The sequence below is a fragment of the Homalodisca vitripennis genome, chromosome 3 (assembly GCF_021130785.1).
Source record: "Homalodisca vitripennis isolate AUS2020 chromosome 3, UT_GWSS_2.1, whole genome shotgun sequence".
In the NCBI taxonomy this organism is placed as follows: Eukaryota; Metazoa; Arthropoda; class Insecta; order Hemiptera; family Cicadellidae; genus Homalodisca; species Homalodisca vitripennis.
Window position 1 is genome coordinate 183,218,783 of NC_060209.1, and position 60,534 is coordinate 183,279,316.

Consider the following 60,534-nt stretch of genomic DNA (forward strand, 5'->3'; position numbering starts at 1 on the left):
AAAGTGGGGGAAATGGTTAGTTTGTACATTTTAAACGGTGAGTATTTTTCACCATTGGGATTAAAAGGTTTTTTGAAAAAAAACCCTTTTTTTTTTTAAAATTTTTGGGGAAATCCTTTTTTTGTTTATTATCCACCCCAAAAGGGAATTAAAATAAGTTTTGGGAATTATAAAAAACCCAAAAAAAGGGGGTTTATCATTCTCCCAAAAAAATTTAAAAGCAAAAAAAAACAAAAGATTAAAAAAAAATAGTGTTTTAAGTTAAAAATTTTTTTTTTTGGGGTTTTTTTTGTAATTTTTTTTACTTTTAAATTATACCCCTTTTCAATCGGGTGCCAGAAAAATTCAAAAATTTTAAAAAGGGGAAAAGGTTAACATTTTGTCGAAAATTTAATGTTTAAAATTTTAAAGAAAGGGGAAATTAAAATTTGTATAATTTTTTAAAAAATTTTTTTTAAAAGGGGGTTTTTAAAACCAAAAAATTTTAAAAATCACTTATTTTTTTTAAATAAAATTAATTTGGTTATTAAAAAAAACACAATTAATGTTTTTTGGAAATGTAAATTTTTTAAATTTTTTTTTTTTTTTTATTTTTAATTTGTTTTTTAATTTTTTATAAAATTTTTATTTTTTAAATTTTTTTTAGAAAAAAATTTTTTATGATTTCATCTTAAAAAACCCAAAAACCCAAAAAATTTTTAAAATTTTAACAAAATTAAAAGGGGGGCAAAAGAATTAAATTTTTTAAAAAAAAGTAAAAATTTCAAAAAAATTTTTTTTAAAAAAAATTTTTTTGAAAAAAAAAGCTGTAAAAAATTTTTTTAATAAAAAAAAATTTTTTTAACTTTTTTTAAAAAAAAATAAACCCCTTTTTTTAAAAACTTTACACGGGGTTTAAATTTTTTCGGTTTAAATTTTTTTCCCCCGGGCCCCTTTTTTAAAAAAAATTAAAAAATTCCCCCTCCCAAAATTTTAAATAAAAATATTGAAATTTAGGTTTTAAAAATTGTTTTTTATTTTTTTGCTTAAAAAAAAAAACCTTTTTAAAAAATAAAAAGTTTTAAAATTTTTAAAATTTTCCCTTTTTAAAAAATAAATGTTGGGGGGTTGGGGTTTTATTGATTTTTAAATTTTTTAATTTTATTTATTTTTTCTTTTAAGTTTCCTTAAAAAAAAAAACAATTTTTTTTCCCCAAAAAAAAATTTTAAAAAAAAACCGTAAAAAATTTTTTCCCGGGCTTTGCCCAAAAAAAATTTGCATTTTTTTAATTGAATAAAAAAACCCAATATTTATTTTTCTTTATTTAACCCATTTTAATTTAAAAATTTTTATTCATCTCCCCAAATTTTAAAAATTTTAAAATTTTCCATATTTTAAAAGGGCCCAACCCCGGGGGGGGAAACCAAAATTCCAAATTTTTTTAAAATTCTTTTACTTTTTTTTTTTTTAAAAAAAATAAAATTTAAAAAAATTTACGATTAACAAAATTAATTAATATTAAAAAAACTTTTTTTTTTTAAAAACCCTATTCAAAAAACTTTGGAGGACAACGGCGCATTTAAGCCAAAACCAATTTTACCTCTTTTTTTAAAAAAATTTAAGGGGCAAAAAAAAAATTTTTAAAAAAGGGGGGCAAAAAAATTTTTAAATATGTTTTTTTTTTTTTGTTTAAATGTTTTTTTGGGGGAAAAAAAAAAGTTAAAAAATTTATTTTTGTTTTTAAATATTTCCCCTTTTTAAAAATTTCCTTTCCCCCCCCCCAAAAAATAAATCACCCTCTTGTTTTCCCTTTTAAAAAAAAACCCAAGACTTTTTTTTAAAGCCCCTTTTTTTAATTTTGTTTCAATAAAATTAAATTTTTTTTTTTGGAAAAAAAAATTTTAAAATTCACCCCCTATAAAACCCAAAAAATGATAATAAAATTATTGTTTTTCCCAAGAACATTTTTTTTTAAATTTAAAAATTAAAAATGAATTTTTTTAAAAGTAAAATTTTTTTTTTTGTTTGAAATAAAACCTTTTTTCTTTTTAAATTTTGGGTTTTTCCAAACAACGATTCTTTGGGCATCTGCTTTTTGTATTTTCATCTCCAGATCTGTTATGTAACCTTTCTCCATTTTCAATTGGTATTCCAGTCTCTCCTGCAGGCAGGGAAAACGTGGTTACTTACTTTTTATAACCAATATATATTGGTGCAGTGTATATATATACACTGCATCCTTTTTGTGTTTACTGGTATTGCCCATTGGATATCTCCACAACTGAAATTCTACTGATAGTCTAGTTAAGGATTTTCACTGATCAAACACTTACATGACCTACATGTGTTGAAGACCACTATTTTTAGAGCATTATAATTTATTTAATCATAAAATCACAATGGATTGTTTCTCCAGGTAAAATAAACGCTATTGGTATATAAAAACATAATTAAATTCATTATTGAGTTGTAACAGCTTAAAAAGTTGAGTGTTTTTTCAATGTTTAATTATATTCAAATTTAAAAACAATATGAGTTTTGTTGTACTTCCAGACGGTTCTTGACAAAAATTTTAGGCTTGTATTTTAGAAAAACAGAGTCTAAATTTTTATTGTATAATTTTTTATTGCGGTTTTTGCAGATGGCCTACCACGTGGACTATAAAAGCATTATCTCTACATAAAACATTAATCTGATTGGCACAAAATATTTTTGTACTCAGCATATATTTGATTTACAACTAAATCTATTTTCTTCTTTTACTTAATTGACAACTAAATATGTAGTAAAAAATAATAAATTTCAGTGTTTGATTTTTAATTTCATAATTTTTTAATCTGTGTTAATGTTATCAAACAGATCAAGGATGGAAATTGCAGTTGTTGTTTTTTTTTTGTGTGTGATGAATGGTTTTTGGCATGTCAAGCTAAAAAAGTATAACATGTGAAAACAATTTATCATTTGGTATTTATAATCGTTTCCTGCCCCCTAACTTTACCTCTTACTACCTATGTTTTAAATTGCCATTAATTAGAAACAAGGACAATTTTTAGCACAGCTTCCCTCAATAAATTACTCATAACAATTTGCAGTAAATAACTATATTTTCATAACTAAATTAAACAAACTCATCCATTATTACACGTACTATGGATTATCTGCACTATGGAATATGGCACAACACAAAAATACCTTGAAATCATATGGGCACCAAAAACATCTTAAGGACACCACGCCCATAATTGTTGCTATTGCTTACATGTAAACTTCCCTCTTTATAGTTATGCTTAACTATCCTTCAGATAGAGAGGAAGATACAGAAATATCGAAGCAAGATCTGAGTCTCTACCATAATAAAAGCATATGTATTATGCAATTTTATTATGCCACTGTATATGCCAAGATATTTTATGTTAATATGGTCATATATACATATAATAGATTCATAACATTATTGATTTTATTTGTGTTTAAGACATTTTTAAAGATCTCATCAGTTCTTCGGTAAAAAGCGTAGCGTCATAACTTAAAAATTCGGGTTGTGATTTTTTATTAAAAAATATTTTATCTACAACACAAGACGTCTTTCTATTTATTATTAACAATTCATTTATATGTTATCATCAAATTGTTTTAAATACATTGCATTGTGATTCAACATGGATTATTAGGTGTCTTTTATTAGACATAAAAACAACATTAACGTTTCAAATCTAATATAGATATAATGTGTGTAATTTTTTATAGTACAGAAGCTTTCAAACAAAAATTTCAAATTTCCTTAGAAAAGTTTTAAACAAAACCTTATTTTTCTAACAGTACTGATGAAAAATAGTGTAATATTACTATATAATGTGATAACTAGTGTTATATTATGTTGTTATACAGAATAATAATACAGAATACAGAAAGCTTTATTCATAAACGTCAAGTTTAGAACAGGTGTCTAATACAAAATAATATAAATAAAAATCAATACAATGTAATGGAAATCAATTGCCTTTAGTTCCTTGTAAGTTTTTAACAGTTGTTGCAACTATTTGCATGTTCAAGGAATTCACTGATTGTGTAAATTGATTTCTTCACAAGCCAGGAATACAGTCCTTTTTTAGATTTTTTTTTCAATTTTCTTGAGCTCGATAGGTAGAGCATTATATAGTCTAGCTCCAGCATATGAGGGTTTCTTTGCGAACAGAGCGGTCCTGTGAGCAGGTAAGTTGTAGTCAAGTCCATGTTTTGTGGTTCGACCATGACGATTGTTTTTTGGCAAGTTTAACTTAGCAGCAAACATGATGACTTCAAGTATGTAAAGAGATGTGATGGTCAGTAAATCTAGGTTTTTGTATGCATCTCTGCAGCTGTCCCGTGGTGCAATGTCAGCCATTATTCTTACTGCCCGTTTCTGAAGAACCATGACTCGTTGAAGGTTGTTGTTTGAGGATGCTCCCCATAGTACAATTCCATATCGGGCCCTGCTCTCAAATATTGCATGATAAGCTGTTCGGGTGGCTTCAGGGGTACTTACAGATTTTATTCTTCTTAGGGCAAACACTGCTGTGCTCAGCTGATGACACAAAGAATCAATATGAAAGCTCCAGGAGAGAGAGTTATCTAACGTCAGTCCAAGATGTTTTGTGTAGCAAGAAATTTCAAAGTCATGTGGGATTGTAATTTTGTCCTTGTTTTTTCCAAATATGATGTGTTTGAGTTTTTGATTAATTGAAAACTAGGTCGTTTTCTAAGCAATATTGATGGGCCATGCTAACGGAAATGAAGGTGTCAATTTCAAGAAGCTCTGTCGATTTGTGAGAGGTGGTCAGAACAGTGTCATCTGCATATATGACTGGGTAGTAGTATGTGTCAATATAATTTGGTAAGTCACTGGTAAACAAGATAAACAAAACAGGGCCCAGCACCGAACCTTGAGGAACACCCCGAGTCATGGTTAGTGGTGGGGACGTTGTTGTTTTGGTTATTCCATTAGTTGTGTGCTGTATTGTCACTATTTGTTTCCAGTCGCTTAAGTAGCTCTTAAACCATTGTAGTGCCGTCACCTTAATGCCAAAAGAACTTATTTTAGCCAAGACCAAATGATGATCCAAACAGTCAAACGCTTTACTTAAGTCAAGAAAAGTAGTGGTGACATTGTTTCCTTCTTCAATGTTATTGATTATGTGCTCTATTAAATCAATAAGGGCAGTTGTGGTGGATCTTCCAGCTAGAAAACCATGTTGTCTTTCTGTAAGAAGATTGTTGATTAGTAAATGGTTTAGGAGCCTTTTCAGTACAATTTTTTCTAATACTTTTGAAAATGTTGACACAAGGGATATAGGCCTGAAGTTCTGTAGCTCATGTTTGCTACCTTTTTTATGTAAAGGGTAGACTTTAGATAATTTCATTTTTGAAGGGAAGATTCCCTGAGTCAAAGACTTGTTTATTAAATTACTCAGCGGATGGCAAAGTTCGTAACTGCATGTTTTAACCATCCTTGATGAAACTTCATCTGCTCCTGCAGAAGAGGAAGATTTTAAAGACTGAATAATTTTTAGCACCTCATCCGGGTTTGTCAACTGAAAAGTAGTTAATAAACAGTCGGTTTTGTCAGATATGTTTAAATTAGTGGGTCTGTTTGGAGGGTTGTTATTTTTTAGTGTTTCTTCAGCAATCGATGTAAAGTATTCATTAAAAAGTCTTACTATTTGGTCAATATTGCTTATAGTGCCATCCCCCATGTTTAGCTCCCATGTACTGGTCTCTGACTGTTTTTTGGATGCCCGTTCACTGTTGATCACGTCCCAGATGGCTTTGGTTTTATTGCTATTTGTATTTATATGATCTTCATTCGCCATCCTCCTAAGGTCTCTTAGTTTTAAGTCATAGGCCTTTTTCTTTTGGATGAAATCTAGTTTATCTTCTGGCTTGTTACTTTTAACATATTTTTCTTGTGCCATCATAAATAGTTTTCTTACTTCTTCAGCTTCATGGTAAGATATATTTTTAAATTTCAGACATTTAGGCTTGCACCTTGATGTTTTTAAGGGACATGTTATATCAAGAGCTGACGTAAAGGTGCCAATCAATTCTGAATAACTTTCCTCAGCTTGAGGTTCCTGGTAAAGCCTTTCCCAGGTTTGTAGTGCAAGTAATTCTTTTAGACTTGAGAGGTTCTTTGCATTTAGATGTCTCCTTGTCAATGTTGTTAGTTTTTTGGGTAGAGTTAGAATATTTAATTTGGTGAGTTGTCCTGTGTGGTCAGAGAGGCCCGAGCAGAGTATGTCAACTTTAAGGCTGTTATGGTCAAGGTTGGTGCAGACCACGTCAATGGATGAACTAAAACTGCTGGAGATTCTCGTTGGTGGGAGTTTCAGTCTCGTTATCTCGTACGAAGCAAGGAAGTCATCAAGAGCCAACTTTTCTCTCCTTGAACTGTCTAACCTGTCTATGTTGAGATCACCGACTAGGCAAATACCACTATTATCATGAGGTATCCTGTTAAGAACGGTAGTCAGAGTGGCAAAGGTATGGTTTACAGATGCACTGGGTGGACGATATACCCCAAGAATGTAAATGTGCTTCTTGTTTGTTGTGCTTACTTTGATCCCTGACATTTCACAGATTAGCTCTTCACTAAGATTTTCTATGCCAAGACTCTTAACTTTGGTCTCAAAACTGTTGTGTTTATAAATAGCAACACCTCCTTTGAGGTGAGCTTCTCTGCTGAAAGCTGATACAAGAATGTAGTTAATTAGACAAGCCTCCTTAATGGTGTTATTATTTAAACCATGTTCTGTGAGTACTAATATGTCAGGGTTTGTAGTGGTGAGGAAATGGTTGAGTCTGTCCAGTTTGTTAGAAAGACGGTCAATGTTCTGATGCAGAATTTTAATATTTTTTGCTGTGACATTTTAGTGATTTAATTTTTGATTTTCATTTTGCATGGACTTTTGTGGCTTATCTCTAAAAAAGTTACACCAGTAGGATCTGAAAGCTTAGTTTTTTCCTCATGTCCTGCTTCCTGCAAAGTCAGGTCTTCCATGGACTTTATAGATCTTGGAAAGGTGTCTTCTATAGGTGTTTTATATTCTTCAATATGATTTGAGAAGAAGTCTTCTATGCTCTCATTTTTCTTCCTTATTTTGGCTGTTATGGGAGGGCCCGTTAGTGAGTTGAAGGGGAAATCTAGTGCCACATTCAACCATTTGCATATCACCTGCAGATATGTTTGTATGAATCATATCCTGAGTACTAGCTTTGTACTTTGCAGCTTTGAGAGACACACTAAACACGTTCTTTTTTTGCACAGGGTTACTTATCTGGTCATTATTTGTGGTTTCGGTCATGAGATCTCTACTAACTGAGGAATATGGATTTTTCTGTCTTTGCAATGTGGATTTGATTTTATTATTCACTGGAATATTTAAACAGTTATTAAAGTTAGAGTTCATAAAGTTGTCAAGAAAGGAGTTAGTGTAAAGTTTAAATTTGTTTATTTGCTCAGTAAACTTTAGCTGCTTTTTTTCCGCATCTTCCTCCAGCTTAGACAACATGACTTTGTTATCCCTTAACTCCTGGTCTCTTTCATTCTCTAGAGTAATTAAATGAGCAATTTTTGTTTTTAGAATAAGAATTTCATTGTCTGCTTGTTTTGTGGTGGTGATTAATTCTGCTTCTAAATATTTTATTTTACTCACTGACTTGGTTTGTAATTCCCGCAATTCTTTAAATCTAGCATCGCTGATTTTCTTTTCTTCCTCTGCCTGTGCCAATAACTCTTCTTTGATATTTTGTTCCTTGATGAGGTTTCTGCTAAGGTAGTCATTCTTTTCAGAAAGGTCCCGAGTGTAGTCCGTTAGTGCTGCTACTATATCTTCCAATTCTTCTAGTTGCTTTTCCATGTCTTGCTGTATTGAAGATTTACTATTTTTGGTTTCCCTGAGTAGGAATGTAAGTTTATCGTTTTGCAGTTTGAGGCTATTAATTTCATTCTTCAGGACATTGTTCTCACTAAGTAGTGCGTTGCCGGCTTCCTCTGCTAAAGTCAGAGAAGTTTCAAGGTCAAGATCATCAGATAGCTCATATTCTCTGATTTTATCTTGTACATTGTTTATGACTGAGGTGTCATCAGTTTCTTCAGGAGCAACTTCTTGAGAAAAATTATGGGGAGTAGTTAAATGAGCATCTGTGATTGAGCCTATGGCTGCCTCAGCTTCTTGTAGCGCCTTATTAAATATCTTGTTTTTAAAATTGTCTGTCTTGGGTAATCCATACACATATTTATGTGTAACATACAGGAATAGGTCATTAGATTTTGAATTGGCAGTTTTGTTATCACCAAAAAAAGAATGGTATATTTTAAAGATTTTTCTTTGTCTTGAGCAGACATGTCTATTATTTTACCAGGCCAATGTAGGTGATATTTAAGTTTGGCAAAAACAATATCTCCAATGGAGAAAGAGACGCTAGAGTTTGCCATTTTTAGAGTGCTCTTAGTGGTCAATATAGGGGTTTATCACTGTAATATACTGGTTTTTTTTATACTTAGTTTGCCAGTCTCTTAGTGGTCAATATAGGGATTTGTCACTGTAAAATACTGTTTTTTTATACTAAGTTTGCCAGTCTCTTAGTGGTCATATACGTGTTTGTTACTGTGATATACTGTTTTTTTATACTAAGTTTGGCAGTCTCTTAGTGGTCAATATAGGGCTAACTTCCCTTGTCAATGCAGTTGGTCAATATTATATAAGCTTGATTAGGTGACAATCAAGAGTCAGTCAGTCAGTTGCTACTGTCAGCTATTGTGACGGTAGGTCAGGTTGCTGTGACAGCAGGTGTCAGGTCGCTCACACTTGCACACTACAGCTGTCTGTCTGTAAGCCTGCCACCTCCACTGTTAATGAGTTGGAGGAAATGATGTGTTGGAGCTTATGTGGTGTGAGTTGGCTCTGACGTCACTTTTCTAAAGATATTTGTATAAAATGTTGAAGTTTGTTATGGCATGTTTTTTGCTTTAGATGCCTTAAACAGTTTTACTTACTATATTTTTAGCTTGAGATCTTTTAAAATTCTTGGATATATATATATTTAACTGAGCTTAATATTGAATGTGTAAGATTCTTGAGTGGTTGTGAATGTTATGAAAATGTTTATATATTGTCTTCTTTGGTGAGTAAATCTTGCTTAATTAGTTCATAATTAACTTACAGATTGATGTTGTTGGGAGGTTTTATAGGAATTTGTTGTTTTACCTTCTAAAACTTCAATTAAATGGGGAGCACTTTCACTAGAGAAGTTGTATGTCCGCCATCTTTGGTTCAAGTTATAATGTTGATATTGGGGTTTTCATGTTAAATATTATCAACAATTTTGTGTACAAAAGAGTTTCTTATAGGTGTTTACATTTTTATATAATCTATAACCCTCTTTTAAAGTCTGGAATATTATTCTTCAGTATCTTATTGGACTATAGGACTTGAAGAACCATGAATGTTATAAGAATGACTTCAATACAATTGTCACAACCATAAACTAGCATTCTGGGTCCTTGTGTACATTACAGGAGAATATAAAAAATGGCTTAAAACAAACCTTTATGACAAGGAACATAAAGAAAATGACACTAAAATTGTGTTCAGTCAAATTCCATGGTTGGGTATGCACCATCGTAGAACAGTTTTGTCTATAAAGAAATTAAGTTTCGTCTACAGATGAGATATTTCTCGAGATATCTTGACACATAATACATTCAAAATTTTCATAGCCATTTTAAAATAATAAAAGTTCTAGTGAGCTAGAGTGGGCTGGTCCTACATGCAAGAGAGGGTTGAAATCAAATCTTGTTACCATCTTTTAACATTGACTTGTCACATTAATATTTTTTTGTTTTATTCTATAAATGTTTCTTATACAAGAAAGCCAAAACACCACTTAAAGAAAACAAGGAAAAAACCTATCACCATCTTTCATCAGAACATTCAAGGACTATCAAAAAAGGTGGAAAGAGTAAACCATCTATTGAGTGACCTACATCCAACCATATTAATACTTACTGAACATGGATTAAACTCAGATAAACTATTACTCACTAAGATTAGTGGTTACAATTTAATTACACACTACAGTAGAAAAGACCATAGATTGGGAGGAGTTGCAATCTACATTAAGGAAACAGAAACCGCAAAAACAGAAGCAATCAACATAGCAAACAGTTGTCAAGAACTGGTATGCGAAGCTGCATTAACAAAGATAAAAATCAAGAAAAAAAAACTCTCTACATTCTAGGGGTTTATCGGACACCAGGAGGACAAGCTAATGTAGCTATCAACATTATATCAGATATACTTACCTCATTTACAGCTGAGGCAAAACTACTTATCTTAATGGGCGACATCAATATAGACAGGCTAACTGTTAACACGAATAATACTATTTTCGAAGATGAACTGCTGGTTTTTGGAGTCAGGCGGCTTCCCCTTCCAGCGAAAAGAATTACTAATTATTCTACAACATCAATAGACTGCATCTGTACCAACATACCTGAAGATGCAGTCGACTTTTCAGTGATCCAAGGTGGAATGTCGGATCACACTGGCCAAATCTGTTCTATTGCAGTGGAAAGAGAAGTCTTCCCTAAAAAAGAAGCTACACAAAAAAGAATTTTCTCAATAAAAAACCTTAATAGCTTAAAACAGGAATTCGAAATGGAAAAGTGGGAACTGGTACACAATGCCCCTGATGTTGAAGAGGCATACAGAACATTTCAGACAACTGTCAGACAAATATTGGACCATATATGCCCTAGCAAAAAAGTAAGAGCAAAGCCGAGGGGCAGACTAAAAGTTCAGTATGACCAAGAGTCCAAAATACTAAAAGAAGATTTTCTAATTGCCTTACAAAGATATCAGCTCACCAGAAATGAACATGATAGAACATCCATGGCAGCAAAAAAGAAAGCCTACGATCTCAAGCTTAGGAGTCTCAAACAACATATGGCTGCTAACTACATCACTAACTCTGACAATAAGTCTAAAGCCGTTTAGCACATAATAAACTCAGAAAAGCAAAGTAAGCAACAGAAAGAAAATTCAACACTGAAGATGGAGATAGAAGGAAACATAATAGACAACCCTGCCGAAATAGCCGAACATTTCAACCAATACTTTTCCCAAATAGAAGATTCCACATTAGGCGAAACTAGAGAACATCTGAAATACACAGCCATAACTCATCCGATTTTGCTTCCACAAAGAAATTGTCAATCACTAATTTTAACACCAACAACTGTTAAAGAAGTCTTGGGAGTGATAGCTTCCCTGAAAACTAAATTATCATGTGGAATTGATGAAATTCCTTCAAAATTAGTAAAACACTGTGCCAAACAACTAGCACCACCACTGGTTACCATAATAAATCAATCGTTTTCCTCAGGCCAGCTTCCATCCCCCTTAAAAATATCAAAAATATACCCAAAGCACAAAAAAGGATCAATCACTAAACCCGAAAATTACCGTCCCATTTCACTAATAGCAACTTTCTCAAAAATAATAGAAAAGGTAGCACTCTCAAGAATGTTACAACATCTGGACAGATATAATCTAATAACAAAGAACCAACATGGCTATCTCAAAGGACAATCCACCACCACAGCTGTCACTAATCTAATTGAATACGTCATAGATAAATTAGAAGACCACAAACACGTATCAGCTGTCCTATTAGACTACAGTAAGGTTTTCGATTGTCTAGATCATGATCTTATCTTGAAAAAGACTTCAGCCCTAGGTTTTGAAGGCTTGGCGAAAGATTGGGTGACTAGCTACCTGAAAGGACACAAGCAAATAGTTGAGATTCAACAAAATGTAAATTGGAGTAAATGCGTGTATAGATCAAGACAACTCACAGTAAGTAGAGGAGTGCCTCAAGGCTCAGTTTTAGGCCCCTTTTTGTTCATACTTTTTACAAACGATTTTCCAAGTTTTATCAATGACAATTCTGTAGAAACCATTATGTACGCAGACGACACAACTCTTTTGTTTACAAATAACACAGCACAAAATCTAATTTTGGATATTTCATCAGCAACAGAAAAATCACTCCAATACTGCCTTCAAAACGATCTTGTCATAAATCAATCCAAAACCACCCAGATCAATTTTAGCAGAAGACAAGAGCAGATTCCAAAAATACCTAATATTTTAGTTGAAAAAAAAGCAAAACTGCTTGGCCTAACAATTAATGCTGACCTCTCCTGGACAGATCACATACGCGATCTGACCAAAAAACTTTCATCTGGCACTTATGTGGTAAAGCGAATGAAGTGGATAGGAGGTTTGGAGACGGAAAAGACAGCATACTATGCTGTAGTGGAGTCCCACCTCAGATATGGCTTAATTTCATGGCGAGGAACATCTGAAACCAATCTCAACAAAATCCTGATACTCCAGAAAAAAGCTGTAAGGGCACTCTATAGCCTCAGCCCTAGGGAAAGCTGCAGAGAAGCTTTCAAATCCCTGCAGCTTCTTACTGTCATAGCACTATACATCCATGCAGTCGTCATCTACACCAGCCAGATGGACCTTCCTAGAAATGAAAATGCTCACTCATATCACACCAGACGAGCAACGACTACATTCTCCCTGTGCACCACACATCGCAATTCAGCAAAAAACCTTCTTACATTGGACGCAAAATCATTAATGCACTACCACCAAATCTCAAGAACATGAAAGGGAACGAACTGAAAAGACATTTTCGAGACTGGCTGATGGAACGACCTGTATATTCATTGAAGGAGTTCTTCGATCTTCTATAAATACCACACCAATATTTGTAAAGCAAGAAATATTAATCTAAGTTTTTGTTATTATCTACTATTGACGCAATTGTATTTCTTAAAGAAACAACAAATAAAGAATATTGTCTATTGTCTAAATAAAAATGTCACATGCTCAAATCACATATGATTATACTCAGTTTGATTGCAGATTCATTTATTCTGCTTATTTTGTCTTTGCCCATAAGGCCAATGTAAAAATTATTTCCTAATGCTCATATCCATTGGAGTGAGTAATATGCACCCATAGACTACATAAGACCATGTATTCTATAAATGCACATCAAAGAACATAGTGTTTGATCACATGGAAATGAAGCTTTTAGCAAAATTTCAAGTCTGTAGGCCATTTAGTTTTCGAGGCATTGTGTAGACAGACACAAAAGACATTTTTACAGCCTCTTGAATGATAGGTTTTGGTGAAGCTTAGTCAGTAAGAATTAATTAATTATTAATAAGAATGATCCTAAGCCTTATTATATTTATTTTCTTTATTACTTCTTATCATACGGCAGATTATGAAAGGTACTTTAAGTTATTAAAATTGCTCAAACATTTAATTTAACAAAATACAATATGTTACTATTTGGAACTGTATTGTATTGAGGTATTGATGAACTAATAACAAAATTATCAGATGAACAATTTCACTATCATAAAAATGAATTGACATGTATCATGGAACTACTGTGATTTAAGTCTGAAATAATGTAACATGACTTACCATGTTTTCCACAAGGTTAATTATATTCTGAAGTTGATCTGTATCCTTCTTACAGTTGCTTGACGATTTCAGTAATTTCAGCTTTTGTAAAAAATCAACATTTGAATCATTCAATTTTTCAGTAATTTTTCTGGAAAATACGAGAAGAGAATCCATAATATAAATGAGTTCCTAAATGTCATACTGTAAACGTATTTGTAATTAGTAATGTCAATGACCGTACTAGCCAGCCTTGGGTTCTTGACGTGGGGTAGCATTGAAAGGTGGGAGATGCAAACCAATATTTGTAAATCAAAATTTGTGTGTGTGTGTGTGTGTGTGTGTGTGTGTGTGTGTGTGTGTGTGTGTGTGTGTGTGTGTATATTTGTTATTTCTGAATAAAGAATCCAAAATTCTGAGCTCACCCCTTCCCCTCCAATAAAAAATCCACACTACACCAATGGTACTTGGTTGACAAGCAATGAAGTGCTCAACCAATATTCACACTTCATTGTTTCTTATATTGGTGGAGGCAATGCAACATTTGTTAGTCCTTGTTGATCTATAGATTGATGTCAGATACCATTAAAATAGATGAATTAACAGGATTATGGTTTACGGACGGTTACACCAGTTCAGTGTGCAGGTTACTCCCATCTATGGTTACACCTCAAAACTACCCCCCTCCCTCTAAACTCTTACTTACCAGTCTCTTCACTGCCCCAAAATTAGTAAACTAAGTCATTAGCTCAAATACAAGCTTTTAAGTTCATTAGAGTATTCCAATTATTATAAATATTTAAAAAATATTTGAACTTCTAAATCTTTAACTAAATAATTAGATCCACCATAAAGAAATAGTAAAAACAAAGTGTACATATGTTTGTGAACATCACTGTTACCCATGGGGGTACATCTCTGAGTATTTTATACCTTTCAGTTGAACCCACACAGGGCACAGCAAAAACCGATGTGTCACTAATATCTGGGCAACGTTATGGATGTCCAGGAGCGGCACATCACTAACCACAAATTTCGAGATTTTGGGGCGCAAAGGTAGTTTAGTAGGTCTACTGTGGAAGATGACTGTTGGAGTTGGTGGGATTCATGAGTCAAAGGTTCTTGCTAGTCCGCCTTGACTGGAGAGGCTGGTTGAGAGCTGGCTTCCTCTTCTTCCGAGGGACATGACTGAGATAGATCTCTAAATTCTTCCTCGTGGATCTTGACAGGAGGTGGCCCCTACTTTTATTCTTATCCATTCAGAATATCCTGTCTCTCCAGAAGCAGCACAAAGGCCCTGTTAGGACTAAGTGCAATTTCTAAGCTTCTTGTCCTAGGCGAACAACAACATATTATTACAAATTTATGGAATTTAAAAAAGCTTTCCAACTCATACAGTGTTGTGTCCATCCTAACACAGTTTCATTTAGATTTTCATTTATTAGGCAACTTCTCTTCAGCTATTTCTGAAAAGTTTTGTACAAATTTAACACTTTAACATGTCTAGATAGTTAGAATTCTAATTTTAAGTGAACAAAGAAATGGTTTGAATTGAATTGTTAGTAAAATATTTTTTATTCTTTCATTACCACTTCTAGTAAGTCATGACGTACCACAAACAGTTTGACTACAATACTATGTTGATGTTTTGTAACTTCCATGTTGGATAGATGTGATTACTAACATATTATTTAAAATATTGGTGCAGGATCGATTCAAAAGGATGATTTGACTATCCAATATATATTTTTTATTCTTGGTGATGTAAGCAACCAGGAACATTCCGCAAGATAAGAAACAGGGGCACTCATTTTCCTCTCCCTCATTCTAGTGATGATGTTCTATGTTCTTCAAACCTTCATATCTATGCTTCTTATCAATGTACCATGTATGCAAATTGGCTACCTTATCCTCTTTGACAATCCGAGATCTTTCAGCAAACAACAAAGAGATGTCTTCTTTCCTGATTAAAATGTATTGAATTGTTAACAGTACAGTACCTACAGACAAGCGCAAATCCAGTACTAGTTTATGAGAGAGACAATCTCGGTTTTAGTTTACCTTTATATTTGCTGTAATAGGAGTATTTTTATTTCAATGCAATAAAAAATAAAATGTTTAGTAAGAAATTTATCCTCATATTCAGAATTTGGCTCGTTAAGTAAAGTTAGTTTTAATGGTAACAACACAAGAGAGATTAATTCATGTCATAAGTTTTTTTTTCAAAATCCTGACCCCCAAGTTCCATGACCCCCATGGTTTCTTCTCTGAAACCATCACTGTCTACAGATCGGTTTAATATTTAATTCAAGATAGTTTTCTTCTGTATTTTGTGTAGTACAGTTGTTCCTGGATCTAGATATAGTTAAAACAGTCTAATTACAACCAGATGTGACAATAAAAATTAATAAAATGAAAACTCTTTACTTTTGGATGCAAAGGTAGGATTGTTCATTGTCCTCTTTAAATGTAACATCTACCAGTAAAAGCGTTAAATAATATTACTTCCATGTTGGAATACTAATGTATGTAATAGTTGTTTTTAGCAATTAATTTCTTACATCTGGAACTTTAAAATATCTTACCTTTTCTCATCTTTCCTCTCCTTCAACGAAATAAACTGTTTTAAAACTACTGAAACCTTTTTTGAAATGAGTTTATCGTTTTTATCTTGATTATATAAGGTAGTTCCTGCTTTGCCTTTTTCTTCCATCTTCAAAGTCATGTAATAAAACCGAATAACCAAAAGTTATTTTGGAATTTTACTTGTTACTGGTTAATTAGAAATGTTATCAGATATCTAACGTCCCTAACAGCTATAAAGTTGATATTGGGACATTGAAATATCAGAAGAAATTTTGTTTTAACAAGTATCATTTAATTTTTAGATTACAGAAAATGGGAGGAAAGATTAGACCAATTCCAGTATTGACAAAAGTACAAAATAATTAAAATGTAAATAAACAATTGACATCACATGTTGCCACATATAAATACAAAAGTGTGGAACTCTGGGATTAAGTTGGATCTGCTATCTAGACAGTGTAGTCATATTTTCACTCCTACATTTTGAATATGTAAAAAGAGGTTTTTTGTTGACTATTCTTGAAACTGTAAAACACATTTACTAAGTTTAGCTTCTTTGTTTTTTGTTTAAAATGTATCACTGACAATATTGATACTTTGAAAGGATAACAGGTTTTCGGACATTTGCCATCATCATTATATGTTATAAAAATAGTGCTCTAAGTTCCAGTATTAGAATCTATCCTCTTCTCAAGGTAAATTTAAGCCACAAGGTTAAACATACATAAAAATTAGGTGTATATGCTTGAGGGTTTTTAGTATACAACTTGTTGATTTGTTGTTTTATTGTGTTGTTATATGAGTTGAAGCGTCATGCAACATTTCAAGTCTATGTGAGTTCATTTTCGAGATACCTTGTGGACAGATAGAAATGCAGACTTTCCAGCCTCACGAGTGGTAGGTTTAGCTAGTGCTCAGCCAACAATTACAATTGTTTTGGAATAGATAAAAGTAATATTGGAAAATGTGTAATTATTACTATTAACATTTAATTTAAAATGTTTCATTGAACTGTTTTTTGCAGACCATTGTGTAAAAAACACTTTAAATTCTAACTAAATAGAGGAAATGTTTCAGCAAGCAGTATTTTTTTTTTTAAATAACAATTATACTTTTTGTTATTTAAGAATAGAAAACACAAATTAACTGTTTTCCCCCCGGATAAGGTGTTTAAATTTTTTTAAATTAATTTTACTAATTTATCATGTGTTTATCAAATTTTGTATGGTTTCTTCCATTTTCATAAATAAATTTTTAATTTCTGTTCATTTTAATTAATTGAGGTAAGTGATTCTTACTGATTTGCATTGCTTGGATTAAAACTAAACAATTCGTGATTGTTAATTAAAATCTACAAAATGTAACAAAAACAAAATATACCAATACAATAGAATACGACAGGAACTGAATTTTGTAAAAAGTGGTGTGGAACTACTAAAATATAGATAAAATCTGTAATTTAATATTTTCTCCTATGCACAGTTGAAGGGCTGTAATAAGATGTGAATTTTATTTTGAACTAAAGTATTTAGTCTTTTGAACTATAGCTGAAGTGTCTTATTCAAAGCAGTCAAAATTAAAAGCTAATTATGATCACAAAGAATAAATAAGAAATTTTCAAAGATATGTATTTGTGTGCGTGTGCATGCCCACACACACAAATAGTCTAATATTGAAATAAAGTTATAAAAATAACCATCAGACCAGATAAATATATATGATATAGTGTAATTTTATTTACATTTAGTATTATAATTTTGTTTACAATTAGAATTAAATTTTTTTCATTAAAGAACCAACTTAAGATAGAAACCAAATTTCAATATTTTAATCAAGAAAGTTTTATTTCACTGTTATTAAATTATATTTAATCCCTGATAGCTAAATAGTTTTAATCTACACTTGAGTAATCTAGGTTAGATAATATTTAAAATTGAACCTGTTAATAGTGTTTAGTGTTAATTTCTTATTCATAAATGTTTAACTCAATACAGCTTTAGCTAATATTTTAAAACATTTAAACTAATTTTTATCTAACTTTGTGTGTTCAATCATACCACAACAACATTTATTTCATAATGTGTTCGGTTTTTCTACTTCTTCCTTTTCTGTATGGTCACCATAAGGTATAAACTGTGCGATATTTAACATTGCTCTTTAGGGGGAAACCTCAAGGTCATCTTACTACAGTCGGCTCTTATGATTAATCCCAGATTTACCATATTGACACCCTTATTCACCTCCAATTAACTACTTTAATTATATTCCTGGAAGAAATCTCTTAGTGGTCCATAGTTTTGTGAAATGAACAGACCACAACAAGATTATGTCATCATCACTATATTTTGATAACATTCATAATGATTTTTAGTATTAACATTCGTTTCCGTCTTTCATACAATATCAGTTTATTACTGTAGACAAACATGCTATTTACAATATTTATACTATTTTACAATGTTGACATGAACTTAACAAATTATTTTCAATTAAAAATTATTACTACCCTAAAATTACAACTTTAGCCTTTTATAAGGTGCCTATTAGGCAAGAAAAACATTAAATGCCAGTACAAAGACTGAACTGAAACACTGATGTCCAACAAAAAACCACAGGTTGCTTTACCAAATAATGTATGAAAAAATCGAAAGGGTCTACAAATTTTTGTAACAAATTATCAGGTAAAATTGTTTGTGGCCCATAAAATTTCACTGCACTACTTTTTTTATGTAAAATTGCTTTTATCAGTACCATTGATCTTGTACTGTACCAACTCTCCTCCTTGTTGATAACACTCTCACATAGGCCAAGGACCCATAAGGGAGGCTTAAATGGGGGATGGTCTCTTTTTTTAAATAATTTTTTATGGTTGCAGATCAAAGTGTCCTACATGAAAATTTGTTCCAGGACTGTTCTGTAAACAGTCCATGCATTCTACTTTCTGTAGAAAATTATTGATATAAGTCATATTTATTAGGTTTTGTCAACATTAACTAACATTTGACTAATATAATATTATCAAACCTATTGAATGAAGAATTCAACACAGTGAAGGGAATTACATTACATAGATATCAGTGATTAATCCAGAACATTAGAGAAGATCACTTTGTACGGAATAAGGGTCTCGCAAGGGACCGGAATTTTATGGTCCAAGTGCCACAATTAAAAGCACAACTACTATATAAAACATATTGTAATATTTTCTTTAAATAGCTATTTTACAAAATAATTGAGATTTTTTTAAATTGTCTTCCATATTTTGAAACGGTTGTCCTTGAAACTTCCTTAGTTTTGATGGACAAAATTACACAGTTTTTCTAAGAATACCTTAATAGCTATCAGTATCCTAATTAATAAAAGATTGTCAGTTCAACTAAACACAATATTAAAATGTTCCTGTAACATACACTTATATAAGTATAATTAATTTATATAAATATTAGTAATACTTTGAACACACAAACATACACTACCCATGCTTCTATTATCTTATAAAGAAGTTTCTTACTTTTTCTGTTTTGCATTCAAAATACATTTGCTACTTAGGCTACTATTTGACAAAACCTCAGTGGCAGTGGTTGCTGTCTTCTGTTCAAAGCATTTATAGGCACTGCAATATTACATCTTCATGAAGTCGTTATTGTATTATGTTCATTTTCACATAACATGGACTAGCAATGTACCATGTATGAGAGAATTATTGTATTGAGAGAACTAATTTTATTCATATATAATCACTATATATGCCTCACAGAACTATTATGTTAGTAAATTGACTTTTAACTGTGAGTTGCAAAGCACTAAATTACTGTATTTCACAAAGATAAACAAAATATTGTTCATATTTATCATAATATCGCTGTATTAGTGCGTGATTTTTTAGTCAATAAAATGAGAAAATTGTGGAAACTCCTTTTCCAAACAGAAATTTAATATTCAACTAATTTTAGGCTGTAAAACATAAATCGAAAGAAATTATAAATCGTACAACACAACATGAATTAATAATATAACCTATAAAGTCATCAAAACAAAACACAAAGACATTTATAAGTACAGAGATATGATGAAACCTTAAATAACATAACCATTCATAATACTTTTAATTCATTCTGAGCAGTACACTGTATATGTTTTAATTGTCATACTGTATAGGAACTAAACACAAGTCATAGTGTTTTCTCCAAAATTAACTGAGTATTCATTATACACAAAAAACTATTATATGTATATATTTCTTCTAAATATTAAGTTTGAAAATCAGTAATAGTGAGTTACATATATTAATTTGTCAAAATAAGTTGCGTTGAAAAATAAAGAATGAATTGGATATAATAAATAGGAGAATGTAAACAAATAACCAAAACTGTGGTATTTCATCAATCACCTTATCAGAAATTTAAATGCTAAATAACATAATTATGCTAGAAAATGTCATGTAAATTTAGTTTTCCTCGTATCTGAGGAGATGCTCACTATGCCTAGTGTATCAGAGTGTATAGCGTATAAAGTGCTGTGCTATGACGAGCTGTGTATTGGTTGCGGGGTATGAAGGCACTTTTGGTCCACAACCCCTTGAACAAAACCTGTAGTCTATTCTCACAGCAAAGAGGTAGATCTCTCAGTCCCATTTCTTGTCTGAAGTACTTGGTAAGGGTTCTGTGTGCCCGTTGCTCACCCCTCTGTACATCGCTTTCTTTCCCTGCAACATTTCATTTTTGCAAAATGAATGAACAGTCTTATAATTGGAGTATTTTTGAAAATAACAAATAAGTATAGTAAATTTGTATGATTTGGAAGCTAGCATTTAAATTAGTAATGGTGTAAAAAGAATCTCTGTCAACCCATTGGTCTTGATATACAGAATCAATGGTTCGGTTCATCTTGTCTGTTCCCAACTTACCATCTACTTACCATTTTGATTAAACTCCATAAATCACCTTTCTGGAGATTAGAGTCCAAGCTACTTTTAGTTAGCATTCTATTAATTCCAGCTGTGTATCACTTTGTAATTCATTCAATGGGCAAAAAGCTTTTGATAGCAGGTTTCAAAAAGAGCTCCATGAAGTAAGCCTCCTTTGGATGGATTGGATCAAACGGTCTTTAACTACCAGATTCCTTCTTGGTATTTGTTAATGCAATTATTTGATATTGACATAGAGACAAGTTATAGAGTGATATTGTGATTTTGACCACATTAGTCGCATTATGATTTACACTGAATGAATGTCATTTGTGCCCATTTTCCGGATGAACACCAAAACTAAATTTAGTTATGACATGAACATAAACATCTCAGGTAAACGGTTTTTGATTAAAAATAGCTCTCAACAACAAACCCAATAAAAGTTCAAGTTTTTAATTGAGTTACCATTATTTTGATACAGTGTGAACTGCACAACTTAGAAGATAGCCATGATAATAGGCCACAGTCTAACTACGGGAAATTTAGTTAGTCACAAAACTTTCATTGCGATGATGAACTTAGTTTTGTGAAGGGAGACTTATTTTTCATATTATTCTTAACACTGGTATATTGAAAATTAAATAGGGTTAATGGTATAAATAAATAATTATAAAATAAACCTGATAGCAGCTTTTTAAATCTACTAATATAAAATTTCAAATGCCTATAATCACAATGATTAAATCAGTGACAAGATCAGAAAATTTTCTCTTCATGTGTTTAAAAATCTCTTAAAACAGAGTCTTTGTCTAACGCAATGCTAGGAGAATTACACATTTTTTACAGATTGTTCAATATGAAGTGAAACAAAAATTGAAACACGATATTTTGAAAATTGAATCTGATCTCCTCTTCAGATGAAAATATCAACATGAGATAAGCCGTGTGATCTAATACACACTAAAAACATAAAGTAAAAACAATCTATACACCAGCAGTAAGAGATCAGTAGTTCACACATTGTTATTTGTTTGTGTTATTACAAATTGGTAGTGGTTATTGTGTGGTGCTTTGTTTGATCATACTTGATATCTTTGACTTACAACTTCTCAATTGTGTCATTTTATTTTGGCTTATCCGAAGTTAAGTTTTTTATTTGTAACAGTTTCTGCTTGTTCATTCAACCTTTGTTGAAAAATATGTTGTTTGCAGAAAAGATAAAATTACAGTTTTCAAATCATGTTTCATTTAACAACAGCAAATACCCTAACCGTTCCATTATCCTTTGTTAATTATGAAATTAAATTAAACAATGCCCAAAATCTTAAATTTTCTCAAATTGCCAAACCCTTGTAATTGTGTTTTGCACTATTTGCATTTTTACTAAATCTAATTTTGTCAATATGTCTGATTAAGGATCTAGGAATACATTCTATTGAATATTTTATATTGCAGTAATCCTCTATACCTTCTCAATGTAGGCTTTTGTGTAGAAGTTACCAAAGAGGATGATGAAGGAGAGCATATAGATCACAAGGGCGTACTGCATCCACAACGGAAAGTCACAGCCGGATCGAATCCCGTTGATCCCGAGGATTAACGCTGTTGTGAACTGAACCTGTAAATATTTCGAAAATAAAATAAAGATACTCATTACTTAAATAAAATAATATACCTAGGAGGGTTCACTTCTGGCTGATTTATACCTTCCAGTTGAACCCAGAATGTACACAGCAAAAACCAATGTGTCACTTAAATCTGGGCAACCTTGTGGATGTCCAGGAGCCGCACATCACTAACCGTAAATGTCAATATTCTAGGGTGCAATGGTTGTTTGATAGGTCTAGTCTACTGCGGGAGATGGTTGTTGGAGTTGGTGAGATTTTCTAACAGTCAAACATTCTTGCTAGCTTAGGCATAAGAGTGTGCTCCCCTCTGCCTGCTTTGACTGGATAGGCTGGTTCAGAGCTGGCTTCCCCTTCTTCCGAGGGACATGACTGAGATATTCTTCCTCATGGATCTTGACAGAAGGTGGCCCCTACTCTCAACCTTACCCTTCCAGAATATCCTGTCGCTTCAGAAGCAGCACAAATGGTGCAATTTATAAGGTTCTTGTACTAAGAGAGAAAAAAATTGTAGCTGATGAGATTAGACTTAAATGGTAATAACAAAACCACAATTAAGTAAGTTCTTCTATCTTGTATTTTTGGTATCAGGATTAAGATCCTGATCCTGATTTTGATTTACAAGATGTATTATTTCTAGTTTACACTGTATCAAAACATTGTTAACACAACAAAAATCTTGAAATATTTTGTTCTCACTATGTCTATCTTATATTCTTTCTTCAGTCAACTTACATTAAACTCACAATATAATGTATGCTGACGACACAGTACTCACTTTCGCTGACAGAACAACAGAAAGGCTAGAACAAACAACCAGCATGCACTTCCACAGAACGAAACTCTACTGCTCCTCCAATGACCTGGTCCTAAATGAGAACAAAACCGTACAAATGAAATTCACCACTAAGCGCAACAACACAAATGTATCACTACCCGGACTACAGACACAAACCTCTACAAAATACCTAGGCATCATAATTGACTCCAAACTATCCTGGAAACCCCACGTCGATCAGCTTAACAAGAAATTATCCACTAGCCTGTACACCATAAGAAGAATTAAGCAAGTATGCAGTCCAGACGTGGCCAGAGTTGCTTACTATGCCCTTTTTGAATCGCACCTCAGATATGGTATTGCAGCATGGGGAGGGGCGTCAAAGGGCAATTTAGATAAATTACTTGTAAAGCAAAAAAGAGCAATTAGATGCCTAGCCAACTTAAACTACAGGGACAGCTGCAGGGAGTCATTTAAGGACCTAAAAATACTCACAATAGTATCACTTTATATAAGGGAAGTCATCATTCACACAATTACAACAACACAGCCAAGACACCGAGACCTACATCAGCACAACACCAGACACGCAGCAAACTTCATCATCCCACAGCATCGCCTGAGCCTGTTCGAGCAAAAACCATCTTACAAAGGTGCCCTCTATTACAACAACCTTCCAGAGCACCTCAAGAGAGAACAGCCAAAAAACTTCAAGAGGCAACTCACAGCATGGCTTCTGGAAGGGCCGTTCTACTCAGAGGATGAGTTTATGGACTTGCTCCAGTGAATTGCTGAAATTTATTATAATTTTATTTATTGACCATTTGACGTGTAACTGTTCTCAAAGAATATGTTAATAAAGAAATTGTCTAATTGTCTAAACTAAAACTTATCAACAGAGGTTCTTCAGTTTCGGTTTCTTTTCTGTAAGTTTAAATCTGGCCACAATGGGTTAAAATTTTTTAGTTTCATACCTGGATGTGGCACAGTCAGTACAATCTGTATACTATTTGTATGTTCATTTTTGTATATGTTACCATTTGGAATACTGATTCAGAATAATGAATTAAAAGTAAATTATGTAACTACGTCAACATTAATTGATTAATTGCATATTAAATTTAAAGAAATGTACTTTAATTTCACTTACGAGCTGCAGTATTGTCAAGTACTTCTTCCACCAGAGGAAAGGTGCTATCCGAGGCCCAAGAGCTGACAACCCATAGTATGAGTACATTAGCACGTGGATGAACGAATTGACCATGGCGGGAAGGAATGTGGACCCACTTGGTACCCACTGTCAACACCATCGTTGTAAAATAATTATCTAGTCATTTCATTTTTATTTAATTTTATTAATTTAATAGAGTATTTCCATTAATTGAACTAACATATGTAATTAAATATTGTATCCCATTAGAGTTAGTTTAGAGCCTCCTTTTATTTATTTATTATTGTACTAGTATTTTGGCAAACTATACTTTCTAGTAGTTCTGAAAATGGTTTATTTTTATATACTGATGTTCCATATTCAAAATTAGGGTGATGGAAAGGAAAATAATAGGTTTATTATCAGTATTCTGTTGGAACACATAAGAAAATCTAACTTTTTAAATTCTTTAAGAGACTAATTTCAAAAATGTGTATGCTAAGAATTTGTAAAATAAAATGGAATGAGAACAAACAGGCAATAATTTAAAATGACATCATGTTTCAACATATAAAAAAGCATATTCTCAAAACCAGCTTGCACACATACATTACATTACCTTTTATTGCTGTAAATTTTTTCTATGCAGTACTATTCTAAAAGTTGAAATTAGAATGGATAGAATCAGCAAAATTCTAATTCTACTGAAAAGTAAAATATAAAGACTTTTTTGTGATTATAATTACAGTGATATGCTATAAACATTGTTTAATTCGTAGTATATCTCGGATTTTTAAAAGAGGTAATCATTTGCATATCCTAATTTTGTAGATTTAAATTCCATTAAAGGACTCATACTGGTCATAGATGCCGGTATCCATTGACCTTTTTTAAACAAAAATATTTATGTTTTCAAAATCTAGGATCTTAACAATCTCATATAAGATTTGTTAAATGTTGGAAGTTAAAACTAATGTTTTATACTGCATAATGCATAGGTCATTTTTTAGCTTTTATTATCCAGCAACTTCAAAGTAGAACAAATACAACTTATTTTATTTTTATACAACCAATTGGCCATACAAAATTTTGGTGTAATAATCAATATAATTATTAACTTATAAATTGATGCCGGTATGCATGACATGTTACATATTTTTTATATTTTTCCTTTTTTTAGTATTTAAATGTTCGTTTTGTAGTGTAGAGTATTGTTTTTTTCTGTAGGGTCTCTACCTTGGAATTGTTATTTCCCTTTATGTCCTTTATATAACTTTTTATAAATAACTGTAAAAATAAAATTATTTTGGTACAAATCATCCTCAGTCACATAAATTATATAAAATATAATAGAACATAATACAAACAAAATTAAATAAACAGTGAATAAATTAATAATAAATACAGATGACATAAACTAAATATTTCTTCCATATGTTGATTTCAAATTTAAACATTTTTGCTAAGTTAATGTTTACCTGATGTTGAAAGTCCATGTGGAATTTTGCTCATTAAAACTAATTAGTGTGTTTTGGGGTAAATTAGGTTTGAATTTTGATGCACTTGCTGAGTAGATTTGGCAAAATATGTGGTTTCAAAAGTGGCATTGTGATTTATAGCATGAGTGGCGACAGTTTTCATTAAATCTTGGTGCTTGTAATCGAATCAGAGTCCTGTCGTTCTTGTCCTCAAGGTATTTGTTGTGGAGCCAATATAATCTGCTGGATATGTGTTACTTCGAATTTGGTAAATCACATTTTAAGATTCACAATACAAGTTGCCTTGCTTGTTTTTGTTACTAGTGAATTTTTATGATTTCGTAACATTTTACAAACCAAACATCTTGGTGTCTTACATGGATATGATCGTTTTTGTATTTTAAATATATACATAATTGTTTAGAACTAGCTGTCCCACCTTGATACCGATCCACCAGAGAGAGAACATGGTGGAGTGGTGGTAGACATGCAGGAATGTCAGCTGCTTGTCCTTCTTCCGCAGGATGAAGAAGAATGTATCAGAGAATTCTAACAACTTGGAGAAGTAGTACCACCAAACAGCATTTGCTATCTGAAACAATGTCAGTAGTAGGAATACTCAACTTTTAAAATCACATAAATATAGCTGGTGAATAGTATGTATCATAGTTCAGTCATATCAAAGAAGATGCAGTCATTATTGTGATTTTAAAGTAGAAAACATTGGATTTTAGTAAAGTGTATTGCTCATAAAATGTTTTAAACTTACCCGTAATTCCTCCTTATGGGATATGTGTCTGATAGGTTGGCAAACGTAGCTGTACCTTAACCTCGTCGAACCAACAAACAGCTGCAACACACAAATGCTACTGAAATATTAACACATTGGAGTGTTTGGCATGTGTTATTGTTAGGTTACAACAGTCAATTGACATAGATGTGTGTTAGGTGGCACGTTTGTGTTATAAATTGGAATTAATAAGCAATAAAAGAACACATGATCAACGTTTTTACCACTACTTACAAAATATGAACATCGGAATGGAAGGAGTCCTGAAGTCAAAGTTAAAGATAATACCTTACTGAACACCTAGTAGGTAGTATGAGCGTGAACATAATTTAATGGCTTTTGATAAAGTTACTTGTGAAATTTCAGTAATTTTTTAATGTTAAAACCAGTGGAGTTGGTGAATCAAAATATTGTATGCAATATTTTTTGGAATTTTAATTAATGGCAGGTTCTGTTACTTACAATAATGAGTTAACTACAGCTAAAATTATGGTAAAATTTATGGTCCATATAATTCTTTACTTTTTTTTATTACCACGCATAATGAGACATTTTTTTAAGCAGTTTGTATGGAAGCATTATACGACTTAATTGAAATTATATTTCAACTATCACTTTCGAATAATAATTAGCTTTTGCTGAAAAGGTTGTGTTTTAACAAGCTATACCGGTAATATAAAATATTTCATCCCATTGGTTTTCCAGCAACCATTTGTGGCCTGAATGTTACCCAAGTTCATCTCTACCCTCAAATCACAGCTAGGAAGATTTTATCAAATACACAGTTAGGAATATTTACAATATTTTTGGAAATTTCTGTGAAAGTTTTTAAAAGCAAAAGTTCAGTCCACAAATATTTTTTTTATACAAAATTAATAGAGTTCTTATAGGGAAACGTTCTTATTTAGTCTAATAAAGTCTTAATACAGAAGACTGTATTTTCTTATTGTTTAAGGCCAAGATAGCTAGAATAAATTAGTTCTACTAAAATTAGTGATTATAAGCCTTAGGTATCATACAATGACACTGTACGTAAAACATAAGGCTATACTAACCTCAAAGGCAATGTACAGGTTAAGAACTGCCATAGCTATATTGTAAGGAAGCAGGATCCATTTGAGCTTGAAGGGTTTACGGTCACGCATGAGCCTGGGTCCTACGCCCACGATGGCCAGGTACAAGGCTGTGTACAGAAGCGTGGGTGTGGGTGAGTCCACCATTAACCACCCTCTGGTGCGTTCATCTGTAACATTGCAATGGCTTAACAAAGCACATTTAATTAAAACATTTACGTTTCATAGTTTTGTTCTGAGTCCTGAGTTCTGGAGACAAGAATAGGATTTGCTGAAAAGACTGTTTGGTATTTGTAATTGTTATTGATCAGCAATTTCAGAGTACCGTTAAAAACAGACTCTTCCCATGAAATCAAAACTGATTGTATCACTAAAAGATGACCAATGCCCGGAAAACCCTGTTTCCTTTACAATCCATTGTCAAAAACAAACTTTAACAATAGTAGTAGCAAGAATTTTGGTTGCTACATGAGTCTAAACTACATGAAATGGTTTTAAAACAACTCCATCTTTGGTTAATATCCACAAACTCTGGGCAGAGAGGGTAGTTTTCACTCAAAAGTAATCTGCATTGTTTTATTTTAAAAGCCAACGTTGTTTACTGCACAACATGTCATTGTCAGATATTACTTAGATGGAACCATTACAAATTTTACTAGTGCACCTAACGTTCTTGGCTGGGACAGAACTTCTTGTTTAACTAACACTAGTAAAGGAAACAGGATTTTTCCGGACATTTGATGTCATTCATTGGTACAAGAAATCAGTAGCACCACGTTTCAAGATCAGATTGCAAGGTGTCGAAACATAATTTACTGATATCTTTTATCACTTAACAGTGAAAAATGTCCGGATAAATCTGTTTCCAAAAAAAAGCCTTCCATCGTTAAGAATAAATTTTAAAACTAGAAGTAGTAATGTTCCTGATCTACTCCGATCTTGTCTTTCCTGTCATACTATTTTCTAATCTTGCTCAGTTGGTAATAATACCACAGACTATTCGGATTATATTAAACATTTTTAACTCTCAAGCTCATACATTTATCGAATACTATTTCACCGTCATTGCGAATTTATCTCACACATTACTTCTTTGACTGCAACTCAAAGGCTTGTGCTTTTTAGTTTTCAGAAAGTGATATTAACTTAAAATGGCTAACTTAAAATACAGCTAAATAGAATAGAAAATAAGTGCTAATAATGAACAACACTAACCAGACAGTGATAACGTCCATGAGTAGTAATCGTAGAGTTGTGTGAATAAGGTGGAGGTAGAGTTGAGCAGGTGGCCCATTGTGTCTGTAACAACATAAATAAGTATGAGTAATTAGTGTTGCTAAGCTTACGAGTAAGTAGACGATAAAAAACAAATTGATGCAAGTCAGCTCTTGTCCAAATACCATTTCCTCAGTTCATGCCTTCAGGTTCCCCAATCTCTCTCCAGACCTTAAGCCTGATTTTCCTCATGTACCCACTCAATGGATTTCTGGACCACCTTATTTTTATAATATACCCTTATCTCCTATAATTTCATGGTCCGTCCTCACAGTCTTTGGATATCTCTGCATCTAGGTTTCCTTGGGCATCTGGGCTGTCCATATTTTGCTTCTGTAAGCCCCAGATCTGTGATCCTCAGTATTAAGCTTATCTGGCTTGTGGATTTCCCCATTGTCAACCTCCAGCCACAAATCCACAATCCCCTGATGTCACAAACCTCATGGCCTTAATACATCCTAACAGTAAAAACTCCATATTTAAAAAATAGTTTGAAAGGATTCTATACTAAATTTTGACACAGACACACACATAAATTTTACTCATAATGGCGCATGGGTGTCTGCTTATATTATTCACTTAAAAGTGTATTATTTATAGTATAATGTTCCACCATTGTAAATTTGTCTAGTGTAACGAGTTTTCAAACATTTTAAAACAACAACCATTTTAAACATTTGACATAAAATGCCATGTAAACTTACTCTACAGCAAATAACTTCAAAATAGAATTAAAACAGTTAACATTACGTATAACTGATACAATATTATTAGTAAGGGCTGTTTGAGAAGAAACTAATAATTTTCTCAGATTTTTGGACAAATGAACTACCAAATTAGTTTTATATGAGCCTTTTAAAGAGCATATCGTGTTACTTTTAACTAATTAACATGTTTTACATTTTAAGTTAACAGCTATGTAAAGTCACGTTTCTGTAACGTAATCCATTTTTATTGATGTTGCAGGCATTCACGTGTAGCTTGCATAATTAATTAGTCTGCACAAATTGTTTTATTATTTAATGTAACACTGAAAACAATATATCAATATTTAGTTATTTACTTAATTCGTGAAAAGCATTATGTTACGATTTCGTGGCTCGTACATTATAATTGGATGATAAATAACTAAGAAAATGCAGATCTGTAAGTACTATTAATTATCAAATCATAAGAAAAAGGGGTGCTAACGTTTTAGTTTAATGAGCTAGTTTTTATGTGTTTTGGAAACCTTTTGTTGTGAATGGTGAGGGCATTATGTGTAGAAAACTTGTAGTGCATTTAATTGTGCACCTGATGAGAAAATGAGAACATCTCTTCATTTCGATTACACGGGTGGCTGCTGATGAGACAATGAGAACATCTCTTCATTTATATTACACTGGGTGGCTGCTGATGAGACAATGAGAACATCTCTTCATTTAGATTACACGGGTGGCTGCTGGATAAACCAGACAGAGCTCTTTATTTATTTTAAACGTCTTTATTGCCGACTTTATCTCTTCAGATGAATGTGAACCCAGATGCCAGGACTTTATTTATGTCTGTCTGTCCGCAAAATATCTCGAAAACGAACTGACTCGTAGACTTTAAATTTTGCATGAAGCTTCATTTCTATATAGGCAACACCGATTTCGATGATGGTGCATTTCAATCCATTGGATTGGGCTTCGCATTAGCGAATATTCTTACATTGGTCTTATAGGCTACTATGATTGCAACGAAAATGGCAGAATAAATAAATTTGCAAATCATGTGAGATTGTAACATTTGACATGTTAACCTAAAATGTAGCCTAATTATCTCAACGAACATCATATTTTAGTAACTTTATGTTTGTTATTCACACACTAGAATGAATGAAACCCAACACAATGAACAAAAACGTGAATGTATCATTAGAAAATATCATTCGGAAATTACCTTGTATACACTATAAAAATTAATTAATTATTCCAAATTTAAAGTTTGTATATTATTTGGATTCTTCAATTAAAATTGCTCAGCAAAATCTCATATATATGTAAATAAACAGCAGGAAAATAAGAATCTTAGGAAATATGTTAATATACATCTTTCTATAGGGTTTTCAGGATTAACCATTTTCTAAATGTATGTAAATATAACAGTTCTATATAATTATAATTGCTGGAATTGCTTACCAATAAAGTGTTTAAGTTGGTTTAGTATTTTAATTTAATACTTTTATAGTGTTTTAAATTGATTTCTTTCTTTTTGTTCATAATTCTAACCTACATAAATATTGTGAAAGTTACAGAAATTCTCCAAAAGTATTTTTTTCTTTAATTTAAGAGTATGATAAGCTAAGTACTTACTTGTTTGTATAACTTAGAAGAGAATTCAACTATTCCACGTCATGTTTGAATTATTATTTTTTGTTCCGCCTAATTTGTTTTCAAACTTATAATATGTTTAGAGTGCTACAAAAATATTTAATTTTATTAAAGTGGCCATAATTTCAATCAAAACTCGTTATGAGAATCCTGGATTTACAACTGAACTTCTTAGTTCACAACACAGCCATAGTCAAAATGGATGTGCTTAGAGAAGTACTGAGCAGTCTGTGCCTTCAATTTGCTGGTAGGCAGTGAGAGGTTATCACTGATCGTTTACAGCGGACCATTAATAATATGACTTTTCTGCCTTATTTTTTCCCTATACCCAAAACAAATAAGACAACATTGGGTTGGGTGTTAATAATTTAGAATTTTAAGAGAATACAAAAATGCTACTAACTCTAGAAGAGATAGACATTTACGTTAATAAGAGTGCCATTTTGATTTTACAACTTTACCGATCAACTCTGCATTGTTCTCCATGGACGCTAGAGAATTTACAAAACTATTAACTAGTGGCATCAGCCAATTAGAAGTTGGTAACTCGCAAGGTCACTGACCGTGCTGGCTGCAGTTTGCTGACAAACATCAAACACAACTGCAAACCTAGTCAGCTACAATCCATTTCCTCTTCACCGTTCTAGCCCATCATTACCAGCCTATACATCCAATAAAATACAGGAATACGCTTTACTGACAATTTGATGGTGTCGAGATATTATTTGTTGTCTTTTCTTTACCTACATGTAATGTATATTATTGTTAGCTACCTTCGTCATACACGTAATTCATATTAACGACATTAAAATATAATTGATTGATTAAGGAAGCGCTTGATCTCTAGTGGGGTAGATCAGTTCAACATATTCTCTTGTTGGTTCAGAAATCAAGATATTGTTTCTTTGTAAAAAAGTAAAGTAATGTATTATTTTACCAGGAAAGTTAGGGCTAGCCACTTAACCTGGGGACCAACGGTTTAAATAGTACATCCGAACCATCATCAATGTGGCAGGGTAGGCGTAGGCGGTATGCTTGCAAGGACAGGATAGCTAGCGGTCATCTATCTAAACAGTAACCACTCTCGATATTGCGTTAATATTTTTGTCATATAAATCAGAGAGCGTTACCCAACTAGAGAAACTACCCGGAATTTGTACTTCTAATCACAAACATGTATGTATCGCTAAGTAGAATATTTATCTCTTCTGTAGGCCTTTATTATACTCGTCGATGCTGTTCGAATATAGAGGACCCGAGAGTGTCAAGCTGTTTTCATTACAGCTACAGAAATTATTTATTCTGGCCTAATCAATATCGAACGCTACAAAAATCTGATCAACTCTGACTAATTTTGATATCAACTAATCGGTCTTAATTAATTGATTAGACCGAGTTTGTTCACATTTATATCAATAAACTATCACACCTGATCAGATCTGGTTACATGAATTGATCAAGATTACGTTTGATAGTACGGTCCAAAAGTTACTCAGGTTTGATCTGGAAGCGTCCTGTAACTCCAGCAAGTTCAGATCAAATTCATGTGTAATAGTTTATGTACCCGTCCCGACCAGTGTTGTACGAGACAGGGTATAACAGAAGAACCTCGTGATTAATGATCTTGCACAGATTTGGTACCAAATATCGTACAGAAGCCTACTAGTGATCCCCTTATTTGTAGATTTGGTAACAAATACCGTACAGAAGCCTATTAGAAGTCACCTTACTCTAGATTTGGTACCAAATATCGTACAGAAGCCTACTAGTGATCCCCTTATCTGTAGATTTGGTAACAAATACCGTACAGATGCCTATTAGAAGTCACCTTACTCTAGATTTGGTAACGAATATCATACAGAAGCATACTAGTAGTCGCCCTATCTCAAGATTTCGTAACGAATATCGTACAGAAGCCTACTAGTAGTCACCTTATCTCTAGATTTGGCAACGGATATCGTACAGAAGCCTATTATTAGTCACCTTATCTCTAGATTTGGTAACAAATATCGTACAAAAGCTTACTAGTAGTCGCCTTATACAAAAGGACGGTCCATCATATGTATGTAACAACCATCGGTACTGCAGTATCTGTGATAACTACTTGGGTAACGAATATCATTTAGATATAATTATTATATCTGTCAATCTATTTAATAATACTATTTTTAACTAAAAATAAACTTGACAATCTTTTTTCTGTCTCGACTGAATTTTCTATAAGAAGTGTCCATAAAGTATGGAGTTTATAAAATAATTGATAGTGAATTACAATAATCCGTTAATATTTATTTAGTATGTGTTCATGCAATGAAAGTTACATTTAGTTTGCCTATTTTGAATTTTTATTGCTCTCTTGAGTCCACTATGTTGGATGTAGGTTCAATTGTTCAGCTACGTTAATGGTGTCTCAATCTGTTAAATAGTGATTTAAAAAAATACAACTTTTAAACCTGAAATTTTTTTATCCAGAATTGAATTTTATTACTATGCTAACCTGTTTCTTGAATGTAAAAATTTCCTCATCCAAGTTGACCTAGTAAATGCCTAACTAATAAGATAAGGGAAATTTTGGGGCTATTAAATTGCAATTAACTTAATTATTAACCAATATGTGTCTTAATTAAATTAAATTAATTTCAATTATAAAAATAATAAAAGGGCTAGCCTTTCCATGTAAGAATTTCCAAACTAAAAAAATTGTTAGGGTAAATTGTACGTTGCTTTTCATGATGAAACTTCGTTTAAACTGTTCTAAAGGATGACGCTAATTTAAATTTAACAAAAATGTCTAGTTTAATTGTATGTAACTAAACAACAGCTGATTGAGACAACATAAAGTAACTTTTGAAGTAGGTTGTTGTTCGTAATACAAGAGATGTAATAATCACCACCATGTGGTTAAGTGCTTTCAGATTCCAGGTGCTTCCTCTTTCCAGAGTGCTCAGATTCCAGATTCCTTTCACCTCTTTAGGTGCTTTTATGTCAAAATTTCGCCTCTATAAATAAACAGATTTTTAATTTCATTTATGAGTCACACAATAAACAACTTAAATTCTTCAATATGTAGTTACTAAAGGTAACTTTCATGTTTCAGAAGTACCGTCAATTATACCATAATAGCTCAACTCTGGATAGTCAACATTATTACTGATTTTAAAGTTTAAGTTCTTTCTATAACTTTTTAAAAGACAGATTTCTAACAACAGTTTTCACCACTGAACTTAGATTTTAAAAATATGAAAATAGATACGTCATACTTATTTCAAAACCTTATTAAATTATGTGCACCAAAACTAGCCAAACTGAAAGTATTTCTTTCATAGAGACAGTAAAAATTATAATTCACTATTAAATTTTTCACATACTCCATACTTTACGGACGCACTGTACTTATATTACAATACTTTTGAATTTAAAAATGTTGAAACCTACAATAAATAATGTAAGTGTGTACGCGATGTTTCAACAGCGAACGTCGGTAAATTGTTGATAAGTAATCAGTGATACGTGACTATTAATCTAGATGATGAAGTAGAACCAAACCCTCCCTCTTTATTATAATTTTTTAATCAAGATGCAATATTTTACCTAATGTCCTAAAAGAATTGAATGCTCAAACAAAAGATGACTTTGCAAAATATTGTGACGCTAATCATTTGTGTGTGAGTATAACCCTCTCATTTTTGTAGACTTTGGAAATGTGAATATTTATGTAGTGTATTGATTTCTTCAATAAAGCCAGCAGCACCAAGTTGACGTTGCAAATATTTTGACGCTGATCATTTGTATATGAGTAGGACCCTTTCATTTTTGTAGACTATGTGAATGTGAATACTTAAATATTTTATTGATTTCTCCAATAAAGCCAGCAGGACAAAGATTTCATTGTAAATATTTTGATGCAAACCATTTGTGTATGAGTAGGACCCTTCCATTGTTGTAGACTATGTGAATGTGGATATTTAAGTATTACATAATCCAAGCAGGACGTTGTGTATTTTAGCTGTTTACAATACTGAAGAATCTACACTGTTTATAACAGTCTACACATCCTGTTCATAGTTTCGCCCCTTTCCTCATTGGTTCTTGAGGTTTATTTGTTAAACAGGGCTTAAGATATTTAATATTAAATCCAGTGAAACATGAAACAAACATTCGGCCCGAAATGATAAAACTAATCTCTCGTTCGAAGAATAGAGTCGAATTAGACCGAAATTATTGTCACATCTAGTTTAGTAAATAATCTTAAATCGCGGCGACAGTAGGCTAGTCGATAAATAAGCAGAACAGATCTACTCCTTCCATTCCTCCGTGAACAACAAGTTGTTATGCCATAATTAATTTGTTTTCAACTTTCTGAGCTACACCTGACTGAACGAAATACCTCGACTGTTAAGGGTTAGTAATCTTTATAGTTTTGCTATACCGCCTGTTGCGGATACACAGAAGTTATAGTCAGAGAGCCAATTTACCTAAGCCCACAACATAGTCTCTTTGAAATCGGTAAAAGAATGTTTACAAAGTATGAAACCGCTCGTCAGACAATCTAGTTATGGCGGAGGTCGAAATAGCAGGGTATTGAAATGGTTAAAAATATGAAACGATAATTTTTTCTCACATTATATTTATTCTAGCTGATACACTTAAAACACACAGATACATAAATAATGGTCAAATCACGAGATAAGGAGTGTCAGTTAAGAGCGCTTTAAGGGTCAGTTTATAATTAGTTGAAGCCGATTTAACATTTATTTACGAGTATAACAGTTGGTTTTAAATGTATAAAGCTAAGAAATTAGTATGATTTGAAAGAATATATCCTAATAATGCGAAAGTGCCTTTGTTTTTTTGTTTTGCTTTCACGCGTAAACGATTCAACCGATTGTACTGAAAGTTTACATGGACATTCTTACGGTCCCTAGGATGAATATAGGCATATTCTTATTTCGAAAAATCTCCGGGCTTCGCCCCACTAGTCTTTAATGTAGCAGATAATCCATCTTGGTCTCTAACGTTCTAAAATATTAATTGTAAGACCCTGTCTAATTCAACCAACTGTTCTGTATAACATTATTTTATGACACCAAAAAAATATGCTTAATTAATTTCACCACTATTTTCAGTTTGTTTGTAAATTCTCGAAGGAGTAACCATTAGTTTTCACGCCGTTTTCTATTTCAACAATTCGGTAAGTACTATTTACCTTTAAAAATGTCCTAAAACACAAAATGGTCAGAATTGGACGCAGAACACCCTTTCAAGTAGTGTGCAAGAACTATGTTAGATGAAAGTTCGTTGGACTGTGCTGTTAAACTAATGTACTAATTCCCGTTGTAAAATACTAAAAATTATTTTTCAGTTTATAAAGAAACCAAACTTGTAAATAGTGTCATTTTAATGTCCTTTTAACTGTACAATTTTAGCAAATATTAAGTAATAGATATAAAAGACAAAGTTACTGTGTAAGTTTTACTATAAAATCAAAGCCTGTCATAAAACCAATTTTATTTCTCTTATGATAAAATTACGCTTCTCTGATCTGTGATATATATTTTCTGATCGGAAAACTTACAACTATGAAACAAAAGTACTAAAAACTAAATGAATTAAAATGGCCATAAATATACACTTTTTGACGTCCCGACCCCAACCTTGATCGTGGCAACAAAGCTAACTCAAGATTGGCGTCGAAAATATAATTCTCTCTAACCATAAGTACTCATACAGGCGCAAAACCAACGATATCTGTGTGAAGCCGAGGGGAACTGCTAGTGATTTCATATTTTTAACCCTTTTGATACTCTCCTGTTTCGACCTCCACAAAAAAACAGCGTGTCTAACGAACGTACTGTATATTGATTCTTAGAGGAGTTTCTCTATCAGTTTCAAGAAGAAGCAGGTTCTGTCCTTATACAATACATATAAGCTCTCTGCTCCTTGACTACTAGCTCAGGTTAGAAAAGTGACTGGACTTTGGTATCTATAATGCATTATGAGTACAATAGCATTTTCATGTAATAAATATATTTAGTTTGCATAAACTACAGATAGTGTCAAATAAAGCGTGTATCGATTATCTGCCACTTTGTTGTTGTAAAATATTTACAAATAAACTCATTATAATCTATTTGTTAACCTATTATCATTGATCTGATCATTTCTTAATCCTCAAAGAAAAGTCCAAGCTTCGGTTGTTAATTTAATTTGGTTTTGAGAATTATTATACGATTCGATATTAAGATACGATATAATATATCGTATGGGTTTTCATGTTAGCATTCTTATATTGTCCTATACTCTTAACTAATATTTTCTGCAAATAAGAACAACTAATTGAATAACCAATATCAGTTGCCAAGATTGAAAATTAACAGTGCGAGTATAAATTATTAAAAATACATAAGGTTCTAAATTTTTGGCTGGGTAATCAATTACAGGCTTCTATGGCATTCTTACAAAGCTACGGTTAATTTTCCCATTTTTATAGAGTGTAACATTAATTATAACTTGATAAATAAGTTAATACTAAGTTACATTTGCTATTCGTGTTTATGAAATATTTAATTTCTGGAATATTGGATTATAATAATGAACTTATTATACTGATAAAATATTTAGGGATTCTTGCATACAATGTTTTAAAAGACTATTTTAACTAAACTTACGAAAACAAATGGTGTACGTGTAATGTTTCTTGAACATTAAAGTAATTAACGTAAACGTTTTAGATGTATCCACTTGGTCTGCACGATTACCTTTCTAGTTATATGTTAATGGTCAAATGAAAAGCACTCTAAAGGGACAACAGAGACAGAATTTAAATTATATTTGAAACGCTAGCTCAAAATTTTGTTTATTTATTTCGTTGTATCAATGACAATTTGAAAATTTAGGAGTCTTTGATATTATTATAAAAACTCTGAAACACTTGAGGTAAAACTATATCATACAATTTCCGGGCTTCGTCTCCTGGGCGGTAAAAACACGATTGGGTTCCTAAAAATGTTGTTTTCACAACTATAAGTAATACAATAATAACTGAGAACAATTCTTAGAGAAGTGGGCATGGTTATTTCATGTGTTTCTACTAATGGGCTATAGAAAACGTACTTGTCTATTAGTTATTTTTATTAAATAACGTTATAGTTAAAATTAATCATAATATCACATACAGTAAATAAAAAGCATGGCCAATACAGTATATAAGTTAATCATTTAAAAGTGTACATCGCACACACAAATGTTTCACCAATAAGTCAAAAATTGAGATATTAATTTGAAATTTTCTTAGTTTGGAGCTCAAAGCAGATCTTACAAAGCGATTGCTGTAGCCATGAAAACTGCTTTACTGCTTTCCTTTCGACAACGACTTCAATTTTTATTTCATTTTCACTTGATTTATTTAAAGCCCTACTCAATAGAATGTAAGCGCTTGCTTTTTATGTCCTTTATATGGCTGTGCAAAGTTTAAACTTCACTTTAATCTTTTTATCAACTTATGTCTGAAATTGAATAATATGAATGAAAAATATTAGTTACACAAAGTACATGTATTTGCATATTTTGCTGTATTGAATTTTCCATACTTTAATATTTTAAACCTAATTTGCTCTTATCAATGTTATTATAAGTAACGCACGATCTAAAATGCGTAAGGGACGTGTGTTATGTTTTTAGACACAATTTTAGATATGTTCTTTTAAACGTGCATATATTTATTTGTTTTTAAATATTACGTTAGTTTTTGTCAAAATAAACTCAGTGCGATGGAAGGCAAGGCGCTTACTTACCTACGGTCGCTGATTGACGGGTGGCTGCCGTGCGATAGGCGAGGGTATCCGTGGGGGACTGAGCTACAAGCAGCAGGAGCAGCAGACAGACAGACAAACAGAAGGACGACCCACTTCCCCCTCCCCACCTAACTGCACCTAAGTGGTTAGGTACGCTTAAAACTGCTTAATTACGCCGTGAGGAGAAGCAATAATTTTGTCACCATAACATGATCAGTTAATAACGGTATTTAAATCTACCATTTAGAAATCATAAAATAATAATTTACGATTGTTTTTTTATTATATATATATATATATATATATATATATATATATATATATATATAATATATATATATATTATTTTAATAAAACTATTTGGTATTTTGTTTGGAAAAGGATCTGGTAAAATTATAGAGCAATGAATATTAGCGACAAAAAAATGTATTGTAAAAACTTTTTTCTTTATCGTGCAAACATATTGATGACAATTTTGTTATATCTGTTGTAACATACATCCTACATACATTTTGTCCGTAGATGGAGGTCTGATCGAACATGTTCTAATTAGTAAACAAATATTCATTTTGACACGTACAAACACACGTGCACAAAGTCACTTGAACAGTTATCGCAAATTTAGTACAATCATTTTTCTATCCTAATACTAATAATATTTTAACGCGAAAGTACCTTTGTTTGTTTGTTTTTTGCTTTCACGCGAAACTACTTAACCGATTGTACTGAAACTTTACATGGACATTCTTACGGACCCTGGGATGAATATATTCTTAATACAAAAAACTTTTCGGGCTATAACCCCACTGGTCTTTAAAGTAGCGAAAAATCTAATCTTGGCACCTAAAGTATAAAAATATGGATGCACAGAACCTGTATAATGCTATAAACCTGTTTTACGACAACGCAACTATATGTTTAATTAATTTAACAACTATTTTCAATTTGTATACATTTATAGTGTGTAAATCCTCTAAGGAATCAACCATTCGTTTTGTCGCCGTTTTTAGATTTCCAGTGAAATGGGTGAGTAATCATTTAGGCTAATTTATAAAATGTCCTAAAACATAAGATAGTCAGAACTTGACTCCGAAGACTCTCTTTGAAGCAGTCAGCAAGAACTATACTAGATGAAAGTTCGCTGGACTGTGCTTCTGAACTAATGTACCAATTTCAGCTTTAAATGTTCTAATATATTTAAAATATTTTTGAGTGTATAAAGAACGTAAAATGAAATGCATAAGAGTGTAATACGTAAATAGTGTCATTCTCAATGTACTTTAACTGTACATTTTTTGCAAATATTAAGTATTAGATATAAAGGACAAAGTTACTATCTAAGTTTTACTTTCATTTAAATAACCATATTATAAAACCCGACTTAGTTGTCTTTTTATAAAATTAGGCTTCTCTGATCTGATATAGGCTATATATATTCTTGATCGGGAAACAAGATAAAATCAGTTATGGAACAATAAATACGGACCAGAGTAAATTGTAATGACCATAAATATACACTTTTTTATAGATTTTCTTGATCGTGGCAACAAGGCAAACTCAACATTGGCGTCGGAAATATAATTCACTCGAACCAGAAGTTAGTGCTCATACAGGTGCAAACCCCACGTAACATAGTGCGTAGCCGCTGGTAACTACTAGTAGTGTATATTTTTAACAGCTGGTCTAATAGTATTAAAACAGTCATGTTATAACTTATTTTCTGTACACGTTTTTATAACTCAAAATATTGCAAGACTTACGCACTCACGACTTTTTGTAACTTATTGTACTTATGGGCCCATGCTATGGTTGATAGTTTTTGTAGTAACTTCAAACTTTATAACTCATTCGTCAAAGTGTAACTAAAAGATTATTTCTTCTTCTGTAGTTAACGGTAAAGATATTTGATTCTACTGAATGTAAATTTAGCAGTACTGAAACGATCTTGAAATAAATATTCCGGTCGCAATGTACAAATGGAATAAGATTAGACTGATAAGGTGGTGCAATTGAGTTTGGTTGGGATTATTTTTTAAAATTTTAAATTCATGTCCTTTAATAACTTTATTGAAAACAAAACAATAGACATTTCTTACACCATTAGGAATTACAGACATTTAAAGTATAGAATATTACATATTTCTTAATTTATTGCGTTAAATATAAATAAACTAAAATCCTACAATTGATAAGCATATTATCACCATAATACTAATGTTATATTATAATCAGCTGATTGAAGCATTTACATTTAAAACAGCTGATTGTTGTCACTCACCAGAAGTAAAATACTCATTAGTACTAGAATTTTCAAAAGCCAATTAGCCTATCTCCCTTAATTTTATTAATAGACTTTTTTATATTTGGTACCGTTGGATTTTGAATGAGATTTTTTAAAATAAATTATGATATCTGTTACTTTTTATGTTACGTCATGTGTAATTTTTGTGATATTTACGTTTAAAGTTTTTAAGATACTGCTATTTTGAAAAAGAAGTCTGTGGAAAATTTTTTTCCTGTGAGTATCTATATACCAAATTTCAACTTATTACAAGCCATTCTTAAATAAAAATTAGTTTATTATGCGGCTGTATGGCTAATTATTGAGTTAGAAAACTGAATTGATATTTTCGTTTTTCTCTGGTATAGCTATAACACATAAAATCATTGATAGAGGGTTCTAGGACACTCTGTATAAGGTAATTCTGTATAAGAATTACCAAATGCAATAGAAAGAGTAAATAGTATAAAACAATCTATCTGTAATAAAAGTACGTTTATTGAGGTAAATTTTTTTATGTTCTAGTCTTTTTAATAATTTTTTGCAACTAAAATTAAGAATAAACAATAATTTAATGGGGGATAACGTATAATAAATAAAATAAGAACGTAGACTAATAATTACAGATTATAAAATATATTTCGTGGAATATCAGCAGGAAATACAAATTTATTGTAGTAAACTGAAATTATTAGTGCAATGACGATTATTTTTAGAAATCATACCAACAGTCTTCATGTGTTTTCTGAGAACTGTTTTGAGTTTTTTTGTAGTGTTCAGTTTTAACACCTCTATTTTTATAAATGTAAGTTTTAGTATACAAAGCCTAATTTGAAACAGTAGGCCTATATTCTTTTTATTTTAGCGTCCAATACGATATTACATACTTTACATCCTAAAATATCGACTAAAAATCTTGAGTTTTTACTTTTTAAGTTTTCACAACTACCATCCTGGGGTAGGTTATACGTCTTTGTGTATACAATAGACACACGTCATTAATGTATTAAATCAAATTTCAGGAAAAGTGGCATAACAATTTTATGACTGTTTCAGTACGAACATGTATTTTATTTTAAAGCTAATAAATGCGTTGAATCAATTTATATTTTATATTATAAAAATTTAATAAAATAAATTTAAATGAAAAAAAACTCTAACACAATCATACCAACTTAAAAAATTGGTAGATGGTTTAACACGTGTATACAGATAAGTTCACAAACATATGGTATTACTAAGCTAAATTAAACTTACTGTGTCAAATGAAAACATATATTACACATAAATATAATATTGCTATAACCCTATTAAAATAAATCCATAAAACTAAATTTAAATACCTTTTAAACAAACCATATCTACTTTAGTGTAACATTTAGTTTGACAAATTAATACTGATATAGGTTATGTGCACAACATGAAAATTAAATATATTAAAGTGAATTAGTAATTTTAAATTAAGATACAGTACTACGTAGAAACTGTTTACTATTGGAATTTTATTATCAAATTTAAAATTTAAATATGTCATTATTACATTTACTTTTACAAAACCGACGAGGGTACGTTTTAAGAAATTAAAAAATTTGTAATAAAGATTGTCACATTTCTGAAACTCTAGTTTACCCAAATTGGTAGGAAATTATTCCATAAACATTTCTCGCTTAGAGAAATTAATGTAAGGAAATAGAATAAGGGTATTGCAGGGTATTAAAAGACTCGTATCTTGGGTTTTATAAATACATATAAAACCCAAGATACGAGTCTTTTAATACCCTTCAATACCCTTTTTCTATATATATCGTAGTCGGTGAATGATGACCTTTGTCACTGGTTTAACTACCAACGGAAAAGCTAAACAACATTTATTTGTAATTCAATTGACTTTGAAGTTACTGTATCTTTCCGAGTTTTATTCAAAACTAATTTGTGCATTCGTGTACGGTTACGTGCTAAACCCACAACTTACGATTTAAGAGTTAATCGGCAGGTCAAGACCGAGGCTCACATAAACAAGATTCAGCTGAAGAACGATAAATGTTTTATTTTTACAAGATTTGTACGCAACAAACATTAATTTTATTGGTAACCTGAGTGTTTATATTATTTTAAGTAGATTTTGTATACATTTTAAATTTTCTAGATAACTTCATTGAACATGACCCCTAGAACCCAAAAGTACCCCCAGTTTTACATTTAATATAAGGCACTTTGGGAAACTAAGACTGTCCCAAAAAGTTTCGCAAAAACCCGCTTGTTGGTAAGGTTGGTAAGTCACTTCGTTTCAATCTGGCGGACGTTCAAACTTTAAACCTATAAAAAATACAACAAATATTCTGGAATGCTCATAATATTTACTACACATTTTGTAATTAAAATTTGTTTTGTATTTATAACGGTTTTTGAAATATCGATTTCTTGTAAATCCCATGATAATAAATGTTTCAGTTGTCACAAAATTGTCTACTTCTTCCTACTGAGCTGGAAGGACTATATTAATGGATAGTTTAATTTAATTTAAGTTATAAGCAATACTTGACGATGGAAAGATTATGAAGGAAACAGGAATTTTCCGGACATTTGACATCGTTCAGTGATAGAAGAAAAATCAGTAACACTACGTTTCGAGATCTGCAATCTGATCTCTTCTTCAGGTGAAGATCCCTTTCTGATCAAATTGCAGATCTCGAAATGTAGTGTCACTGAATGTTTGGATCACTGAACGATGGCAAATGTCCGGAAAAATCCTGTTTCTGTTTGGTTTTTATAACATACTAGCTGTTTCCCGCGGCTCCGCACGCAATTTCCTATTGAATAATTGGGACGACGTAAGTATATCCCTGTTAAATGGAGTATCAAGTACTCCTTAGATAACTATGGTAATTGAAAGATATTTAGTAAAGAATTTCACTCTGCTGCATTGTTTTGTGTTTCTATTTAGGCTGCATTGGCTATTTATTTACAGCGCCCGTATATCTCCTCATATTGTAGTCACTGATGGAATGTTGTTTTAAGTAGTCTAAGTACACGGCCCTTCTGTTCTATCGCTTCAGCTCAGATACTATAAACATTTCGTGCCACAATGTCAAAAGTAATACAAATTTCAGTATAGTACTTTATATGCTCATATTCACATTTGTATTCATTGAATTGTATTTTTTAAGAATATTTAATTAATACTATGGCTTGAATTGCTGCTATAGTAGAAGTTAGAAAATACTAGTGTTATTGCTATTTGCAGGGCATACCTCCCGAAGCGCTTGGAATTTAGTTTCCCATTTCTGTGGAAACTGCGAAATCTATACACGTATTTTCAACTTTTTCGATTTGTTCTATTCAAAACTAATTTGGAATATTAGGAATAAAAAATAACCAAATTGGCGTACCTCTCGAAACGCTTGGAGTTTAGTTTCCCATTTCCGTGGGAACTGCGGAATCTATATACGTATTTTCAACTTTTTCGATTTGTTCTATTCAAAACTAATTTGGAATATTAGGAATAAAAAATAACCAAATTGGCGTACCTCTCGAAACGCTTGGAGTTTAGTTTCCCATTTCCGTGGGAACTGCGGAATCTATACATGTATTTTCAACTTTTTCGATTTGTTCTATTCAAAACTAATTTGGAATATTAGGAATAAAAAAATAACCAAATTGGCGTACCTCTCGAAACGCTTGGTGTTTAGTTTTCCATTTCCCTGGGAACTGCGGAATCTATACACGTATTTTCAACTTTTTCAATTTGTTCCATTCAAAACTAATTTGGAATATTAGGAATAAAAAATAACCAAATTGGCGTACCTCTGGAAACGCTTGGAGTTTAGTTTCCCATTTCCGTGGGAACTGCGGAATCTATACATGTATTTTCAACTTTTTCGATTTGTTCTATTCAAAACTAATTTAGAATATTAGGAATATAAATAACCAAATTGGCGTACCTCTCGTAACGCTTGGTGTTTAGTTTCCCATTTCCGTGGGAACTGCGGAATCTATACACGTATTTTCAACTTTTTCGATTTGTTCTATTCAAAACTAATTTGGAATATTAGGAATAAAAAATAACCAAATTGGCGTACCTCTCGAAACGCTTGGAGTTTAGTTTCCCATTTCCGTGGGAACTGCGGAATCTATACATGTATTTTCAACTTTTTCGATTTGTTCTATTCAAAACTAATTTGGAATATTAGGAATAAAAAATAACCAAATTGGCGTACCTCTCGAAACGCTTGGTGTTTAGTTTCCCATTTCCCTGAGAACTGCGGAATCTATACACGTATTTTCAACTTTTTCAATTTGTTCCATTCAAAACTAATTTAGAATATTAGGAATAAAAAACAACCAAACCGTTCAATCCGTTCTCAAATAACGCGACCATCAACGAACTGGATTTAATTTTTATTCATACAGATTGTTAAAACTAATTTTGTGAATCTGAAGTTGTTTGCGAGAAATTTACAGCTAATGCCTACAATCTTCAAAATACTACAGACTTGACATCCATGCCAGTCAGTTCCCTTCCTCTCTATTACTACAGTACAGTTACACGAGGGGCTGTTTTATTTTTTAGTTATGAAATTTAAACTCTAAATTTACCTTTCAATAATAAACTGAAACTCGATTTGATTGAAATTGTTGATTACGTTATGTATGGATGTACAATTTTCTGATAAACAGCGTCGCTACGTTTTTGCGATGATATTTATACGTAAAATACATCCACATATATGTTAGTGTAGGGAAGATTAATAAAGAAAAACATATGCTTAAAATACCAGTAGTGCAGCGATCCATATGCGAGATCGTTACGTCGCTTTTGAATTATGAACACTACTACGTTAACTTTGCTAGGAATCTAACGATACATCGTTTAATTTAACTGCTCGTACACCACCTAATTGTGCTTTTATTAATCCTAAGATATAGTTACGTGATTAAAACTAAAGTTCTGTTTATTTCGATAAATTTAACTTGAGCGCCTCACCTTTAACATTAAATAAACGTTTCCTACTTTTGAAAGGCTGGTTTGTATTAAAACAGTATTTTATAGTTAAGAATGTTATAATGTGTTTATGTTTTATAAAATTTTACTGAAACGCTATTTATTAAAGATAATGCACTGAAGTGGTCGCCTATTATCCCTATATAATCACACATTGACGTATAAGCAATGAAATTATTACAGCAATTTAAAAAATAAGGAACTTGTATTCATTAATATTTATTGCTTATAACTGCAACGATCAGATTTTTTTTAGAATCTGTTATTGGAATCAAATAAAACTATCAAATTTGTTACGAATTAAACAACCAGGGCTAACATCATGATCCCAGTGTATTATCAGTTATTGATAAAGGTCAGTGTCTAGTACAACTGATAAGTCTAGTGTATACAAGAACAATACCTGGCAGTGAATTGAAGGCTGATAATTATACGTCACAGTTACATTACTAATCACTCTATTCCTGGCAGTGTATGGCCACGCAGGTTGCACCCTTACTTTGACGTAAAACACCCCCACCTTTCTCGCCCACCCACTCAGTGTGGCCACAACAACGGAAGAAAATCCCTGCTCCCACTTTATAACAGCTGGAGAACAAATAAAATTACTGAGCGCAAAATCGTTGTACACCCACACATTACAAAAATGTAAATGTTTTATTATCAAAGCATGAGGCATGAATGTTTTACACTAATAGTATAATAAATTTACGGTTAGGTGTAAGAGAGGACTTAATAGTCCTAACCTAGTCAATTGAATGTTTTTCTTTGTATTCAATAAAGACATTTTTCATTTCATTTTCATATATGTGACTGGAGTTAAAACTATTTTGGACGTCATTAAAATGATTTTCCCTTCAATTTACCTCTTTTTTATAGAATGTAAAATGTGAATTAATTAAGAAACGCATACTCTGCAATTTTTGTAATAACAATTTCCTCCCGGACAAATATACTGTTAAGGTATATCTATATTTTCGATATGATTACCGAATAAATCTAAAATCTGTATAAAGGCTGTGCACATGCTTAAATGCAATAATCTAAAAACAATCCAAGCAAATAATTCTAAAAAGTTTCTTCGATTAAATGCAAAACTCAAGTCTTTAAAGCCAATGCATGAAAACCTCCAGATGATGCATATTATAAATTCACAAAATTTAAATCTTTAACACATCGCTACGTCAAGCAAAAGAGAAACAACATGACTAGTGAATATGATGACAGGTTCTCAGCACTAAATCATAGCTGCCCATCATCTTCTGCCCATAAAAACATAATTAGGACTTAGGACCTAGACTTTCTATGCTAACCACTGTGATACATGCATTTCATACGAACTTAAAATCTTCGTGTGACAAGTAGTGTGAGCCAAATATCTTTTCGAATTAAAATGTGTAATTTGCTTTATTTATGGACATTTACTCAGCGTAATTTAGAGTGCAGTAAAATTTTTTTTAATTTCGTGATTTGTTTGTTTTGAAGTAATTTTCGAGTGCTTTCCCTCGCTCTACTAGTTAATATATGTATATTGTCGTCGTATAGTAATTTGAAACATTTTAAAATAATAATTAAATATAATAATTTGTATAATTATTAAAATTGTTTGGGATTTTACGTAATTGGCATTGTACTTAAAGTAACAATGTTTGATGTAAGTGCAACAGTTCTGTTATATTTTACTATATCACGTATTGGAAAATAACACAATTAATGTAGTTATTGAAGTATTTATAACTTTAAGCGAATAGCCGCAAATGTTTCTCCCGAGGCGGGTTTGTCGTTTCCCCCCCGCTTGGGAACACTGAAGTCAATCAATATTACAAGCGCAATAAGCCTACTAATGTTCATCTTCATTCATTCCATCTGTTGCTCTACGTTGAATTTCAACTTAAATTTAACGATTCTATTCTTAGACTGTACACGAATATTGCATTATGTATTTACTTAAATTTTGCTTTTCTTTTGCAGAAAAAAATCGATTTGTTCGTAAAATATGAATGGTAATTTTAACCTCAATTGGGCCAACAATAATTAATGCAAATTTTCATTAATTAATAGTGTGGGGTTCCATAGCACCTAATCACTCACACTTTAGGTGGTATAGGATTAAGAGCTATAAGATTAGGTGCTATGTACCACACAATTAATAGGCAACAAAGACTTTTCACAAATATTTTTCTATGTCGTTTGACAACATAGCAGACTAAGATATTGGTATGACCATTTAAACAGGGAGAAAATGTAAAAAAGAATTGCTCATATTTTTAAAGTTAGAGTTCAAAAGTTATTATCACACAACATACACAAATTAATTTTTTGCATTCAGGTTTCTCTTATTGTTGGATACTTTACTAAGAAATTGTACTGTTTAAAGATTATTATTGACATGGCTGAGCAAGAAAGTTAACGGATTCTAACAATCCTACTCCTAATATTTTAGGAACCATAAAGAACGGAATTTGCAAGAACAAGTTATACAAATAATTTTAATAAAGTATTTAAACTGATGTCATGTAGTATTATAAAATAGTATAACATTTGTTACACACCAACCGGATCTCAATGGATAATATAGGCTTGATCCAGTTGTGCATAGACAATTAGTTTTTGTTGTAAAACATCTAGGTCAAGATTATGGGCGACAGCAGATAGTTCCGGTACCTATAAGAGTTGGTACTGTCGGTACTTGGTCTCTAGACAGCCGGATGTACCATTTAACAGTAGTCGCCCTCTCTCTGCGCAAACATTGTTCAGCCAGCAAGATCGGTTTCTCTGCCAATAAACGCTATAACAGTTCCGCGCCGCGCTCCTCACACATTGTTCTCTTTTTACGACTCCGTAGAAAAAATCTGGGTTGTTACGAAATTGTGGTGATTTAGTGAAACGGTGACCGGTATGGCGTTGCTTGCCGAGGCGAGAACGACGGGCGACGTGTGTTCAGTTCCTCAATGCGAGAGAGGACCGTGAAGAAGACACAATGGGTGGCCTACAAACATCGTTCGGGGCTGGGGAGAGGAGAGAGTACGAGGGAGGTACTTTCACCTCTACTCGGGAAAAACATTTTGCTTAGCAGAACAGTGCGGGGAAAGTCTGAACAAAACTGGAAAGTATCAAATTGCACGGATTAGTTGGTGATAAATATTATTTTCGATAAATTGGCAATATTTTTTTAAGGAGGAGCCCCCTTTAAGCCTTATCCTGCCCGCCCTCGTGGGCCACTGACCTGTGCGTGGATCTTATCAAACAGAATAAGGGGGAGAGTCAATACAGTACAAGGTCGATGGTACTGATAAAGAGTGCAACGGTCACAGACAGGATTCGAACCTCCGCTATCTCCAGATAGCGACTGCATCAACAGGATGAATGACGACATTAAAAATATTGTTTTATGGTGTGGAAACCATGGGCTTACACTAAACCATGCAAAAACCAAACCAATACTTATATGCCACACACGTTTACGGAACTTTCTGGACCCGAACACTATTGAATCCTTAATTATTGACGGAACTACTCTACCATACTACGAAACAGTGAAAAATCTTGGTTTGACATTTAACTCGAATTTGACTTGGACGGAAGCGGTGAGGGATATATGTAAAAAAGTCTTCGCATCTGTCCACTCACTGAAACGCTTACAAAGATTTCTACCTGAACGGATCAAACTACTGTTGACAAAATCACTAGTACTTCCACACTTCAATTTACTGCAACTCTGTGATGAATGACATGACGGTAGCACTTAGTGAGAAGCTGCAAAGGACTGAAAAACTACTGTTTACGTTACGTTTATGATGTGAGACGAGACCAACACATTACACCGTACTATATTCAGGGAAATATTTTGAAATTAAAAGAACAACGATCAATCAAAATACTAAATTTTAGTTTTATTCAATTTTACAATCTGGATTTCCAAAATATTTTTCAAACTATTTCCAATTTATATCTCATGATAGTGTAAGAAGCACTCGCTCTGGTTCTCGTACCTTAAGAATGCCCCAACACAGGACTGTAGTATTTGATAGATCTTTTCAAGTGATGGGTTGTCGTCTGTGGAACTCCCTCCCCCAAGAAATCACTTCCATTGAGGGAGATCGGCGGTTTGTGGCGGCACTGAAACGTTTGTACCATGAACGGTTGGTCGGGGCGGGTCCGTCCTAGGGGTCTGTGGGTGTGGTGCTGGCATTGTGTGTGAGGAGTGTGAGTAAGACAAACTGCATATATATTATTTATTTCAAAAATATTCTTATTATATATTTATAAATTATTGTTATTAGGTATTAATTATAGTTTTTGGTTATTATTAAAGATGGAAGTTGTAGTATTATTTTGTGTCATGATTGTATACTTTTATTTTTATTTATTTTTATTTAGAAGTATCATATTTATAATTTTTTTAGTGTTTAGATTAATGTTTGATTTAATGTATTTAGTAAGGTATATTAGTGTCAATATTAATTTGGTTAATATTTGTCATGTTGTTTATTGTTCTGCTTATTGATCAGACAGGTTAAGTGTAAGAAAGGGCCATGAGGCCCTAACTTTGCCTGTTTAAATAAACAAATTTTCATTTCATTTTTTTCATTTCATCTCTAACTCAGACTCAAAGTCCAACGTCTTAGACCGCTCGGCCATCAGCACTTCCATTAAATTATTTAAGAATCCATACACTTCCGATACATATTATGTAAATGTGCTTAAAGAAGTAATACCGGTATCTAAAAATATACGTTTTTACAGCAAATGATCCTGTACATTTTATTGGTACCTTAGAAATTCCACATTCACGAGATATCGATGTTCAATTGAGTTTGTGTATGTTTTCTGTGAGCTTTAGACAAAATAAATCTAATAACCTCTAGCGTAGTCCCTCACGTATTTCAGGAAAAATACATATTTATTACAATTAAGTAAACTGAAACTAGGATGTTTTAAATAACACAGAGTCTTCTATAACCTCTATTTCCATTAATTGTGTAGATACGTATAAACACCATCTCACAATTTTATATCGGTTCGTCATTATTCGAAGCTAAGTAACCGTTAAAAAGATAAACATTTATAATGTGTATATTGGCATTTAAATTCTCATGTCGCCACCAAGTTATCGTTTGTTTTTAAAACTTCACAGAGAGAAAACTCTCAGTTTTCACGGATGTTTTGCCACAAGCAAAAGTTGTGAGCGTTGGGCCATTCTTTTGTAGGACCGCGTGCCAATTACGACCCCGAGGCGGCGATACACCAAGTACACATATATGGCAACTATAAATGAAGAATGGATGTAATTATAATAGTTGTAAACTTATGGATAAGGCGTGGCCTCGTTATTAGATAGTATATATTGTTTCAAAGCAAGTTTTATTAGTACATTAATATCCCAAATAACCAATAACATAGTCTAATAATGTTAAGTGGGTTCTGAACCACGGGGATCTATGTGTGTTAAAGTTGATGTCTCAAATTGCACACTTTGGTTTTACCTAAGGAGAAGTGATCGATTGGTACAAAAAATATTGCGATAACTCTTCATGTTTCTAAATTACCAAACCGGTCGAATCAACACGCGCACGCTGCTTCGCTAGATCTAGCTACCGCAAGAAGCAATGCTGCTAGGGCCAAAATTCGCCAAAAACTAAACCGTATTTCACATTCAGACGAGATATGCACAGCTAGTTGGATGGTACAGCAGTAGGAAGTGAAGCCAGTGAAGAGCTGTCTGGTTGACAGTGAGTGGAGTGAATCTGGCAGCAGTGAAGACAACTCATGGCGGGAAACAAAAACTCACCAATCTTGCAGCTAGCGCTAGCGCTGAATACGGCGCTCGCTGGAACTAAAACTCAACACTCTGTATAGGTTTTTTCTCTGTGGTAAGAACATTCAAGTCCAAACGATTCGCTTTCCGGCTCACTCCGAATAGTAAATCCCTGTAACAACACAGGATATCAAATAAAATGAAATCAGATTTTTATTGTCGGAACAACAACGCATGGCAAAAGTCAACTTTTTACTTGCTACAACTTTGTCATACATTCCACAATAGATCCCATTCAAACATACAATTTGCAAATTTACATACATCCATTCATTCGCTAATGATTCCCACTTCCGGCGACGGATTCAGTCAGTCTTTTTAATTGGTGGTCTCCCAATCATATGCTAAAAACTCACATTATAGAATGTTTGTGGCACTAAAAAGCGTTTCAAACGAGTTTTTAACACCTTGGGCGTTGGGGCGTTTTTTATTGAATTTGGTAATTTGTTGACGAAATGAACACCTGCCTGTGAAGGCAAGCGTTCTGTGTCTACCAGTTCGGTAGTTATCTGCCTCTAGTCTCATACGCATGCATGTCTCGGCCATTCGTCATGGCACATCTTGGTATATTCCCAGGAATTTCGAGCAGTAGACTTCTTCCACCTTTGTGTCAGCCAACTTAACAGCTGGCTCGCCATGCCTGTCTACTGATCGCAAAGCAAAATTTAGAGCATTGAATTTTGCAGAATTTGTCTTAAGATTGAGGCTGTTGAAATGTTGGACGAAATTGTTAATCGAACAAAACTCTGCTGTTCCAGAATCAATTTTGATTTGCTAATGAAACAGAGAGTCGTGTTATCAGCATACTGCACAAGTGTTCCGTGTAGAAGTCATGAACCTACGTCACTGACATAGATCAGGAAGATAATTGGACTGAGGATAGAGCCCTGTGGGACACCATAGCTCAGGTGAATTGGTTTAGATACTTTATTTGAGATCTGGCAGAAAGCCTCTGCTGCTTGCCAATCATTACATCTGAGCTGGAACCAAGAGGATGCCTAGTCTACTGCCAGTAGCGTATCCAGAAATTTTCGTTCGGGAGGGGTCCGAAACCGGGGATCCGGGGGACATTTTGTGTGTTAAAGTTCACTGGTATAAGGTAAATACCAAAATATGGAGCTTTAGTAACTACGCCTTATAGAAAGTGGAAAGATGTAAGAAGGCAAATTCAACTCTCACAGCAACTCTAGTACCGACAAATTTTCTTGTATAGCTACAGAAACTTTACGAAGTTCGATTCTGGCCGAGTAGAAGGCACCAATGTGATGTTGCATTTACTGGATAAGAAAGAAGAAGAACAAAACAGAACTTCACTCAAGCGTATATATTGATACAACTATATTGTGTGGGGAGAAAAATTAAACACCTTCGGGGACATTGGGCCACTGACGGCCGAAAACCCTTTAGAAAAGGGGGCAATTTTCTAGCGTTGCTCGGGTACAGATCAAACTAAAGGTCGGAAAATGCGTCGGAAAACTCTACTGATTAGAAGTTCGGCTGCTTTGGATTTCACTGATTGAGGTATTTATGAATGAGTTATAATGACAATTTTTTTGTATCATTACACTGTAGACGAGTACATAATGATCGGAAAAAAAACAAAAATTCACTTTCGGTCAGAAATAAAATACACATGAAGAACTCTAATGATTAGAACTTCAACTACTTCGGACTTCAGTTATTGAGGTAAACGTGATATTTTTGATCGAGTTAGAGCGATGATTTTTTTATCATTAAACTGTACTCGACTAACTATATAATTTATCGAGAAAAAAATCACTTCCGGTCGGTAAATACCGAACAAAAGCTCTCTACAGATTCAAGTTTAGACTATTTTGGATTTCACTGGTTGAGTGGTTTAGGTAAAAAGTGGTACTTAGAATTATGTTAGGACGTTGATTTTAGGTATTAATTCAACGCCGACTAATACATATATAATTAATCGAGAAACAAAACAATAAAATCACTTCCGGACGGAAAATACCAAAGCTCTCTACAGATTCAAGTTTTGACGATTTTGGATTTCACTGGTTTAGGTAAAAGTGGTACTTAGAATTATGTTAGGACGTTGATTTTAGGTATTAATTCAACGCCGACTAATACATATATAATTATCGAAAAACAAAAACAATAAAATCACTTCCGGACGGAAAATACCGAACAAAAGCTCTCTACAGATTCAAGTTTTGACGATTTTGGATTTCATTGGTTGAGTGGTTTAGGTAAAAGTGGTACTTAGAATTATGTTAGGACGTTGATTTTAGGTATTAATTCAACGGCCGACTAATACATATATAATTATCGAAAACAAAACAATAAATTCACTTCCGGACGGAAAAATACCGAACAAAAGCTCTCTACAGATTCAAGTTTAGACGATTTTGGATTTCACTGGTTGAGTGGTTGAGGTAAAAGTGGTGCTTAGAATTATGTTAGGCCGTTGATTTTAGGTATTAATTCAACGCCGACTAATACATATATAATTATCGAGAAACAAAAACAATAAAAAATCACTTCCGGACGGAAAATACGTAACAAAAGCTCTCTACAGATTCAAGTTTTGGACGATTTTGGATTTCACTGGTTGAGTCGTTGAGATAAAAATTGGTACTTAGAATTATGTTAGAACATTGATTTTTGGTATCAATTGAACACCGACTAATAACTATATAATTATCGAAGAAATATTGAAAAAAATCACTTCCGATCAGATAATACACGGGAAAACCCCTACTGATAAGAAGTTGTTCAAGCACTCAACCGGTGAAGTCCAAAAATCGTCAAAACTTGAATGTGTTAGAGAGCTTTTTCTTCGGTATTTACCGACCGGAAGTGATTTTTTTTCTGGATAATTATATAGTTAGTCGAGTACTGTTTAATGATAAAAAAATCGTCGCCCTAAGCTCAATCAAAAATACCACGTTTACCTCAATAATTGAAGTCCAAATTAGTTGAAAATTCTAATCAGTAGAGTTTTTCAAGTGTATTTTCCTACCAAAAGTGATTTTTTATATTTTTTTCGATAATTATATACACGTCTACAGTTTAATGACACCTAAAAATCAACGTCGTAACTTAATTCTAAGCGGTCATTTTTACGTCCCCAAGATGAATTTTAACGAAGTGGTCGCTAATTTAAAACTGTTCGCCGTGTTACGGTTCAGGTTACTTTGCGACGTCACGTGACCCCGCCCTATAGAAATACCGTGATTACACTACACTATCCGAAAGGGCCGAGCCCAAAAGCATCGTTTGATACTTTTATGAGTTAAACGAAGGACAATTATATTTTTAACAACGGTTACTTTAATCAATTAAATCAACCAATTTAGTATTTGTAGACAAGAGTAATGATAACTCTTCCTTTTTTCTCCTGCTCCATGCTTCATTTTTTAATGTCTTAAAATTTCGGGGGGGGGGTCCGTACCCCCTCGACCCCCCCTTCGCTACGCCACTGTCTACTGCGCTTACAGTAGCATGGAAAAAGGCACACATTTTGACAGCTGCAACCATAGTCGAATATCACATTCGGTTCCTCTCCACCCCATCCCTCCGATCACTCCTTCTGCTCGGTGGCGCTCGGAGGATGATCGGTATTTATGGGAGCAGCGCTGCGCAAGACGCAAAATGGGCTGGACCACTGGTATGACATAGCTGTTACATTTTCTTATATATATATATATATATATATATATATATATATATATATATATATATATATATATATATCTGCTTTGCGGAATCCTGAAGAACGGCGTAACGAAATATTGTGTGAACATAGAAAAATCATCTAACCCACAACTTTTGTATTCCCTAACACGGACTCCCAGGCGGGAGCAACCCATCTTTCATTCTCTACAACACAGCGCATTCCAAGATTCCTAACTGATATCTATGCTACGGCCAGTATAGGCAAGGCGCCTACCTTCACTGACACCTCGAGCCAGGACTCTCTGATAGGATTCTGTCAGACACAGGATGCCCGATGCAAATTATTCATCTGCTACCGTTCCTCTGTCAGTTATCCTCTTCATCTGTCCTCACTTTCGCCCGGCCAACGGGGCCGTCACCGTCACCACAATCGACGATCACGCTGCGCTGACAATGCGTGGCCTTGATTCCTCTGCAAGTCACTCCGCCAATGGCACATGCTCCACAGCCCTCGGCTCCGTGCCTACTTTCTTCCTCTCCAGATGCCAATGCTATTGACTTCACCCACGGTACCCAACACTTTCACGAGTCAAAACGCCTCTGACTAAACAGGAACTTGGTAGTTAGTCACACAAAAATTGTATTACTAAGCGGAAAATACTACGGATGGGTTTAGAGGGTTTGTTTAGTAAGGATTCGGCATAGAAGAATCTAGTATAGTTTCCATTATATCCCACTTGTGTTCTGGTTTTGCTCAAAGTCGATGAGATTGTTCCGAGGACGTGTGGCCATTAAGAACATTCAATGAAGGACGTACCCAGAATGTTGTTCGGCATGAAAGGGGAGGAATATACTTATACTGTCACTTTTGTGATTATGGTTTATGTACAGTATAAATATAATGATTTATACTTGAAAGGATAACAGGATTTCGGACAATTGCCATGGTTATAATTTTACAAAAGGTATAAAACAACATTCCGAGGACTGGAATCTACCCTGTTTGTCAGGTGGGGGAGGGTGTATTAATAAATACAAAAATAAAGAACAAAGAAGAAAAGAAGAGAAAGAAAAGGGTTCAAACATACCCGAAAGCTGCTTGTATTCCAGTCCAAGTGTTGTCACTGCACAGAATGCGGTAAGGAACCCAGGATTTGATTGAACCCTTTACTTTCCCTTCTTTTCTTCTTTCTGTTCTTTATTTTTGTAAGTATAATACCCTCCCCCCACCTGATGAAGTTGACATATTCCAATCCTCGAAATGTTGTGTAATACCTTTTTTTAACATACCTGTATAACAATGGAGTCCAGTCCACGCGTTGTTACTGCACGGAATGCAGTAAGGGTTTGCTTGAACCATTTTCTTTCCATTCTTTTCTTCTTTCCGTCTCTTATTTTTGTATGTAATACCCCGCCGTCTCACGACCTGACGAAGACAATAGATTCCAATCCTTTAAACGCTGTGTTATACTTTTTGTAACATACAATGATAGCAAATGTCCGAAATCATGTTATCCTTTCAAACTTTCAATGGCCAATAACAAACTTCAAACAAAGGTTTATAATTGTCAAGGTAAATGGCTAAATTCCAAATCTTGTTTATACCTAAAAGTGCACTTATAACCTGCAATTCAATGACGTTCAATCTAGTTACATTTCAAAATTTAGAAGAGACTCATCCTACATAGTTACATCCGGGATACACCCTTGCAACAATAGGATATCCATGTTTATATAACTTTCATTCGACTTAATCTGTTCGTTTTAAAGTGAATCACGTATGCCTAAGGCATGCTGTGCAGCCCACGCGATAAAGCAAGTGGCATGCATAGAAGAATGTTTTATAAAGGAGTTAACAATTCACGACTCTGCCGTTATGTACGAATCAAAATGAGTGCAGTAACAAGAATTCATGCTACTCCAAGTGGTCGATCAAGAAAACCATGTTGTCTTTATAGTGGAGTTATTTTTCTTACTATAAAACTGTAAGATTGCTCATCTTTCTTCTGATATCTAAAAGTATTGGGGTCTATGAGATTTTTTGTAGTTTTTCTGCTAGAGTAAAAGGTAAAGATACAAAAATGTTAAGAACATCAAAGAACACCCTTAACGAAAAGTAAATAAAAAATTTAATAAAAATGATAAAACAAAATAAATTAAAATACAATAGGTTTGTATCAAATTGAAGTATATCATAGTATTATTAATTACTCTTCCAAGTGTTTTTGTAATATGGTGAACCCCAAGCAGCATGCACGTGTTTTATCACATGCGCTGGTGAGGGCGCTACAGAGGATGCAAAGTTTCGATACGTCTGGATGCAATAAGAGGACTGGAAATCTTAGATCAAGAAAATGAAGAGACTGAACAATAAATTTATTTATTCGTGAGCTTAAGGTTAGCACGCCCGATTGATTAATTTAAGCCTTCGTTGTGATCTCTGCTAAACTTACTGGGCAACCGGGATTTCCTATTGGACAATTCCTTGTAAATCGTCAACTTTAATAAATTTTGTAAATAAGCCATGTGCACGTTTTCTATCATACATACATTTTGTAAATTCATACAGACATATCCATGCCGACATCATATCCAGCGTGTATTTCTTAATTTCTAAATTTCTCAGCGGCTCATCATGAATTCTTCAACAGAGTAAGATGCTTTAGACACCAGAAGGCGCTTGGGACGAGTTTTAAATCGATTTGTTTTGTTTGAATCTTTTACACTTTCAGGGAGCTTGTTGATTAGTCTGACACCAACTTGTTGGGGGAGGTGTTGAGACAACGTCAGTCTGTGATGCTGTGTTCTGAAGTTGTCCCTGCCTCTGGTTTCATATTGGTTAACTTCCCTGCCACGAACCAAGACACACTTAGGAGAATAGTACATGATCATCTCAGAAATATAAAGGCTGGGTAAAGTCAGCAATCCCAGCTCCCTGAAAGATTCCTTGCACGACTCTCTAAAGTTTAACTTTCAACCTACGATTATACATGGGCAGTTGTATTTCATCCTGTCCACACACGTTAAAATAAGAAGAAAGTATTTTACTACAAAAATATACTTGTTAATTGTGTGCAATATTCGTTATATAATCTTCTGACACCACAAATACTTTCAACCCTCACTTAATATTTGACTTTTGTTGCGTGTCTACCAAACTTGCAGACAATAACTGGGCCGACTTATCTCACATATGGCGTACGTGTGCAGTATGTTTTTATAAAACAAATTTCTCAAAATGGCTTATGGTTACGACAAAACCTTATTATGTAATATGTAGTACTTAGACCGCAACAAATCTCACCTTTCTAAAATTTTACCTGGAAAGGTATAAGAAATCAAATGTGAATCTTAAATTTCAAATTTAATTGAAACCATAATAAACATATTATTATTCATATGAATAGTTCTAATACAATTTGATGTGTGTATATAACTTGCCCCCATTTTGTTTTACTGTACAATGTAGTTTACTATCCCTGGTAAATAAATTAAAATTTTCCAATATTTATTTTTTTATTGCACGGCCTTTCGGAATAAATGATTCCATCATCAGGCACTTGTCAGGCAGATTTTGTGAAGTTCCTGATGATGGAATTATTGATTCCGAAAGGCCTTTCAATAAAAATAAATAAATTTTGGAAAATATGTATTCATTTGCCAGTGATAGTAAATTAAACTTTTTCCAATGCTCCAAGATTCTTCATGTACTAAAGTGGTTTTGTTTTTGGTTTTTTGAACACTTAGGACAAGAAGCTCATGAAACCCCTCATTGCACTTAGACCTGAAAAGACCTTTGCGCTTGTTTCAGGAGTGACAGAATATGCAGGTTAGGTTAAGTAAGATTTGGGGTAGGTCCAGCCTTTCCACTCAAAGCAGGCGGCACAGCGCTCTCTACGTCCGTGTTATGAACAGCCTAACAGAGCTCTTTCCACTCCAACAGTCATCCTCCTCAGTAGCCTAGACCTGTCGATCCTCTATTGCCCCAATATCTAGGCATGTACTGATGGTAACACCAATTGGGTTGCCCAGATGTAAGTAACAGACGGATTTTACTGAAGGAAACAGGATTTTCTGGACATTTGCCATCGTTTAGTGAAACAAAAAATCAGTAACACTACGTTTCCAGATCTGCAATCTGATCTCTTCTTCAGGTAAGATGAGACCTAGCTCCTAGGCCTAGGTGGTTGGTAAACGAATGCAGACATATTGTCACCTGTATTCTGTAGTTCAGTTTTAATGATTAGTGTTGTGTATAGTTTTGTATTAAGTGCATGTGTTAGAGTTAGTGAAGTTTGACAAACAACATAATGGTTGTGATTCCTGTCTTAGGCGTGTCACAACGCTTTGGTATGATTTGTTTATTTTTAACCTAGTTTGTAATTATGTATTAGGTTAGTTATTTACCTGAAGAAGAGATCAGATTGCATATCTCGAAACGTAGTGTTACTGATTTTTT

General features: G+C 32.9%; 1 protein-coding gene across 2 annotated transcripts; it reads right to left on the reverse strand.

Annotated features, from left to right (window-relative positions):
- Nucleotides 1-18,422: 18,422 nt before the first annotated feature.
- On the reverse strand, nt 18,423-47,137 carry LOC124357834 (elongation of very long chain fatty acids protein 4-like). 2 transcript variants are annotated; one of them, XM_046809901.1, is made up of 8 exons: nt 47,010-47,137; nt 29,117-29,200; nt 27,884-28,071; nt 26,808-26,888; nt 26,478-26,630; nt 24,561-24,707; nt 22,476-22,625; nt 18,423-20,803 (listed from the first exon to the last, which is right to left on the reverse strand). In XM_046809901.1, the coding sequence occupies exons 2-8, from the start codon at nt 29,193-29,195 to the stop codon at nt 20,723-20,725; spliced, it is 879 nt and encodes a 292-aa protein (XP_046665857.1). In that variant the 5' UTR covers nt 29,196-29,200; nt 47,010-47,137; the 3' UTR covers nt 18,423-20,722. The 2 variants fall into 2 exon arrangements, with proteins under 2 accessions (XP_046665857.1, XP_046665858.1); XM_046809902.1 differs by lacking the exon at nt 47,010-47,137 and adding an exon at nt 39,324-39,371.
- Between the last annotated feature and the right edge of the window lie 13,397 nt (nt 47,138-60,534).

What these genes read in the sequence shown, in the direction of transcription:
- LOC124357834 (XM_046809901.1), bottom strand. Translation starts at nt 29,195, where the DNA reads ATGGGCCACCTGCTCAACTCTACCTCCACCTTATTCACACAACTCTAC. An exon ending in ATGGACGTTATCACTGTCTG is followed by an intron (nt 28,072 to 29,116) that starts GTTAGTGTTGTT and finishes GCAATGTTACAG; the next exon opens with ATGAACGCACCAGAGGGTGG. An exon ending in CAAAAGCCTACATTGAGAAG is followed by an intron (nt 20,804 to 22,475) that starts GTATAGAGGATT and finishes GAAATGTTGCAG; the next exon opens with GGAAAGAAAGCGATGTACAG.